General features: G+C 40.0%; 1 protein-coding gene and 1 long non-coding RNA gene across 3 annotated transcripts in view; both read right to left on the bottom strand.

Annotated features, from left to right (window-relative positions):
- Positions 1 to 10,060, bottom strand: part of LOC144319796 (uncharacterized) — a 19,279-nt gene extending 9,219 nt beyond the window's left edge. The window contains exons 1-3 of the long non-coding RNA XR_013385510.1: positions 9,989 to 10,060; positions 8,265 to 8,343; positions 1,117 to 1,214 (exon numbers count right to left, since the gene is read on the bottom strand). This is a non-coding gene — a long non-coding RNA (uncharacterized LOC144319796). The remainder of the gene's footprint in view (positions 1 to 1,116; positions 1,215 to 8,264; positions 8,344 to 9,988) is intronic.
- Positions 10,061 to 21,759: 11,699 nt separating this feature from the next.
- On the bottom strand, positions 21,760 to 71,007 carry ZNF713 (zinc finger protein 713). Of its 2 annotated transcripts, XM_077908400.1 has the most exons (6): positions 70,870 to 71,007; positions 51,866 to 52,313; positions 50,850 to 50,938; positions 33,047 to 33,173; positions 32,616 to 32,708; positions 21,760 to 23,201 (listed from the first exon to the last, which is right to left on the bottom strand). In XM_077908400.1, the coding sequence occupies exons 3-6, from the start codon at positions 50,934 to 50,936 to the stop codon at positions 22,174 to 22,176; spliced, it is 1,335 nt and encodes a 444-aa protein (XP_077764526.1). In that variant the 5' UTR covers positions 50,937 to 50,938; positions 51,866 to 52,313; positions 70,870 to 71,007; the 3' UTR covers positions 21,760 to 22,173. The 2 variants fall into 2 exon arrangements, with proteins under 2 accessions (XP_077764526.1, XP_077764524.1); XM_077908398.1 differs by lacking the exon at positions 51,866 to 52,313 and having other exon boundaries at positions 70,870 to 71,004.
- Positions 71,008 to 72,089: the final 1,082 nt, after the last annotated feature.

Here is a 72,089-nt window from a genome sequence, read left to right as displayed (position 1 = left end):
TAAGTCATCATCAGTAAAAATCTCCACTGTAGTTGGGACAAATAGAGGGTTAGAATCTCAAATGCTGCTTAAGATTATCTATGTTGGGCCTGAGAATAGTCTAAAGAAGAGCTGCATGGCATTTCCTCTAAGCTTATGAGGGTTGGTGTGTTCCTGACATGGGGAGAAAGGTTCTGGGGGGAACCACCTTCTTCAGCAGGCCCTAAGAGAGCCAGTTGTTTCTAGTCTGGGTTCTGGGCTTGCCCTAATTCTCTCTGGGTCCTGAGATTGCAAATGAATCTGAACCTGTTCTCACTCCAGACCAGCACTTGTTGTTGGTGGCCTGATGCACCTGCTACTTGTCAAGGGAGACTGAGTTGCTGAACCTTTGGAGCAGCTCATCATGGATTTCCTGGGTGGAACTCTGGAAAAACAGAACCAGTGGCCTGGGCCAGGAGGCATCAGTGGCCTTCCACCCAATCTGTGGTTCTATGTTTGTTAGATCTTGAATTAAAACAGTTAGGACACTTAAGATGTTCCTTGAAGCACTGCTGAAATGGTAACAGAATTGAATCATGTTAAGTTCCAACTGCCTTGAAATGCTAAATTACAGTAGGCAGATGACCTCCTTTCTGGAATATTATGAAGACATATAGGGACAGAGATTGTGACTTGTTGGTCCTACAATGATTTGATGTATTCTGAGAGATGACATGTTGCAGAGAAAAATATAGAATGGCTTCGTCCCACACTTTCTCTTGTGTTAAATCACTCTTTTTAGTGTGATGGTTTGTAAGGGCTTGGAGAAGTTCTGCAAGGACAATGGAGCTGAGTTCTACACAGGTATCTGGGGCGAGTAGGTGAAATAAAACAGTAGTAAAGTGCAAAGATACACTTGGCCTTGTGAAAAGTAAAAAGTAAAACAGACCAAAAAATCTCCCCAAAACATTAAATATGTTCTTTACCATTCCAACATAATGTGAAAGGTATCTTCACATAGCTGGTGGCAGAGATGTGGAGATTCAGATTACTTTGGGCCTGTGGAGCACTCTTGTAAAAATACTATGGGGGGGACCCAGGTTTGTCCCCATATTTGCATGGGAGCCCTAGGTGTGGAGAACACTCTTCCCTTCTCACCTCAGAGCAGCAGGGACCTGGTGCACCTGACACTTGTCTAGGGATCCAGAGTAGTTGAAGCTGCAGACTAGCTCCTCAAAGATCTCCTGGGTGCAGCTCTGCAAATACAGGCCAAGAGACATTAAGGCCTTCCCTGGACATCACCACAAGGGGACATCCCCATTAGAAATTGTGTTCTCCAGTTCAGGCCAAGGGGGCAGCTGAAAAGACATTCAGCAAGGAGGAAGCCAGATGAAACTCAAGCGCTCATGAATACCATATAGGTAGCTGAACTTCATCCCTAGCACTCGTCTTATCCTGCTACGACCTGGGGTATAAGCATGAAAGATGTACCAGGCTTTCAACACATGGCACCTTGCTTCTGCCCAGGAAGGGCATGTCCCTCATTTTCTGTCCCCTCTTCCCTTTTTTTAAAGATTTTATTTTTTCATAAGAGACACAGAGAGAGAGACAGAGACACAAGCAGAGGGAGAAGCAGGCTGCATGCAAGGAGCCCGATGTAGGACTCGATCCTAGACGCCAGGATCATGCCCTGGGCTGAAGGCAGGAGCTAAACCGCTGAGACACTCGGGTTCCTCTCTGTCCCCTTTTCTGATACATACACACATACACACACACACACACACACACACACACACACACACACAAATGAGGGGGAAAAGGTGTTGGCCTCTCCGCATCACTTGCCATCAGGGAAATATAAATCAAAACCACAATGAGATATCACCTCACACCAGTGAAAATGGTGAAAAATAACAAGACAGGAAACAAATGCTGGAGAGGATGTGGAGAAAGGGGAACCCTCTTGCACTGTTGGTGGGAATGTGAACTGGTACAGCCACTCTGGAAAACTGTGTGGAGGTTCCTCAAAGAGTTAAAAATAGATCTGCCCTACGACCCAGCAATTGCACTGCTGGGGATTTACCCCAAAGATACAGATGCAGTGAAATGCCAGAACACCTGCACCCCAATGTTTATAGCAGCAATGTCCACAATAGCCAAACTGTGGAAGGAGCCTCGGTGTCCATCGAAAGATGAATGGATAAAGAAGATGTGGTCTGTGTATACAATGGAATATTACTCAGCCATCAGAAAGGATGAATACCCACCATTTGCTTCAATGTGGATGGAACTGGAGGGTATTATGCTGAGTGAAGTAAGTCGATTGGAGGACAAACATTGTATGGTTTCATTCATTCAGGGAATATAAAAATAGTGAAAGGGATTAAAGGGGAAAGGAGAGAAAATGAGTGGGAAAAATTAAAGACGGAGACAAACCATGAGGGATTCCTTTTTTTAAAGATTTTATTTATTCATGAGAGACAGAGAGAGAGAGAGAGAGAGAGACAGAAACAGAGACATAGGCAGAGGGAGAAGCAGGCTCCATGCAGGGAGCAAGAGACTCCTAACTCTGGGAAACAAACAAGCAGTAGTGGAGGTGGAGGTGGGCAGGGGGATGGGTGACTGGGTGACGGGCACTGAGGGGGGCACTTGGCGGGATGAGCACTGGGTGTTATGCTATATGTTGGCAAATAAAACTCCAATTAAAAAAAATATACAAAAAAAAAAAAAGAGGTGTTGGCCTGTTCAGGTGGGATCACAGTTGTGGATTGCTCTCCGGTGTACTGCTCTGAGCTGTTGGTGTCTCCTACCACATGACCAGAAGCTCTGGAGAAGAGGGCTGAGCCAACATCTACAATGATATAAAAGTCTCTGTCTGGACTTTCTTGAGCCCAGAGCCCCTGAAAGTAGGAATACAGCAACAGAACCTCTTGTACTCTTGAATGTCTCCAGTCAAGTGAGCTGGAAAGCAGGCTGTCTCTAGACTCTAGGTGCCTAGTCACCAGAGTTCTAAGTTCATTTGGGGGCCTATCACCAAGGAGGTGAGGTCACTTTTTCAAGATTCCAGTACCTGGTCCCCTTTGTTCAGTCATACCTATCCAAAGTCCCTTCTTGGTAGTTGACTAGCTTACCTTTCTCACCCATGTCACCTCTTTAACAACTGTACACAATGAGTTAAACATGCCCTAGCCACAACTCTCTGGAAATGTAATTAGAGTCCTAATTTTCAGGAGACAGAATTGAATTCAGACCTTTTCTTGTCTGTTTGTATTCCCAATTGTGTTCTTATTCATTGTGTCTTTCATGTATTCCCCAGTGTCCCAACCTGCATAGTGGGATCAGGCTGGAATCTACTTCCTAGGGACATCATCAAGTGTATGTGGATAATATTTATAACGTGTGGGCTGGTATCTTGTGTATCTGTGGCACAAATTTAAGGATGGAAGAGGGATCCCTGGGTGGCTCAGCAGTTTAGCACCTACTTTCAGCCCAGGCCAGGGCATGATCCTGGCATCCCAGGATCCAGTCCCACATCGGGCTCCCTGCATGGGAGCTTCTGTCTCTGCCTGTGTCTCTGCCTCTCTCTCTGTCTCTCATGAATAAATAAATAAAATCTTTTAAAAATAAGGATGGAAGAATTTCAAGAAGGGGTGCAAGCTGGCATGAAGTATCATTCAAAAGAGGCCTGGGTTCCAGCAATTTTATTTTGGAAAAGTCATTTTCCCTCTTGGCCTCATTTTAATGTAGGCTGGAAATGCACAAAGATGCAGACATTGTCATCTTCTGTAGTAAAGCTGTTAAGTTGTTTCCTGTTATATTTAGAATGAGACCCAGTTGCCTCATTTTGGTCTCTGAGGGGAGAAGTCTTTACAATGGCTCCCAGCGATCCTGACCTGTGGTATAGGCATCACTCTGTAACCACTAGTGGTTGGGTACTGGCTTCTGATGAATAAGATACAGCCAATGTGATGGAATGTCATGTCTTAGTTTCAGTTGCAAAGAGTTTCTGACTTCCTAGTTACTTCCTCTCATGTTTCCCTTCTCTTTTCCTCCCTTTCCCTTTTACTTTCTCTATCCCTGAATCTAAATTCAAGTACAGATGTTTTCAGCTGCCATATAGAGCTCACATGGCAGAGAACCAAGGCAGTGCCAAGGCCAAAAGACACACAGAAACTCAGGCTCTGAGTCCAAATGGCATCTGGAATCATGTGAGCAAACTTGGGAGAAAATCCTCTGCTAGTCTGGCCTCAGTCACAGCCACAGCCTCTGACATACCTTGAGGCTGAGGAACCAAGCTAATTACCTGGATTCTTCATCCAAAAAACCTGTGAGAAATTAAATATATGCATTTTAAGATGAAGGTATTGGGGCAATGTAATAACAGAGGAACAACAGATAACTAACAGTCTACCAGGTCTCAGCATCTCTTCCTGCCCTCTTCCTTCCTCACTGCTCTCCTAGTTTCCCTGCAGCCACACTGGCCGTCTCTTTCACCTCATCTGCCAAATTGGCTTCTGTAGTGAGTGTCTGCAGCAGTGATCCCTTCTTTCTGACACTCTGCACCCAGACTCATGAACGTCTAGCTCCCTTTTGTCATTCTGTTCCCAGCAACATCATCCTCAGTAAGGCCTTTCATACCTTCCTATCCAATGGCTCCCAGCCTTCATAGCACACTTCATTTGTAGTACATATTACTTGCTGTCTTCTATCACGTGCCTTTGCTTTTGTGCTTTTATCCATCTCCAGACTGTGAGTTCCTAATGGCAGGGAGACCTTAGTATTTTCAGCTCCACACATGGGCCCACCAAGGTACCTGGCAGAGGGTGCTTAGGACATAGTTACTGAATGAATACATGAGAAGGTCTTAGAGCCCACCTCTCCTTCTAACCACCTAGACTGCAGGGAAAAATGCTACTAACAGTTTCAAGCTGTTTCTGGGCAAGGGAGACAACCAACCAAAATGGCCTCTGCATGACTGTTCCTGCTCCAGTTCCTCCACCAGAACTCTCTAGGTGCCATGGACAAGGAGGCTTCCTGCATCGTGTTGTCCAGTCTCACACAGGCACACTACCAAAGAAAGGGATGCCTTTATTTGGGTGTCCTCAAAGCAGTGGCTTTCCAGAATCACAGGGGCAAAGGAGCAGGATCTTCCTCTAGAGGCAGATTAAAAGTCCTCAAAAGCTTCCTTTTACTCCCTTTTCTGTTCACTCCCATGGTGTCTTCTTTACTAACACAGCACTCTCAAGCAGCCAGAAGAGTGATTCTGCACCCACTCCTGTACATCCAAATGAGGACCTTGAAAGTCTAATGGAGAGTGGACTTGTCCCTCAATCCCAGACACAGTGTACAGTGCTCTGGGATTTTCCCAGAGAACATAAACAAATGACAAACAGATAAATAAAAAGGTGCTCAACATGACTAACCATTAGAAAAATGCAAACCAAGATCACAATGAAATATCACATCACATCATTTGGAAGAGCTATCATAAAAAATAGATAAGAAATGATAGTGAGGATGTAGAGAAATGGGAATCTTTGTCCACTGTTGGTGAGATTGCAAATTGTAACAGTAATTATGCAAAAACACTTAGAGGTTCCTCAAAATATTAAAAATAGAACTATCTTATGATCCAGCAGTTCAACTTCTGGGAACATATTCATAGAAAGTAAAACAAGGGCCTCTGGGTGGCTCAGTGGCTCAGGGCATGATCCCGGAGTCCTGAGACCAAGTCCCACATCAGGCTCCCCACAGAGAGCCTACTTCTCCTTCTGCCCATGTCTCTGCCTCTCTCTCTGTGTCTCTCATAAATAAATAAATGAAATCTTTATCCTAGAGGAGAACACAGGCAACACCCTTTTTGAACTCAGCCACAGTAACTTCTTGCAAGATACATCCATGAAGGCAAAAGAAACAAAAGCAAAAATGAACTATTGGGACTTCATCCAGATAAGAAGCTTTTGCACAGCAAAGGATACAGTCAACAAAACTAAAAGACAACCTACAGAATGGGAGAAGATATTTGCAAATGACCTATCAGATAAAGGGCTAGTTTCCAAGATCTATAAAGAACTTCTTAAACTCAACACCAAAGAAACAAACAATCCAATCATGAAATGGGCAAAAGACATGAAGAGAAATCTCACAGAGGAATACATAGACATGGCCAACATGCACATGAGAAAATGCTCCGCATCACTTGCCATCAGGGAAATACAAATCCAAACCACAATGAGATACCACCTCACACCAGTGAGAATGGGGAAAATTAACAAGGCAACAAGCCACAAATGTTGGAGAGGATGCGGAGAAAAGGGAACCCTCTTACACTGTTGGTGGGAATGTGAACTGGTGCAGCCACTCTGGAAAACTGTGTGGAGGTTCCTCAAAGAGTTAAAAATAGACCTGCCCTACGACCCAGCAATTGCACTGTTGGGGATTTACCCCAAAGATACATATGCAATGAAACGCCGGGACACATGCACCCCGATGTTTCTACCAGCAATGTTCACAATAGCCAAACTGTGGCAGGAACCTCAGTGTCCACCGAAAGATGAATGGATAAAGAAGATGTGGTTCATGTATACAATGGAATATTACTCAGCCATTAGAAATGACAAATACCCACCATTTGCTTAAATGTGGATGGAACTGGAGGGTATTATGCTGAGTGAAGTAAGTCAATTGGAGAAGGACAAACAGTGTATGTTCTCATTCATTTGGGGAATATAAATAATAGTGAAAGGGAATATAAGGGAAGGGAGAAGAAATGTGTGGGAAATATCAGAAAGGGAGACAGAACATAAAGACTCCTAACTCTGGGAAACGAACTAGGGGTGGTGGAAGAGGAGGAGGGCGGGGGTGGGGGTGAATGGGTGACGGGCACTGAGGGGGGCACTTGACGGGATGAGCACTGGGTGTTATTCTGTATGTTGGTAAATTGAACACCAATAAAAAATAAATTTATTTAAAAAAATAATAAAAAACCTAAAAATAAATAAATAAATAAAAAATAATAAAAAAATAAAAAATAAAAACAATTATCAATAAAAATATTCAATCCTTTAAAAAAAAGAAATCTTTAAAAAATGAACAATTCTTAATTGTGTGTACATATACAACATCTGTTACTCTCTGGACAGATACTAGGGATTGCTTTTATGGTTTAGCTATTATGTACAATGATGCTAATGAAAATATGTGTTCAGATATGGCTTCAAGACGGTGTTGTCAATTAATTCCCCAGAAGCAGAAATTACCAGAACACAGTAATTTTAATTTTTTTAAAGAACTCCCATACTGACTTCACAGCAACTAAAACCGTTATGCATTACTACCACACACAGTGAAAAAAAAGTTTCCAAATTCTCCATATCTTTGCAAACAATTGTTCTTATCTTTTCTTCTGTTTTTTTAGTCATCTTAATGAATCTAAGATGTTATTTCATTCTTTTGTAATTTTCATTTCCTAATGATTAGTGATGTTATCATTTACAATTTCTTTTCATGAGGATAGGTCTATTCAGTTTTTGCACGTTCACATATCCCATTTGGTTTGTTTTTTGTTGTTGAGTTTATGTGTTTTTTATATATTCTTAATATTAAGCCCCTGTCAGATACATGGTTTGCAAATATAGTCTCCCATCTCATGGATTTTTTTTACTTTGTTGAAAATGTCTTTTAAGTCACAAAGATATTAAGTATTCCTAATGTCCAGTGTGTGGATTTATTTTTCTCTTATATCCTGTGCTTTGCATGTTATATCCAATTAAATCATTGCCCAATCCTATTTTGTGAAGCTAATGAAGATGATTACCATTGACCTCCAACTTCATAGGTGAAAAAGGTTTATTGGTGGAGCAAGACAACAACATGAACTGAAGGAACAGAGGCATGATGATGGTATCATGACGACATATTATGGCATGATGACAGGAATATGTGTGGTGGCCAGCATGAGATGTGCACTGGAAACAATACGTTGTCCAATTTTGTTCACTGTCTCTGAGGATGATGGGAGGAGTGGGACATATGAATGGATGTGTCCTGAAGCTAGCCTTTCTTCTAAGTTAGCTTTTTATCTCACTCTGATCCATTGATGTTTGAAGAGTTTTGTAATCAGATGAGAGACCAAGTCTTACATGCTATAGGGTGATGAATAATATGGTATGGGTAACACCTGTCTCCAAGGAACTTCCAATCCCTCTCATCTTGGTGAGCCATTTTCTGGAATCAATTGCAAGAAGTTTAGAATGACTAAAGGACACTGGACTAAAAAACCAAAGAGAGAACAGTAGGTTACTCACATGCTGAGCTGAACTCAGGTAAGACCTCTGTATATTTGCTGTCTGTCTGCAGTTCATGGTCACTAAGTTCTGCATGTTCCTACATGGGAGACAGGAGATGGACATGTTTGAAGGTGAGCTGGAGTGCTATATCACCTCCATGAATAACATGGAGACTCTGACCCAGTCACCCTGCAAGTGAAAAAGTAGTCAATGGCACTAAAGATAAAAACATCACTCCACACAAGGCAAAAAATTTTTAAAAAATTTTAAAAACCCCATCACTCCCCAGTATTCATGCCACCTGTGTGGAAAACTTATGAGAGGGTGCACATCAAAGTAACTCTCGTAGCAAGTACTGATGTCACCTACCTGAGATGACTCATCTTGAAGAAAAAAAAATTTGCCCTTCAGTACTCAGAATTGACTAGAAGGGCAAGAGGATTAGAACTAAAAGCATTTTTTAGGGCTAAAATAAAAAAGGGAAAATGCCATGAAAAATGGCTCATCTGGGGGGGGGAGGTGCAAGATAGCGGAAGAGTAGGTCCCCAAGTCACTTGTCCCCACCAAATTACCTACATAACTTTCAAATCATCCTGAAAACCTATGAATTCGGCCTGAGATTTAAAGAGAACAGCTGGAATGCTACAGTGAGAAGAGTTCGTGCTTCTATCAAGGTTCGAAGACATAAAAAAAAAAAAAAAAAAAAAAAAAGAAATAAAAAGCATCCAAGGGGGAGGGGCCCTGCGAGGAGCCAGACTAAGGACGCAGGGCGAGTGCCCCCAGGACAGGAAAGCCCCGTCCCAGAGAAGCAGGAGCTTCACCAATCTTCCCTGAAGGAAAGGCGATCACAGTGAGCTCGGGCAGGATCCCAGGAGGGACGGGGATGCCCTCAGGGTTGGGCAGGATCGCACGAGGGGCACTAACAGAGGACCTGCGCCCCGGGGGAGAGTGCGCCACACAACCCGGCCGAGCTCCCTAAAGGGCTGCAGCGCATGCCCGACGGGGCGCCCGGAGCAGCTCAGGCGGCAGCTTGGGCGGTGGCTCCGCACGGAGGGGGCTGCACAGCCCCAGGAGCGTGATTCCAGCAGCACAGGCCCAGGAGCCCAGGGCGCCAGGGGACACAGCCCAGGATGCGGAGCTCCCCCCAGGACAGGCGGAAGCCAGGAGGGCACAGGACAGCGAGGACACTCCTGCCGCTGGGGAGCCCGAGCTGTGCAGATCAGTGACCCCGCCGCCGGGGCATGCAGGCCCCTGCAGACTGAGAGCTGTGGTAGTTACTGCGGGAGATGACTCCAAGGCTGGAAAGCTGGCCACTACCACTGTTGTTGTTCCTCCTGGGGCCTCACAGGATAAACAACCCCCACTGAGCCTCACAGTGGCCTCACAGGATAAACAACTCCCACTGCGGTGAGCACCAGGGAGGGGGCTGAGCAACTCCCCCAAGTGCTAACACCTGAAAATCAGCACAGCAGGCCCCTCCCCTAGAAGACCAGCTAGATGGACAAGAGGAAAAGCAAGTTATTGACCAAGCTGCACTGCAAAGTTCCAGGGGAAGTCAAGGGATTTACAGTATATAGAATCAGAGGATACTCCCCCTTGCTTTTTTTGTTGCCTTTCCCCCTCCTTTTTTTTCTCCTTTTTTTTTTCTTTTCTTTTTCTCTTCTCTCTTTTTCTCCTTTTCCCAATACAATTTGTTTTTGGTCACTCTGCACTGAGCAAAATGACTAGTAGGAAAAACTCACCTCAAAAGAAAGATTCAGACAGTCCTCTCTCCCACAGAGTTACAAAATTTGGATTATACTTCAATGTCAGAAAGCCGATTCAGAAGCACAATTATAAAGCTACTGGTGGCTCTAGAAAAAAGCATAAAGGACTAAAGAGACTTCATGACTGCAGAATATAGATCTAATAAGGCAGAAATTAAAAATCAATTAAATGAGATACAATCCAAACTAGAGGTCCTAACGACGAGGGTTAATGAGGTAGAAGAACAAGTGAGTGACATACAAGACAAGTTGATGACAAAAGGGAAAAGGAGAAAAAAGAGAAAAACAATTAAAAGATCATGAGGATAGATTAAGAGAAATAAATGACAGCCTCAGAAAGAAAAATCTACGTTTAATTGGGGTTCCCAAGGGCGCTGAAAGGGACACGGGTCCAGAATATGTATTTGAACAAATCATAGCTGAAAACTTTCCTAATCTGGGAAGAGAAACAGGCATTCAGATCCAGGAGATCAAGAGACGCCCCCTAAAAACAATAAAAACCGTTCAACACCTAGACATTTAATAGTGAAGCCTGCAAATTCCAAAGATAAAGAGAAGATCCTCAAAGCAGCAAGAGACAAGAAATCTCTTTTATGGTGAGAAATATTAGATTAACAGTAGACCTCTCCACAGAGACCTGGCAGGCAAGAAAGGGCTGGCAGGATATATTAAGGGTCCTAAATGAGAAGAACATGCAACCAAGAATACTTTCTCCAGCAAGGCACTCATTCAGAATAGAAGGAGAGATAAAGAGCTTCCAATATAGGCAGAAACTGAAAGAATATGTGACCACGAAGCCAGCTCTGTAAGAAATACTAAGTGGGATTCTGTAATAGAGGATGTCCAAGGGAACAATCCATAAAAACAGGGACTGAATGGGTATCATGATGACACTAAATTCATATCATTCAATAGTAACTATGAACGTGAATGGGTTTAATGACCCCATCAAAAGGCGCAGGGTTTCAGACTGGATAAAAAAGCAAGACCCATCTATTTGCTGTCTACAAGAGACTCATTTTAGACAGAAGGACACATACAGCCTGAAAATAAAAGGTTGGAGAACCATGTACCATCAAATAGCCCTCAAAAGAAAGCGGGGGTAGCCATCCTTATATCAGGTATACGAAAGTTTATCCTGAAGACTGTAGTGAGAGATGAAGAGCGACACTCTATCATACTTAAAGGATTTATCTAAGAAGAGGACTTAACAGTCATCAATATTTTTGCCCCGAATATGGGAGCTGCCAAATATATCAATCAATTAATAACCAAAGTTATGACCTACTTCGATAATAATACACATATACTTGGTGACTTGAATGTAGCGCTTTCTAAAATTGACAGGTCTTCTAAGGACAACATCTCCAAAGAAACAAAAGCTTTAAATGATACACTGGACCACATGGATCTCACAGATATCTACAAAACTATACATCCAAATGCAACTGAATACATATTCTTCTCAAGTGCACATGGAACTTTGTCCAGAATAGACCACATACTGGGTCACAGATCAGGTCTTAACCAATACCAAAGGAATGGGATCGTCCCCTGCATATTTTCAGACGATAATGCTTTGAAATTAGAAGTAAATCACAAGAAGAAGTTTGGAAGGATTTCAAACACGTGGAGGTTAAGGACCATCCTTCTAAAAGATGAAAGGGTCAACCAGGAAATTAGAGAAGAATTAAAAAGATACATGGAAACGAATGAGAATGAAGATATAACCATTCAAAATATTGGGATACAGCAAATGCAGTCATAAGAGGGAAATACATCGCAATACAAGCCTCCCTCAAAAAATTGGAAAAAACTCAAATACACAAGCTAACCTTGCACCCAAAGGAGCTGGAGAACAAACAGCAAATAAAACTACACCAAGCAGAAGATAGTTATTAAATATTCGAGCAAAACTCAATGAAACAGAGTCAAGAACTGTAGAACAACAAAAACAGGAGTTGGTTCTTTGGAAGAATTAATAAGATAGATAAACCATTAGTCAGCTTTATTAAAAGGAAAAGAGGAAAGACTGAAATTGATAAAGTAACGAATGAAAGAGGAGAGATCACATTCAATAACAAGGAAATATAAACGATTGTAAAAACGTATTATGAGCAGCTATACGCCAATAAACTAGAGAATCTCGACGAAATGGACGCATTTCTGGAAAACCACAAACTACCAAAACTGGAACAGGAAGAAATAGAAAACCTGAATAGGCCAAAAACCGGAGAGGAAATTGAAGCAGTCATCAGAAACCTCCCTAGACACAAAAGTCCAGGGCCAGATGACTTCCCAGGAGGAATTCTATCAAACGTTTAAAAAAGAATCAATACCTATCCTACTAAACCTGTTTTGAAAGACAGAAAGAGATAGAATACTTCCAAACTTGTTTTATGAGGCCATCATCACCTTAATTCCAAAACCAGTCAAAGACACCACCAAAAAGGAGAAGTATAGACCAATATCCCTGATGAACACAGATGCAAAAATTCTCAACAAGATACTAGCCAATAGGATACAACAGTACTTTAAGAAGATGATTCGCCATGACCAAGAGGGATTTATCCACGGCATGCAAGGTTGGTTCAACACTTCATAAAACAATCAACATAATAGGTCATATCAACAAGAGAAAAAACAAGAACCATATGATCCTCTCAACAGAGGCAGAGAAAGCATTTGACAAAATACAGCATCCATTCCTGATCAAAACTCTTCAGAGTGTAGGGATAGAGGGAACATTCCTCAGCATCTAAAAAGCCATCTACAAAAAGCCCACGGCAAATATCATTTTCAATGGGGAAGCACTGGGAGCCTTCCCACTAATATCACGAACAAAAAAGGGATGTCCACTCTCACTTCTGATATTCAACATAGTACTGGAAGTCCTAGCTCCAGCAATCAGACAACAAAAAGAAATAAAAGACATTCAAATTGGCAGAGGAAGTCAAACTCTCCCTCTTTGCAGATGACATGCTACTGTACGTAGAAAACCCAAAAGACTTCACCCCAAGATTTCTAGAACTCATACAGCAATTCGGCAGTGTGGCAGGATACAATACCAATACCCAGAATTCAGTGGCATTTCTAAACACTAACAATGAGACTGAAGAAAGAGAAATCAATCCCATTTACAAATGCACCCCAAAGCAGAAAATACCTAGGAATAAACCTAACCGAAGAGGTAAAGGATCTATACCCTAAAGAGTACAGAACACTTCTGAAAGAAATTAAGGAAGACACAAAGAGATGGAAAAATATCCCATGCTTATGGATTGGAAGAATTAATATTGCGAAAATGTCTATTCTACCCAGGACAATTTACACATTCAATGCAATCCCTATCAAAATACCATGGACTTTCCACAGAGAGTTTGAACAAGTAATCTTAATATTTCTGTGGAATCAGAAAAGACCCCAAATAGCCAGGGGGATATTGAAAAGGAAAACCAGAGCCAGGGGCATCACAATGTGGATTTCAACTCGTACTATAAAGCTGTAACCATCAAGACAATGTGGTACTGGCAAAAATCAGACACATAGATCACTGGAACACAATAGAGAATCAAGAAATGGGCCCTCAACTCTATGGTCAACTAATATTCAACAAAGCAGGAAAGACCATCCACTGGTTAAAAGACAGTCTCTTCAATAAATGGTGCTGGGAAAATTGGACATCCACATGCAAAACAATGAAACTAGACCACTTTCTTGTACCATACACAAAGATAAACTCAAAATGGATGAAAGATCTCTATGTGAGACAAGATTCCATCAAAATCCTAGAGAACACAGGCAACACCATTTTTGAACTTGGCAACAGCTACTTTTTGCAAGATACATCTAAGAAGGTAAGGAAAACAAAAGTAAAAATGAACTATTGGGACTTCATCAAGATAAAAAGCTTCTGCAAAAGAAACAGTCAATAAAACTAAAAGACAACCTAAAGAATGGGAGAAGTAATTTGCAAATGACATATCAGATAAAGGACTAGTATCCAAGATCTATAAAGAACTTATTAAATTCAACAACAAAGAAACAATCCAACCATGAAATGGGCAAAAGACATGAACAGAAATTTTACCAAAGACATAAACATGGCCAACAAGCATATGAGAAAATGCTCCCCATTATTTGCCATCAGGGAAATACAAATCAAAACCACAATGAGATACCCCTTCACATCAGTGAGAATGGTGAAAATTAACAAGACAGGAAACAACAAATGTTGGAGAGGATGTGGAGAAAGGAGAACCCTCTTGCACTCTTGGTGGGAACGTGAACTGGACAGCCACTCTGGAAAACTGTGTGGAGCATCCTTAAAGAGTTAAAAATAGAGCTACACTATGATCCACCAATTGCACTACTGGGGATTTACCCCAAAGATACAGATGCAGTGAAATTCAAGACATCTGCACCCAACGTTTATAGCAGCAATGTTCACAATAGCCAAACTGTGGAAGGAGCCTCAGTGTCCATTGAAAGACAAATAAAGAAGATATGGTCTGTATATACAATGGAATATTACTCAGCCATTAGAAATCGATGACAACCCAGCATTTGCTTCGACGTGGATGGAACTGGAGGGTATTATGTTGAGTGTAGTAAGTCAATAGGAGAAGGACAAACATTGTATGGTTTCATTCATTTGGGGAATATAAAAAATAGTGAAAGGAAGTAAAGGGGAAAGGAGAAAATCTGGGAAATATCAGAGAGGGTGACAGAACATGAGAGACTCCTAACTCTGGGAAACGAACAAGGGGTAGTGGAAGGGGAGGTGGGCAGGGGGACGGGGTGACTGGGTGATGGGCACTGAGCGGGGCACTTGATGGGATGAGCACTGGGTCTTTCACTACATGTTGGCTAATCAAACTCCAATAAAAAATATACAGAAGAAAGAAAGAAAAGAAAAGAAAAGAAAAGAAAAGAAAAGAAAAAAAGAAAGAAAGAAAGAAAGAAAAGAAAGGAAAGAAAGAAAAGAAAGAAAGAATCAAGTTCTTGACCAAGCAGTGCTGGAAAGCTCCAGGACTGAGGGAAAATAGTATGTAGAAGTAGAGGATCCTTTTTTTTCTTTTTCCATTACAACTCATTTTTTTAAACAATAAATTTATTTTTTATTGGTGTTCAGTTTACCAACATACAGAATAACACCCAGTGCTCCCTTTCTGATATTTCCCACACATTTCTTCTCCCTTCCCTTATATTCCCTTTCACTATTATTTATATTCCCCAAATGAATGAGAACATACACTGTCCTTCTCCGATTGACTTACTTCACTCAGCAGAATACCCTCCAGTTCCATCCACGTTGACGCAATTGGTGGATATTTGTCATTTCTAATGGCTGAGTAATATTCCATTGTATACATAAACCACATCTTTATCCATTCATCTTTTGATGGACATCGAGGCTCCTTCCACAGTTTGGCTATTGTGGACATTGCTGCTATCAACATTGGGGTGCAGGTGTCCCAGCGTTTCATTGCATCTGAATCTTTGGGGTAAATCCCCAACAGTGCAATTGCTGGGTCGTAGGGCAGGTCTATTTTTAACTCTTTGAGGAACCATAGGATCCTCTCATTAGATGCAGAGAAAGCATTTGACAAAATACAGCATCCATTCCTGATCAAAACTCTTCAGAGTGTAGGGATAGAGGGAACATTTCTCAACATCTTAAAAGCCATCTACGAAAAGCCCACAGCAAATATCATTCTCAATGGGGAAGCACTGGGAGCCTTTCCCCTAAGATCAGGAACAAGACAGGGATGTCCACTCTCACCACTGCCATTCAACAGAGGACTGGAAGTCCTAACCTCAGCAATCAGACAACAAAAAGACATTAAAGGCATTCAAATTGGCAAAGAAGTCAAACTCTCCCTCTTCGCCGATGACATGATACTCTACATAGAAAACCCAAAAGCCTCCACCCCAAGATTGCTAGAACTCATACAGCAATTTGGTAGCGTGGCAGGATACAAAATCAATGCCCAGAAATTAATGGCATTTCTATACACTAACAATGAGACTGAAGACAGAAATTAAGGAGTCAATCCCATTTACAATTGCACCCAAAAGCAGAAGATACCTAGGAATAAACCTAACCAAAGAGGTAAAGGACCCATACCCTAAAAACTATAGAACACTTCTGAAAGAAATTGAGGAAGACACAAAGAGATGGAAAAATATTCCATGCTCATGGATTGGCAGAATTAATATTGTGAAAATGTCAATGTTATCCAGGGCAATTTACACGTTTAATGCAATCCCTATCAAAATACCATGGACTTTCTTCAGAAAATTAGAACAAATTATTTTAAGATTTGTGTGGAATTAGATAAGACCCCGAATAGCCAGGGGAATTCTAAAAAAGAAAACCATATCTGGGGGCATCACAATGCCAGATTTCAGGGTGTACTACAAACCTGTGGTCATCAAGACAGTGTGGTACTGGCACAAAAACAGACACATAGATCAATGGAACAGAACAGAGAACCCAGAAGTAGACCCTGAACTTTATGGTCAACTAATATTCGATAAAGGAGGAAAGACTATCCACTGGAAGAAAGACAGTCTCTTCAATAAATGGTGCTGGGAAAATTGGACATCCACATGCAGAAGAATGACACTAGACCACTCTTTCACCATACACAAAGATAAACTCAAAATGGATGAAAGATCTAAATATGAGACAAGATTCAATCAAAATCCTAGAGAACACAGGCAACACCCTTTTTGAACTCAGCCACAGTAACTTCTTGCAAGATACATCCACGAAGGCAAAAGAAACAAAAGCAAAAATGAACTATTGGGACTTCATCAAGATAAGAAGCTTTTGTACAGCAGAGGATACAGTCAACAAAACTAAAAGACAACCTACAGAATGGGAGAAGATATTTGCAAATGACGTATCAGATAAAGGGCTAGTTTCCAAGATCTTTTTTTTTTTTTTTTGAATCAGTATTTTTTTTTCTTTATCAGAATGTTTATTTTTTAATTAATTAATTTTTATTGGTGTTCAATTTACCAACATACAGAATAACACCCAGTGCTCATCCCGTCAAGTGTCCCCCTCAGTGCCCGTCACCCACTCACTCCCACCCCCCGCCCTCCTCCCCTTCCACCACCCCTAGTTCGTTTCCCAGCATTAGGAGTCTTTATGTTCTGTCTGTCTCCCTTTCTGATATTTCCCACACATTTCTTCTCCCTTCCCTTATAGTTTCCAAGATCTATAAAGAACTTATTAAACTCGACACCAAAGAAACAAACAATCCAATCATGAAATGGGCAAAAGACATGAAGAGAAATCTCACAAAGGAAGACATAGACATGGCCAACATGCACATGAGAAAATGCTCCGCATCACTTGCCATCAGGAAAATGCAAATCCAAACCACAATGAGATACCACCTCACACCAGTGAGAATGGGGAACATTAACAAGGCAGGAAACCACAAATGTTGGAGAGGATGTGGAGAAAAGGGAACCCTCTTACCACTCATTTTTATATCAGACTAAAAATTCCCAATATTTTTTCTCTTTTCTCACCTTAACTACAATGTTACTAGCTTTTCCTTTTTAAGTTTCTCCTGTTTGACTTTCCTTTTTCTACAATTATGTGTCTTAAATTTAACTTCTGGATTTCCTTCAACGTATTCAATTTCATTTTGTTCAATATATGAGATATGGGTATTTGATTTGTGTTTTTTTGTTTTTTTCTGCCTCGTTTTGTTTTACAATGGTGGAAGTTAATACCTTCTAAAACATGACCAGTAGCACCCAGAACCAAGTGGAATAGTGTGCTGGTTCATTCTGTAATATTATATTCTCTCTTCATTCCCATTCTGTCTCCTTCTTTTATCTCATTTATGTTTTGGTGGTCAATGTTGTGTCTATCTACAAGTATTGCTGGTTTATATAAATTTGGGATTGAGCATCTTCTAACATACAGAACAAAATACACTCAGAATCAAGAGAATCGACCTCTAGGACCCTTCAGGTAGACTATATTCTCCCTTCACTACCACTTCTTCACCACCATCATCTCCCAACCGGTTTTTTTTTTTTTTTTTCGTTTTCTTCTTTACTTTTTTTCCCCTTCTTTGTGGTTTTTGGCCTTTAATTTTCACTACTTTTTATTTTTTAATTTTTTTTTAAGATTTTATTTATTCAGAGAGAGAGGCAGAGTCACAGGCAGAGGGAGAAGCAGGCTCCATGCAGGGAACCCTACGTGGGACTTGATCCCGGGTCTCCAGGATCACACCCCGGGCTGCAGGCGGCGCCAAACCACTGTCCTACTGGGGCTGCCCCACTACTTTGTTTTAATACTTCTTTTTCACTTTAGTTGTCCTTTTGTTTTGTTTTGTTCAGCTTTTTTTTTTTTTTTCCATTTTCTGGTCTCAGACCTCTTCAAAATCATCTAGGGTGTATTTTACTTTGGTTGTAGTTGATATTTTTTACTCAGCCCACTCATACAGCCACTCTGCACTGAATAAAAGGACTAGAAGGAGGAATTCATCACAAAAGAAGAACCAGAAACAGTACTCTCTGCAGCAGAGTTACAGAATATGGATTTCAATATTATGTCAGAAATTCAATTCAGAAGTACAATTATAAAACCACTGGTGGCTCTGCAAAAAAGCATAAATTACTCTAGAGAATTCATTAATGCAGAATTGAGATCTAATCAGGCCAAAATTAAATAGATTCAATGAGATGCAATCCAAACTGGATGTTCTAACTGCTAGTGTTAATGAGGTGGAAGAAAGAGTGAGTGACATAGAACAAGTTGATGGTAAGGAAGGAAGCTTAGGAAAAAAGAGAAACGCGATTAAGAGCCCACAAGGAAAGGCTTAGGGAAATAAATGATAGCCTGAGAAGGATGAATTTACATATAACTGGGGTTCCAGAAGAGGCTGAGAGGGAGAGATGACCACAAAGTATATTTGAACAAATCATAGTTGAGAACTTCCCAAATATGAGTAAGGAAACAGACATTCAGATCCAAGACAGAGAGAGAGAGAACCCCCCCATAAAAATTTTCAATAAAAACCATTCAACACCTCGACATTTAATAGTGAAACTTGCAAATTTAAAGATAAAGAGAAAATTCTTAAAGCAGTGCAAGACAAGAGATTCTTAACTTATATGGGGAGAAATATTAGATGAACAGCAGACCTCTCCACAGTGACTTGGCAGGCCAGAAAGGGCTGGCATGATATATAAAGGGTACTAAAGAAGAACATGCAGCCAAGAATATTTTATCCAGAAAGGCGCTCATTCAGAATACAAGGAGAGATAAAGAGCTTACAGGATAGGGAGAAACTGAAAGAATATGTGACCACCAAACTGGCTCTGCAAGAAACATTAACGGGGACCTGTAAAAGAAAGAGTCCAGAGAAACAATCCACAGAAACAGGGACTGAATAGGTAGTATGATGACACTAAATTAATATCTTTCAATAGTTACTCTGAATGTGAATGGGCTAAATGATCCCATCAAAAGATGCAGGGTATCGGAATGGATAAAAAAACAAGACCCACCTATATACTGTCTATGAGAGACTCATTTTAGACCACCAGCCTGAAAATGAAGGGGTGGAGAACCATTTACCATTCAAATGGTCCTCAAAAGAAAGCTGGGGTAGCAATCCTCATATCAGATAAGTTAAAGTCTATCCCAAAGACTTAGTAAGAGATGAAGAGGGAGACTATATCAAACTTAAAGGGTCTAACCAACAAGAAGACCTAACAATCCTGAATATTTATGCCCATAATGTGGGAGCTGCCAAGTATATCAATCAATCCATAACCAAAGGAAAGGAACACTTAGATAATAACACACGAGACTTCACCATAGTGCTCTAAGCAAAACATCACCAAAGAAACAAGGTCCTTGAGTGATACACTGGACCAAAAAGATTTCACAGATATATACAGAACATTGCATCCTAATGCAACTGAATACACATTCTTCTCAAGTGCACGTGGAATTTTCTCCAGAACAGACCACATACTGGGTCACAAATCAAGTCTCAACCGATACCAAAAGATTGGGATTGTCTCCTGTATATTTTCAGACCATGATGCTTTGCAACTAGAACTCAATCACAAGAAGAAATTTGGAAGAACCTCAAACATAAGCAGGTTAAAGAGCATCCAAAGAGATGAATTGGTCAACCAGAAAATTAGAGAATTAAAAAGATTCATGGAAACTAATGAAAATGAAGATACAACTGTTCAAAATCTTTGGGATATAGCAAAAGTGGTCTTAAGAGGGAAATACCTCACAATACAAGCCTCCCTCAAAAAACTGGAAAAAACCTCAAATACACAACTTTATTTAGTATATTTAACAAATGTTTGCATAGTGTTCCAGGCACTGTTTTTATCCACTGAATTAGTAGATGATCCATATTCTAGTGACATCTTTTGAAGTTTATTTATTCATGGGAGACATAGAGAGGCAGAGTCATAGGCAAAGAGAAGAAGCAGCTTTCCTGCAGAGAGCCTAATGCAGGACTTGATCCCAGGACCCAGGATCACACCCTGAGCCAAAGGCAGACGCTCCACCACCAAGCCACCCAAGTATTCCTCTATTGACATTTCTAGTGAGAAATCCTTAAGAAGTCATTTATTATTATGTGTAACCTTATGTATATCTTTTCTTAAAAGAAGGCAATATCAAAAAAAAAAAAAAAAAAGAAGGCAATAACACCTGGTTGGATGGACCAGATGAACTAATATATGTGAAAAGATATTGTCTTGCCCTTCCAGAGAGAAATAAGTCGTAACTAATGGTTTTTGAATGAGTATTCCTCTGGTTTGTCTACTCCAAAAACCAGTATTTTTATGTAATCAATATACTTGAGGTTCACTCCTTAAATTGCAACATTTTGAAGAGGACAAAGGACATGAAAATAAATTCATCCCAGAATAACATCGTTTACTGTACAACTAAGATAAGCATAATCATTTATGACCCTAAATGTTATTTAATAAGCCTCTAATTTTATAATTCCTTTATATTATGAAGAACTGGTGAAAATCCTTGGCCAACTGTGGTCTGGTTCAGCCCAGACACTTCTTTTCTAGGATTATCCAAGTTTTGCTGAAACTCTTCTGAAAATCCCATTGTTTTCACTTGTCACCTGTGTCATTACACTACCTTGTATTGGAGCCCTTAAGACTCTTTGTAGATATGTTGTTTTTGTTGTTGTTGTTTTTGGTTGCAAAATAAACTTTGATCAAAGCCTTTACCAGTAGTAATTAACCATTACTTCTAATACCCATTTTAATTAAAACCATCTGTTTGCTATAAGGAAATTTAAAACTAGAACAACATGATAGAAAAGTAGATTTCTCTGCATCACTTTTTAAAGTTCATCACTATGACCCTCAGTTTCCTCCAAGACTCTTACGATGATCCTAGGACTTGTTTGATGAAAATGCAAAAGCTGCTTAAAAAAAAAGTCACACAAAAACAAATACTGCCATATCCTGTCACATTGTTTCTCAAATGAAGGTATAGAAAATTTAGGTAGTATAGCAAATGAATATTTTTAACTTAGAAGTTATATACATTTTGATAAATAAATGTTTATATGACAAATATAACTGACATATAAAACTCATAATTTCCACAAATACTATTTCCTAGGACAAGGTTAAAAATGTTAATCCCCTTTAAGCAAATATATTAATACTGAGTATGATAAAAACTGTAAAGGAAACACACAAATGACTGAGTTTGAGAAATACTTTTATGTTTATTTCAAGTTTATTTGAGTCATTACACTGCATCACTGCCTTAAAGCTTACATAATTTTTAAAAAACTTTGTATCATAAAAGTTACAGGTGAATAATTACAGATTATTGCCTACAAGGTTTCTAGGCATTAAAAAAAAGTTTGATTTCAGATTTGGAACATGATTCTTAATATAATCTTACTTATAAAATAAATTATTTTCACTATATATCCTCTCCTGGGAATATGCTACTAATTTAAGACCTAAATTTATTTTAGTTTCAATGCATTAAAAGTTTTTTATAAGCTTTTTTTTCCTCTGTGAATAATGATATTGAATTGGATAAAAAGATCTGACCTAGTTTTCATACATTTATATATTCATATGATTTTTCCACCATAAGTTATGTTCTACTGCTGGGTAAGTGAAGGACTGGGACCTAAGGGTTTCTCACATTTACTGTATTCACATAATTTCTCCCGAGTATGGATTTTCCTATGTTGATTAAGGTGTGCACTCTGGCTAAAGGCTTTGTCACATTCATTACATTTATAAGGTTTTTCTCCTGTATGAGTTCTCTCATGCTGGTTAAGATGTGTCCTCTGGCTGAAGGCTTTCCCACAAAAACTACATTCATATGGTTTCTCTCCAGTATGAAGTCGATGATGTTCAGTAAGGGATGTGATACGGCTAAAGGCTTTACCACATTGATTACATTTATATGGCTTCTCTCCAGTATGAATTCTCAGATGTTGAGTAAATGATGAATGTTGACGGAAGGCTTTTCCACATTCATTACATACAAAAGGTTTTTCTCCTGTGTGAATTCTCTGATGTTGAATAAGATGTATCCTCTGGCTGAATCTTTTCCCACATTCATCACACTTATAGGGCTTCTCTCCTGTAAGGACTATCTGAGGTTGAGTAAGAGATGAGTTGTGGTTGAAGACCTTCCCACATTCACTGAGTTTCTCTTCAGTATGAATATGATTAGTAAGAAGAATATGTTGATTGAAGATTTTTCCACACTCATATTTATAAGGATTCTTTCTTACATAGTTCCCCTGATAGTAAATCAAGTCTGAATTATGTTTGATGCGATTTCCTTGTGTGTCCAAACTAAGGGGTATTTTAATTGAAGGAATTCTCTGATGCATAATAAGGTTTGAGTTCACGTTATAGTTTTCTCCAAATCTATCACAGTCAAGGTTTCTCTCCTGTGTGATCTTTTTGTGGGTCAAAGATACTTGTGCTAAATGTCCCTGCTGGATTTCTTGGTTAAACTCTAACTGGTAATCAAAATTCCAGAGTCTTCCTAAGATGGAGTACCAGAAACTGTCTCCTGTTAGTCTCTCCATTACCATATCATGATTTTGATTTTTATCAGAAATATTCCGGTTTGGAGTTGATTTTTTGATTTCAGGTCTATTCTCCCCATCTAAAAGAAATTCAGAACATACAAGTACTTTGCCACCTTCTCTGTTTTGAAAAAGAAATTGTTGCACAATGAATTACCAAGTGAAACTTATAGTAATGCAGACAAATCACATGTGGTTTAAGTTTTAAAATATGGCCATGTAACAAGGGAGAAGACTATAAAAGGATGACAAACATGTATGGTAGTTATAAGAGGACATCCAAGAGTATCCATGGATGAAAGGAAATAGAAGAATAATAAATACCAGAGAAAAGTCTGCGGTTAGAGGTGGGAGATACTAGAGGAAAGATTGTACTTGGAGAAGACAGTTCGAGGGCATCACCCTATAAATCTCATCTGTGGGTTATTCTATTTTAGTGCCAGCTACTTGTTTATTTAAAAAGTATTTCTTATTTTTAATCTTTTGTTTAAAATTATAAAATGGGGACACCAGCAGTTGAGCATCTGCCTTCAGCTCAGGGCATGATTCCAGGTCCTGGGATTGACTCTCACATTGGGCTCCTGCAGGGAGCCTGCTTCTCCCTCTGCCTATGTCTCTGCCTCCGCCTGTGTGTATCTCATGAATAAATAAAATCTTAAAAAAATAAAATGATAAAATGAATATTTGCTTATAATAACATATTCAAATAAGGTGGATATGCATAAAGGAAGAATTTCACCCCCTTAGAGGTCATTATTGGTAATAGTTTGGAGCCTATCAGATTTTTTTCCTGTTCATACAAATATAAATATAAATCATATTTTGAATAAGGATTAATTGTGATAAAAACAGAATTTCATTTCAGTCTCCCACCATTTCTTTAAACTTAATTTGGGGAGGGCATTATTATTCTGCTTCTGGATGAAGATTTGGGCAGGTTTCATGGTTCCCCCTAATTCTTAGGTAACAGATATTCTTACTGTTACAGTAAATTACAAATACAGTCTATTTGGTAATTAAAATGTTGTCACCTGTTTGGTAATTAAAACTCCAAAATTAATCCCCTTTCCTTCCCCTGAGCTGTTAGAATCATTTTTTCCTCTTTCCCCACCACCTATCTCTTTCCCCACTCTATTCTCTCCCTGCTATTTTTTTTACTTGACTACGCTCTCACTTCTTTCCCCATTTTATCTATTTCCCTGCCCATGTCTTCCTTCACTCACTAATCGTTCTGTTTTTGTTGTTGTTGTTTAGGTGGAGAAGAGCAGAGGGAGAAAGAGAGAATTTTAAGGAGGCTCCACACCCAGCACAGAGCCTGATGCTGGGCTTGATCTCATGACCCTGAGAGATCATGACCTGAGCCAAAATCAATAGTTAGGCACTTAACTGGCTGAGCCACCCAGGTGCCTCTGTCTAGTTCCCTTCTAACAAGAGATGGAGGATAGAAGCTGTGTGGAGGGAAGGATTAAGACAGGCCAATTTTTGTAGGATTGGGTGGCTTCACATTCTACCCTGGCAGAAAGTTAAACAGGACTCACTTTGGAAACTTTTATGACTTTTGGGAGGCCCTAGCTGGACCTCTTTTTCTCCTCTCATTTTCCATGATCTAGATAGATAAAATTCTACTTCAGACAGTCCCTTGGGAACAGCCCTATAGCAACGAATCCTACAGGACAAGATCAAAGATCACAGTGGCTGACTCATAAACACTCATGATACCTTGTCTTGACAAACTTGGGTAGTCCAGATGATCCTAATTCAACAGTTTCTCTTGGCTCACCTACAAAAGCTATTTCATCAGTCACCTGTTCTTGACTCTTGGACTGCTTTAGCTTTCTAAAATGTAGGTCATGCACTAGTCTTGGTCTTCCAATCATAGATAATGTATATAAAAGCTGAAGGAATGTTGCCCTTGAGGCTTGCACATATGATTATCATCCTAATTAGGACACTTGACAGCAAAAAGGAGCACAATTAATAATTATGCCAAGCATTGTCCTGGGAAAATAAAGTGGAATTACACCATAATATTGTTTTGTATTTTGTGTTGGTTTTTTTGTTTGTTTGTTTGTTTTTGGTTTGTTTTTAAGAAAGAGTGAGTGGGGGACAGGCAGAGAGAGAATCCACACCCACTGGATGATGTAGGGCATGATCTCACAACCCTGAAATCATGACCTGAGCTAAAATCAAGAGTCCAGAGCTTAATAGAGCCACCCAGGTGCCTCTGCATTTTGTTTTTACATTACTGCATATCATGAACACATTTCCATGTCAGACCTTACATTGCTTACCCCTCTGTTGTCTCAGATTATAGAAAAAGTGCTACTTGGGAAGAAAGTGTTTTCAGACATGGGAGCAGAAGATCTTCCCCTGCCTACACTGTGAGAATGACATGCATTCTCTTTTGTGTCCTAGTTCTAAATTAAGTAAGTGTAATATCATAGTTACAGCTACAGACTAAGTCTCTTTAGTTTATTAGGCTTTCATTATTCTTTTATTATTCTTTTTTTTTTTAATTTTTATTTATTTATGATAGTCACAGAGAGAGAGAGAGAGAGAGGCAGAGACATAGGCAGAGGGAGAAGTAGGCTCCATGTACCGGGAGCCCAACGTGGGATTCGATCCCGGGTCTCCAGGATTGCGCCCTGGGCCAAAGGCAGGCGCTAAACCACTGCACCACCCAGGGATCCCTCTTTCATTATTCTTTATGTAGAGTTCTACATAAAGAAAAATAGGAGATTTGCATAGACTACTGTAGTCTCAATGTGGTTACTATTTGTCCCCACCGATTCCATATTCCCTGAATCAACTCTTGGGGTTATGAACTTTCAATAAAATTAGATTTCTAGGATACCTAGACTTCTGACCTGCTTTGCATCTAAGAAGGGATACCTTCTGGATAAGATCTTAGTATAAGCGTATTGTGATGCCACTGGGCAACTTGAACATCATGAAGGGCCTTTTGAACTACTCCAAACCTCACCTAGTAGACAACTTACCCTACTTAGCCTCATTCAATGCCTTTTGAACTGAATTATTTAGAAGCAGGAAGGAAGGAAACAAGAAAGAAAAGAGGAAGGGAGAAAAGGATGGGAGAGAGGAGGGAGAAAAGAGAAGAATTAGGGAGGGCAGCCCCGGTGGCACAGCAGTTTAGTGGCACCTGCAGCCCGGGGTGTGATCCTGGAGACCCAGGATCGAGTCTCATGTCAGGTTCCCTGCATGGAGCCTGCTTCTCCCTCTGCCTGTGTCTCTGCTTCTCTCTCTCTCTCTCTCTCTATCTCTATGAATAAATAAATAAAATCTTAAAAAAAGAATTAGGGAGAAAGGAAAGGAGGAAAACATTTTAAAGTTTATCCTTTCTATGTGCAAAGCACTATAGTATTTCTAGTTCTCTTTTGTTAATTAAAAAAAAGTGCCATGATTTATAGTGGGTTATAATATTAATTTAGTGGGTAGAAAATAAATTAAAAGCTGGAAAAAAACAAAATAGGCTAAAAACAATTAGAAACTATCACGGTATCAGTAAGGATAAACATTGGTAAAAATTTTTTAAGATTTTACTTATTTGAGAGAGAGAGAGAACAAGCAATGGTGAAGGCAGAGGAAGAGAGAGAGAGGCAGACTCCCCACTAAGCAAGAAGCCTCACCTGGGGCTCAACCTCAGGACCTGAGCTGAAGGCAGACACTCAACTGAATGAGCAACCCAGGTGCCCCTATTTGAGATAATCCTTTGTCTCACTTTTATAGATTGTATATATATCTTATGGGTTGCAATAAAAATGCATTTCTTGGGATCCCTGGGTGGCGCAGCGGTTTGGCGCCTGCCTTTGCCCCAGGGCGCGATCCTGGAGACCCGGGATCGAATCCCACGTCAGGCTCCCAGTGCATGGAGCCTGCTTCTCCCTCTGCCTGTGTCTCTGCCTCTCTCTCTCTCTCTATCATAAAAAAAAAAAAAAATTCATTTCTTAAAAAAATAATAAAAAAAATAAAAATAAAAATGCATTTCTTAATGAAAGTGGTGGCTATAAATAAGTAAAAACTATTGTTTTAGCAGAGGTAAGTTTTTTCTCTAAAGTGTCATATAGTAAATATTTAAGGTTTTTCAGGTCATATGGACTTATTGTTTACTCAACTCCACTGTTATAGTGTGAAAACAGCCACACACAATACAAGTGGCAGAGTAAGTGTGGCTGGATTCCCTTAAAATTGTTTACAAAAACATGTGACTCTAGACAATGTTTTGTTCATCCAAAGAGTCTACAACACCTAATAGAGTTATCTGGAAAGGTAGCCCCCTTTGACAATCTAAGACATCTTTATGTTCATCTTACACTAGCAATGTATGAGAGTGCTTTTTCCCCTATTGACTTACCAACAGTGTGTGCAGACAAATTTTTGGACTTTTGCTAAACTGATAGGTGAGAAAAGATAATCTGGTGTAGTTTTGATTTGTGTTTCTCTTACTGTGAGACTGAATATTTTTTCCTACATTAAACATATTTGTATTCCTTTATCTAGGAACTGTTCATATATGTGTACACTTCTATTAGGCTGTTGGACTCTTACTGATTTACAGCAGCCTTTTATTAATAAGAGCTTAGCCCTTTGATATAAGTTGCAAATATTTCCCTTCCTTGTCATTTGCCTTTTTAATCTTATTATTCTATACCATGCAGAGTTTGGGGATTTGTATCTGTTGAATATAGAAATCTTCTGTTTTATGACTTTCAGATTTTGAATCATAGTCCGAAATGACTTCCCCATTTCAAGGTTATAAAAGATTTCTCCGACGTCTCTTATGGTTTCATATTTTAAATTTAAAGTCTCTAATTCTGGGAAGACTGGGTGGCTCAGTGGTTTAGTGCCGCCTTCAGCCCAGGGCCTGATCCTGGAGACCTGGGATGGAGTCCCATGTCAGGCTCCCTGCATGGAGCCTGCTTCTCCCTCTGCCTGTGTCTCTGCCTGTGTGTGTGTGTGTGTGTGTGTGTGTGTGTGTGTGTGTGTCTCATGAAAAAATAAATAAAATCTTTTAAAAAAATAAAATGAAATAAAGTCTGATTCCTTTGGAGTATCTTGGTCTAAAGACTTTATGGTGCAGATACTCTAGAAAACTGTGTGGAGGTTCCTCAAAGAGTTAAAAATAGACCTGCCCTACAACCCAGCAATTGCACTGTTGGTGATTTACCCCAAAGATGCAGATGCAATGAAACGCCGGGACACCTGCACCCCAATGTTTCTAGCAGCAATGTCCACAATAGCCAAACTGTGGAAGGAGCCTTGGTGTCCATCAAAAGATGAATGGATAAAGATGTGGTATATGTGTACAATGGAATATTACTCAGCCATAACAAATACCCACCATTTGCTTCAACGTGGATGGAACTGGAGGGTATTATGCTGAGTGAAATGAGTCAATTGGAGGACAAACAGTGTATGGTCTCATTCATTTGGGGAATATAAATAATAGCGAAAGGGAATAGAGGAGAAGGGAGAAGAAATGGGTAGGAAATATCAGAAAGGGAGACAGACATAAAGACTCCTAACTCTGGGAAACGAACTAGGGGTGGTAGAAGGGGAGGAGGGGGGGTGGTGGGGGTGAATGGGTGACGGGCACTGAGGGGGGCACTTGACGGGATGAGCACTGGATGTTATTCTGTATGTTGGCAAACTGAACACCAATAAAAAATAAATTTATTATTAGAAAAAATAAAGACTTTATTCATGAGAGACACAGAGCGAGAGAGGCAGAGACATAAGCAGAGGGAGAAGCAGGCTCCCTGTGAGGAGCCTGATGTGGGACTCAATCCCAAGACCCTGGGATCATGACCTGAGCCAACGGCAGATGTTCAACCATTGAGCCACCCAGGTGCCCCTGGAGTATCTTGGTTTAAGGGGTAAGTTATGGATCCAATTTTATCTCTTTTCAGATGGCTACCCACTATTCATTAAAAGGTCTACCTTTCATAATACTACTTGTGATGAGCACAGCATAAAGATGAATCACTATGTTGTGCACCTGAAACTAATGTAACATAGTATGCCAATTATACACAAATTTTTTTAAAAGTCTACTTTTAAATACCAGTTGTCTCAATACTATTTTATTAAGATGTCTATTTTCTCCTTCCTGATTTGAAATAATGCCTTTATCATATATGAAAGTCCTGGGTATATTTCTGGATTTTCTACTCTGTGCAGTTGGTCTGCCTTGTTCTTAAATTTTTACTATATATTTCTAGTTGAGATAATCCTTTTTTATTGTTTTTCCTTTCAGATTTTCCAGATTATTTTGGTTTTGGTTTCTCAACATGAACTTTAGAATGAGCTTATCTAGATCCCTCTAAAATCTTGAAGGCACTTTTTATGGGATTACATTATATGTATACTAGGGACACTGATATCTTGGTATGTCCATTTATTCAAGTTTATTTTTGTGTCTGTCAGAGTGTTTTAAAGTTTTCCTCATGCAAGTGTTGCACATCTCTTGTTAAAAGTTTACTTCTTTGTGTTTTATCTTTCTGGTTACTATTAAATGGGTTCTTATCTTCCATCTTATTTTCTGATAGCTGTTTGTGTTTTTATCTTTACTCCACTTCAACAATTATTTACCTGGTTATATACAGTTATACTCTGAACTTAGATCCATATAAAGAATCTCACATTCAGTGTCACACTCTCTTGCTTAGTGAGTAGATCTGCCCTTGTTCACGTTCTACGGGGATGTAGATCTCATCTAGAGATCATTCTGATCTCATCTAGACCTCCACCACTTTAACTCTTCTGTTGTTTTCTAGTTTCCAGCCCACTTCTTGTCACTTCCTGGAATCTATGTCAAATCACCTGAATTAACAAACTCTCAGTTTTCCTTCTTTAGTTCTAGCCATCTAACAGGCCCTCAGCCTGGGCTCTAAGAAGCCAAGTAAAACAGGAGAAATGGCATATGCATGGACAATGGAAACCACAAATGCATAGTGTAAAATCTCATTTGGACCCTCAAAACTGCTTGGTAATCTCCTGATTCATCTTTAGTTAGCTTCCATTGACCTTAATAAGCTAAAGCAAGTGATCCTCAAGTTCTGTACTTATTCCCCACCATTACTTTACATTCAATAGACCTTGCCTCCTACTTTACCAAGAAAATAGAAATAACCATGTGTGAACTCCCCCAAATCTTCCATCAACAAACTTATTTATATACAAAATCACCCTAATCTCTTTCCAATCCCATTTCCATCTCTTCTAGAGCCTTGCTCCATATTTTGTATGCATTTTCTACTTATTCCCCTCTATTAACCCCTCCCCTTCAGTATTACAAACAAGCTAAAACCATTCCTGCTTAGAACAAACCTCTTTTGACATTACCTTCTATTCTCCCATATATCCTCTATTGTCTCCTTCATTCTAGCTTCTTGTAAGAACACTGCATATTTACCAGCTCTACCTTTTCACCTGTTCACTGAAAGATGTATAACTGATTGTTCTTCTAGTCACTCCCCTGTTGTTTCTCTTATTAATATAGTTACTAACCTTCTTGTTGCTAAATACATTGGACATTTTCCAGGTCTTACCTTACTGAGGAAGACGTTTCTAGGTAAATAGGCATCAGTAGATAGATGCCAGTAAGGCAAGCAATACCTCAGAGGGCAAGTCAGACTTAGATGAGTCCATCAACAGAAATGTTTTACCACATCCTCATAAGCGGAACCAGTCACTGCATCTCTATGGCTTACAGGATAATGCAAAAATGCAAGTTGTCCCCTTGAAGGAGACTGCCAGACTGCTTGTGCCTGACAAGGAGGGTACAAGGAAATGATTTGTTCAAGCACATCTGTGAACCAAGAGCCTTAGGCATCCACAAAGTTAGTTCTGGAAATTTTCTTAAGTTAGCAATTATTTTCTCTAGCTGAGTGTCTGTGGATAGGGACACAATGGAGATAGCATGGGTCCTACAAATGGATATGCCTATGGGGAAAAAATATATACCTGAGGGAAAGAATACCTTTACCTTCTGCTGAAAGTGCCTATGCTGCAATTCATCTGGGAAGGGAGTTTTTAATTTTCTTCCTTTAGCTTCCTCCTTTCCAGGTTTCAGGGTATAGAGATTCATACAAATAACATTACCTACTGTTGTTGGGGAAAATGTCATGGGTTCCTGAAAAGACAGTTTAATTATCAGCTTTTACCCATGGAATGCCAGAACTGGTTGGACCAAAATTCAGGCTCATTGAGGCAGGTTTCCTGCCCAAGATGACCCAGAGCACTAAAAGCCAGAAGGGTAGCCAAGTCAAAGCCACTTTGAAAAAGATGCAAAAGTTTGAATAACAGAAAACCAAGTCCAAATGGGAAAACCAGGTGCCAGGGCCAAGAATCAGAGTAGAAACTAGATAGAGATGGGGTAGGTTAGTCTGGATTAATAAACCAAAGTGGAAAATACCTAACTCAGTATCTGGCTACTTGTGAATATAACCAGAAAGAACATTGTAGTGGTATGTCAACAACAGGGAGCTATGGTTTGGATATTTTTGGTCAAAAACTCTCAGATTTAATGAATGCTTTAAAGAGAGGGTATAAAGTCAACAGATCCAGGTTATGAAATACTTAATTAAAATGATAGCATGACATTCATAAACAAAAAAATATCCAATATCTGGGAAGAGAATGTGGGGGAAATATTGAGGCTAGAAATACAGAAATAGGAAAATGTCATCAAAGAGCTACTTTAAAGCAATGTACTACAGAGCAAAACATCAAGCCTTGTACTCCTACAGGAAAATACAAGGGAGGAGAATTAAAAAGGAGGGAAGGCAGTGAAGCAGATAGAGATAAAGGACACAGACTGTAAGAGGCAAGAATTGTGTATGTTACAAGCCAGAACAGAAGAGAATTTCAAGAAAGTCAAGTCAACACAATCAAATACAAGATCAGAGGGGACAATCACTTTTTTTTAGCCACTAGATTTGACTGAAGGAAGTTAGTGGTAATCTCCAAGAAAATAATTTTAATAGTGCAGATAGGATGGGGTCATATCATAAAGGTAAATCAAAAGAATTAAAATTAAGGCTATAAGTTTTAGACTAGTTTAAAGAGTGTGATATTAACAGGAAAAAGAATGAAAAGTAGGTCAAAATGGCAGAAGATCTTTGATATGGAAAAGATTTAAAGAATACTGAGGATATATGAATAGAAAAACAGAAAGTGCCATGTGGAGATTTACAACATCAAGGTATTTATGAACATTAAAATTAATGCCTTCAAACTAACTTTTGTTTGTGTTTTTTAATAAGAAGTATATTTAATATATTTAATTATATTTAATTGGGAAAAATGAGAGGGCCATTTCCATTTTGGGAAAAAGCCAAACATAAACTGAATTTTTAAAAAGGCCTCAATATTCTTTAAATCCCAGAGGCAGAGACTTGGACCACATTCCAATGAATATTTCAAGAGTGACTGCTTCTCTTCACTGAGCCAATACCCAAAAGCTTGCTTCTCACCTGCATGACTCTCCAGTGGGCTGTCTCTTTCCATCACCCACTGCTCCTCTTGCTCCAACTGAGAGATCACCTCTGGCTTATAAAGTTGATGCCCTATTCATGGAAAAAAAAATGTATGTCACAGAAGTTTGTACTTGGGACAAAAATTTCTCTTAGAACTCATTTCCAACCTTTTTAGTCTTTAGGGCCTCTGGATTTGGAAAGGGGAAATTTCAGAGGCAGCAAAATAAAGCTACCCATCTCACACTCAATAAAATCAAGATCTTTTACCTGAGAAGACACAGCAGGAAACAGAGATCCTCTGTCTCCAACACTGCTTAGCATTCTATCCTGGCCTGAACCATATTCACAAAAGATTTGGAAATTTTCAGTAATTAAGGAAATAAGCCCATTTAGCATGGTTTCTAGTTTTACAGGGACAACATCCTTACCCAGTGCTACCAGATTCCTATAGTTCTCTAGCATCACGTCTCGGTAAAGGTTCTTCTGAGCAGGATACAGCTGGTCCCACTCCTCTCTGGTGAAGTTCACAGCCACATCCTGGAATGTCAGGGATTCCTGAAAATATCAAGTATATCCCTGCTTAGCCAGAAACCATTTTTTTGTCCCTTAGGGGTAGGGACAAAGGTGTAGCAGTGGGAAAGGTCTGAGTCGTTGTAAGCTGAGTAATCTAGGTCAAGATTTTTGAAACAACAATTAGTATCTATCATCTTTCAAGACAGACAAAAACATGCATGAAACAATGCTTGCTTTTAAGCTTTTTACAGTTTGTTGCAAAGGAAAGGCTCTCATCATCTAAACAATTAAAAAAAAAGGGAAATTCATGCTATAAAATTTCAGAAATAAAAGAATACAAGATTTAAAAAAATAAAGAATGCAGGATTGGTTGAAATATGGTAAGGAGGTGTCAGAGTTTGTAGATTTTGTGTATCTTCAACAGATCCTTAACATATTTTTAAACTCTGGACAGAACTGGAGAGAAAGGATATTCCAGTGGGTGAAAGAAAGAGAAGCAAGCAAGCAACAAGGGCAAACATGTTTAGAGTAGAGGACACATTATGCATGTGGGGATCAGTAAAATAGTCTACCTTGTGGGGCACCTGGTTGGTTCAGTGGCTGAGGGTTTGCCTTCGGCTCAGGATGTGATCCTCAGGGCCCAGAATCAAGTCCCATAAGGGGTTCCCAACAGGGAGCCTGCTTCTCCCTCTGCCTATGTCTCTGCTCCTTGGTGTCTCTCATGAATAAATAAAATCTTCTAAAAAAATAGACTACCTTGTTACAGGTAGGAAATTCAAATAAAAAAGGGTCACCTTTAAATTTCCTCCATTGTCAATGCTTTTGAACAATCCTTCTGCTTTAAGAGACACAGATATATAAACACAGGCACATAATACAACAAATATATACCTCCCCCTCTTCCCTTACTACTTAATCCCTCCAAAATACCACCAATTTCTGGATATAATAACTCAACTCTTCAGAATAAGTGTAGTGTTACGAGTAAGTTCTTTCCCCCATAAGTTAACAGTCAATATCTAAGTCCAGGACTGGCATTTTATTTAAATTAATTTTCATGCTTTGATAACATATCTCTCGAAAACATATTTCACTTAAGTGACATAGGCAATTTAGAGATGAATCACCAAGGCTGGAAGAAATTATTTATCCAAGGACATACAACTAATTAATTAGCAGGAACTGGATTTTATCTTCGATCTTATCCTAAAGCCTAGGTTTCCATCATACCACAAAGATGTCTTTTCTGCTTTTATGAATATTTTCCCTCTTGTGACTTTTACTTATAATTTCCATTTCACACTCCCCATGTTTCTTGAGGGTAGCACCAGGGTGAGGAAAACTATGAATTTACAGTTTACATTCTTTAATATCTGCATTTGTAGTTCCTTTTTGGCTGTTTTAATTAGTATTTTCTCTTTCTTTCTATACCTTCTAATGATGCTCTTACACTTAGGTTACTGGTTTCTTCTTATATTTTCTTTTTTACTTCTTTAAAAAAACTTTACTTAAATTATATTTTAATTAGAATATTAATATGTTAGTTAATATAAAGACACACCAAAAAGTATTTAGTAAAAAAAAAATCTCTCCCAGACTTCTTTCCTCTCTATCCAGTTCTTACTCCTAATCACTATTTATAGTTTTTAGTGCATTTCCCCAGAATTCTTTGTGCAAATATAAATGTGGGTTCTTACTTCTACCCACTTTTTTTTAACCTCAAAGATAACATATTATACACATTGTTTTCTAACTTAACAACTTAATGCTGGAAATATTTCCATTTCAGACATATTAGGATATGGCTTCCTTATTATTGTTTTTATTTTTATTTTTTTAATTTTATTTATTTATGATAGTCACACAGAGAGAGAGAGAGGCAGAGACATAGGCAGAGGGAGAAGCAGGGTCCATGCACTGGGAGCCCGACGTGGGATTCGATCCCGGGTCTCCAGGATCGCGCCCTGGGCCAAAGGCAGGCGCTAAACCACTGCGCCACCCAGGGATCCCTATTATTGTTTTTAAACTAAAAATTTTTTTTGATGTAATTTGACTTAAAAGTTACAGGAATAAAAAAATTCCTTCCTCTTTTCTCCCTTTTTCTTTCTATAATTTTTCTAGACTGTTTAAAAGTTGCAGGTATGATGCCCCTTTACCTCTAAAAAAATTCAGAAGTAAAAAAAAAAATTTCAGAAGTAAAAAAATTCAGAGGTTTATTCTCTAAAAACAAGGAATTCTCTTACATAACAGCAAAATGATCAAAATCAGGAAATTAACATTGATACAGTAGATACAGTACTGTTATCTAAACTATATATTTATTCAGATTTCACTAAGTGTCCTAATAATGTCCTTTATAAGAAAAAAATTCAAGACCAAGTACTTTATCTTCCATCTTTTCTCTCCTTTAATCTGCAACAGTTACTAAGTCTTTCTTTACATTTTGTAACAGATATTTGGAAAAGTATAGGCTAGTTATTTTGAAAATAAACCTCAGTTTGGACTTCTCTAATATTTCCTTATGAATAGATTCACACAATACTTTTGGTAGGGATAGTATGGAAAGGATACTGGATTCTTCTCAATGAACTGTATCAGGAAACACACATTATTGACTAGTTCCACTACTGGCAATGTTACCTTTGATAATTTGGTTAAGGTGGTATTTACCAGTAATTTCGGCTGGTAAATTACTATTTCATCCTATAATAAGTATCTTCTGGGGGACATATTTTGCAACTGTATAAATATCTTGTTCTTCCTCAAACTTTCACCTAGTAGTTTTAGCACTGATACTTCTTGCCTGAATCAATTTTAATTATGATAGTTGCTAAATGGTGCTTTTCTAAATCCATCATTCTTTGTATAAGTTAGCTTTCTATTGTGATGAAGAGGTTTCCATTCTTATTCATTCATTAATTTATATCAGGTGGATTTATTTACTTATTTTATTCAGTAAGTTACAATCATTTATTATTGTTACTTATTTTAATGCTCTGATTGTCCTAGATTTAGCCAGTAGGAGCCCTTCAAACTGGTTTCTGTGTCCTTCTGACACATCCTTATCATACTTTGAGCACTTTACTTTTGGGGACAGAAAAAATGTTCTTTCAAGGTACATTTTGTGTTTTTCTGCCTCATGGCTGGAACTAGTCATTTCTCCAAGGATCCGTAGTTTCTTCTAATGGTCAAATACTTAGTAGCTCTACTTCTAACTAGAGGATATGCAGAGTTGCAGTGTCTTATGTTCTGTTGGTCAAATACTGAGTGTTCTGTCTAGTTCCTTTTTTTTTTTTTTTTTGTCTAGCTCCTTTTAATGGAGAATGGCATTTAAAAACTAAGATGCAGGCATTAGTTGTGTTCAACACTAATTGGATTATCACTTCTAGCACCTTTCAGTGGTTGTTGAAAAAAAAATGGGAAACAGAAGTATGTATGTAATGATGTATGTTTACATGAACACACACACAACTCCACAGCCATTTCTATATAAAGACCCATGAGTTCATACTGATACTTCTAATTCTAATCCAGTGTGGCAGAGTTCATTTTATCCTCCTCTCTCTTCATGCTAACTCATATCTCTCCACAAAATAAGTCTAAAATAAGAGTTCAATGTTCACAGTTGCTTTGTTTTTAGCCAATGGGTCAAGTCCAACTATTCAGGTTTAAAGATTAACCCCTTTTCTTGTTTCCTTCAGTTGGCTTTTCAGTAAGCGGAAATCCAGTTTGGTTCATTTATTTTGGTTGCACTCAATTTTAGGCCCTCCTCCCATACTTCCTCCCTCTCCTCCCCTCACCAACAACCTCCCCCACCCACCCCCATTCCACCTATCTTTTTCACCCATTCTCATTCAAGAGCTGTTGGCAACCAATCTCAGATTTTCAATCTTCTGGTGTTCCTTTTTGCTCAAATGAGCAAATACATACATATGTATGCTTTTATTTCCCTTTCTTTCTTTCTTTCTTACACAAAAAGTAGTGCACAGTAGATACTCTTTTGCATTTTGCTTTCCTCACTAGTTTGTCCTGGGAATCGGTTCATGGATATCTTCATCATTCTTTTTTTTATAGCTGCATGATACTCTATTGTGTGAACATTACACAATTTATTTAACTAGTCTATTAAAGAACATTTTCACTGTTTTCTACTCTTGCTATTATAAATAATGCTACAGTGAACTATCTTGTATATATATTATTTTCCAACTGTGAACAAGTCTATCTGAAGAATCAATTTCCCAAAGTAAGATATCTAATAAAAGAATATCTGTAATTCTGATATATACTGTCAAACTGATTTCTTATAAGGGTTCAATCAATTTACATCCTATAACAGTCTATTGTTGCATAACAAACCACCCCAAAATTTAGCAGCTCAAAACCACTACTATTTATTTTGCTCACAAAATCTGAAACACAGGCAGGACTCAGTGGGACTAGCTTAATTTTGTCCCATTTGGTTTCAGCTGGAGTGGCTCAACGTTGGGCTGTCAGATTCATTTTTAAGATGGCTTGCTCATATGGCTGTAAGTTTGTACTGGTTGTCAGAAGGGTGCTCAGCTAGGGGCCTCAGTCTCTCTCCCTATGGGCCTTTGGACAGGCTGCTTTGGCTTCTTCATGGCATGATAGTTGGATCTTGAGTACAAACTTCACAAGAGAACCACTTTTTATGATCCAACCTCAGTGATCACATTACTCACTTCTATACTCAGGCCTGCCCAGATCCAGAGGGAAGAGACAGTCCCTCACCTCTTGATGAAGTTTTTAAGTCACATTATAAGAGGAGTCTGTGGGGTGGCAGAAATTATGTATGCCATTTTTTTGGAAATTACTATCTTCCATAGTCTACCTTCTAGAATATAAAAACGCAGGGGCACTTGGTTGGCTCAGTTGGTTAAGTATCTGACTCTTGACCTCAACTCACGTCTTGATCTTAGGGTTGTGCATTCAAGCTCTGTGTTGAGTTCCATGCTGGGCATGGAGCTTACTTAAAACAAAAATCACATCCCTCTCAAGTGCAAAAAACACCCATCTTCTTCCCCAAGACCCCCAAATTTCATTCCATTATGGCATCTGCTTGAAGTCCAGGATCTTGTCATCTAAATTAAGTCCACATACAGATCATAATCTTAAGAGTGCAGTTCCTCAGGTATGGGGCCTTGAATGCCACGACCTGTGAAGTAAAGAAGTAGTTATTTGGCCCATCCTCAACCCCTGCCCCCAATATACAATGGTGGGGGAAAGGCACAGAAATAGTCACTTGAGACACAGCCAATCAACTGAACAGCAGTTCATCGCAATTCTAAAATGCAGCTGCACTGTGCACATGTTGAGAGATGTAAATGAGAAAGTTTTATTTCCAAACCTAGTAACTCTTGGTTTCTTATATTTAACCATTCTTTTTTCAGCCTATGTTTTTCTTTTACATTTTACGTTAGGTAGTCAGAAGCCTAAAGCAGTTGGGGCTTTCAATTTTCTACCTGAAAATCTTAGATAGATCACTGAGTTCAGTAAGTATATTTTCTATTGTCCTTATTATGAAGGTGATAACATTGCTCAATATTTTTTCTTTGAAGGTCTCCTTTCCCCCAACTTATAGCAACATTTTCTTAACTAGCCTTTAAGCCCTGACAAAGATCCTTTAAGCTTCTAGCTCTCCTTTAAGCTCTTTATGATTTCACTAACAGTCTTTTCCTTTCTATCCTCTATTACTCAACTGGCTCTGTTTCAAAGCCAATGCCATATGTTCCAGATCTCTGTTTTGGCAGTATCCCACTTCCAGGTCCAAAATTGGTAATAGTTATCTATTGATATATAATAAAAACACTCCAACATGTAGGGTACTAAAACAGCAATTATTAGGATGGCTAGGTGCCTCAGTCCATTTAGCATCTGCCTTTGGTTCAGGTCATGATCTCAGGGTTGTGGTTCAATGGGAAGCCTGCTTCTCCCTCTTCCACTGCCCCTGCTGGTGCTTGCTCGCTCTTTCTCTCTCAAATAAATAAAAATTTTAAAAAATACCCAGCAAGGGCAGCCCAGGTGGCTCAGTGGTTTAGCGCTGCCTTCAGCCCAGGGCATGATCCTGGAGATCTGGGATCGAGTCCCACGTCAGGCTCTCTGTATGGAGCCTGCTTCTCCCTCTGCCTGTCTCTGCCTCTCTCTCTCTCTGTGTCTCTCATGAATTAAAAAAAAAAAATCCCCAGCAATTATCATCTCTTTTATTTACAAATCTGAAATCTGGGCAGGACTCAGTGGAGGCAGCTTGCCTCTGATCTATGTGGCATCAGCTAGGAGGGCTTGACTTTGGATTGAGGAAACCACTTTCAAGATGGCTTACTCCCATGACTGGCAAGTTGATGCTGGCTTTCAGCTGAGAGCCACTAGAGCTGTGAGCATTAGTTCCTCTCCAGGTGGGCTTCTCCATGGAAGCTGTTTGGCTTTCTTCATGACAAGGTAGCTGGACTTAGAGCAAGCATCCAAAGAGAATGAGGTCAAATGAGGTCCCACTGCTTTTTGACTTGCCTTGGAAGTCATATAGCTTCACTTCCACTGATCACATGCTTGCCCAGATTCAACGGAGGGAATATAGAACTCAATGTCTCTTGATACAATGAGTATCAAAGTAATATTGTAAAAAAAAAAAAAAAAAGTGTTTCCGATGGGAGATGTTTTGTTCTTTTTTTTAAAGATTTTATTTATTTATTCATGAGAGACAGAGAGAGAGAGACGCAGAGACACAGGAAGAGGGAGGAGAAGCAAGCTCCATGCAGAGAGCTCGATGCGGAACTCAATCCCAGGACTCCAGGATCATGCCCTGAGCCAAAGGCAGACACTCAACCACTGAGCCATCCCGTTTTGGTCATTTTTCTGAAAATTCAATTTGTTACACACTCATGCCAGCAGTGAAGAGAGTGCCAGTTTCTCCAGAAGTTTAGTCAAAAGACTATGTTATTAAGCTTATGGAAAATATCAAATTCATGGTATATATGAAGCTTGATAAAATATCAAGCTTTCTCTACTTTTAAATTTCCTCTTGTTATGAGTATAGAGGAACATTTTCCTTGCGTTTAAGTTCTAATTTTTTTCTGTAAATTCTCTTTTTATGCTATTTGTCCACATTTTAATTGGATCCTAATTTCTTACTGACTTAGAGGCCTGTTTTATATATTTCAAAGATTAGCCCACCACTTGACGGGATGAGCACTGGGTGTTATTCTGTATGTGGACAAACTGAACACCAATAAAAAATAAATTTATTAAAAAAAAAGATTAGCCCACAGTTATCTGACTGGCAAAATATTTTTCTTCATTTGCCAATGTCTTTTTACTTTGCTAATAGTTTCTTTTGTCATGCAGATTTCTGGATATTTTTTTAAGGAGTGGAACCCATGAGTCTTTTCTTTTATGGCATCTAGATTCCCAGTAATTATAAAGTCTTTCCCCAGTGAAGGTTATAAAGTAATTCTCCCATTTCTTATTGAAGTATAATGGAGATAAATTGTGTTAGTTTCAGGTGTACAACATAATAATTCCACATTTACATACATTGCCAAATGATAACCATATTGTCTATTTATCATCTCTTACCATACAAAGTTACCAAATTTTTTTTCTGATGGTCAAAACTTTTAAGATTTACTTTCTTAGCAACTTCCTAATCTGCAATACAATATTATTGACTATAATCCCCCTGCTATACATTACATCCCCATGTCTTAATTCTATTTATTAATTTATTTTTGCAGTTTTTTAATTTAAATTTTAGGTAGTTAACTGACGGACTTCTTCACTCGGCATAATACCCTCCATTTTTAGCCACATAGAAGCAAATGGTGGGTATTCGTCATTTCTAATGTCTGGGTCTATATATTCCATTGCATATATAGACAACATCTTCTTTATCTAGTCATCTTTCAATGGACACCAAGACTCCTCCCACAGTTTGGATATTGTGGACATTGCTGCTATAAACATTGGGGTGCAGGTGTTTTGGATTTTCACTGCATCTGTATTCTTTGGGGTAAATCCCCAGCAGTGCAATTGCTAGGTCGTAAAGTAGCTCTATTTTTAACTCTTTGAGGAACCTCCACACAGCTTTCCAGAGTGGCTGCACCAGTTCACATTCCCACCAACAGTGAAGAGGGTTCCCTTTTCTCCACATCCTCTCCAACATTTATTTATTATTTATTGTTATTATTTATTGTTTCCTGTCTTGTTATTTTTACCATTCTCACTGGTATGAGGTGGTATCTCATTGTGGTTTTGATTTGTGTTTCCTTGATGGCAAGCATTTTCTCATGTGCTTGTTGGCCATGTGTATATCTTCTTTGGTGTTCATGTCTGAACAATGAACATGTCTGTTCGTGTTTCAACAATTGAACATGTCTGTTCAATTTCTGTTCATGTCTTTTGTCCATTTCATGATTGGATTGTTTCTTTACTGTTGAGTTTAATAGGTTCTTTATAGATCTTGGAAACTAGCCCTTTATCTGATAGGTCATTTGCAAATATCTTCTTCCATTCTGTAAGTTGTCTTTTAGTTTCATTGACTGTTTCTTTTGCTGTGCAGAAGCTTTTTATCTTAAGTCCCAATAGTTCATTTTTGCTTTTGTTTCCCTTGCCTTCATAGATGTATCTTGCAAGAAGTTGTTGTGGCCAAGTTCAAAAACGGTGTTGCCTGTGTTCTCCTCTAAGATTTTGATGGATTATTGTCTCACATTTAGATCTCTCATCCATTTTGAGTTTACCTTTGTGTATGCTGTAAGAGAATGGTCCAGTTTCATTCTTCTGCACGTGGCTCAATAGAGAACCCAGAAATGGGCCCTCAACTCTATGGTCAATTAATATTTGACAAAGCAGGAAAGACTATCCACTGGAAAAGGACAGTCTCTTCAACAAATAGTGCTGAGAAAATCTTCTGCCCATTTCTTAACTGGATTATTTGTTTTGTTTTGTTTTGTTTTGTTTTGAGTGTTGAGTTTGATAAGTTCTTTATAGATTTTGAATACTAACCCTTTTTCAGATATGTCATTTGCAAATATCTTCTCCCATTCCATAGGCTGCCTTTTAGTTTGATGATTGTTTCCTTTGCTGTGCAGAAGGCTTTTTATCTTGATGAAGTTCCATTACTTCATTTTTTGTGTTTCCCTTTCTGTGGTGATGTGCCCAGTAAAAAAGTTGCTGCAGCTGATGACACAGAGGTTGCTGCCTGTGTTCTCCCCTAGGATTTTGATGGATTGCTGTCTTACATTTAAGTCTTTCATCCATTTTGAATTTATTTTTGTGCATGGTGTAAGGATGTAGTTTAGTCTCATTCTCCTGCATGTGGCTGTCCAGTTTTCCCAGTACCATTTGTTGAAGAGACTGTCCTTTTTCCACTGGATATTTTTTCCTGGTTTGTCAAAGATTAACTGGCCATATAGTTCTGGGTCCATTTGTGCGTTCTCTATTCTGTTCAATTGATCTATGTGTTTGTTTTCCTGCCAGTACCACACTATCTTGATGATCACAGCTTTCTAATACAGCTTAAAGTCCGGGATTCTAATACCTCCTGCTTTGGTTTCTTTCTCAACATCACTTTGGCTATTTAGAGTCTTTTCTGGTTCCATAAAAATCTTAGGATTGTGCTAGCTCTGCAAAAAAAATGCTTGCGGTATTTTCATCAGGATGGCATTGAAGGAGGGGGAGGGGCAAGAGGGCGGAAGAGTAGGGTCCCCAAATCACCTGTCTCCACCAAATTACCTAGATAACCTTCAAATCATCCTGAAAATCTACGAATTCGGCCTGAGATTTAAGAGAGAACAGCTAAAACGCTACAGTCAGAAGAGTTCGTGCTTCTATCCAGGTAGGAAGATGGGGAAAAAGAAATAAAGAAACAAAAGGCATCCAAGGGGGAGGGGCCCCGCGAGGAGCCAGGCTAAGGCCGGGGCGAGTGTCCCCAGGACAGGAGAGCCCCGTCCCGGAGAAGCAGGAGCTGCACCAACCTTCCCGGGCGGAAAGGCCTCGCAGGGAGTTGGAGCAGGAACCCAGGAGGGCGGAGATGCCCTCAGGCTCCCTGGGACACTAACAGACACTTGCGCTCCGGGGAGAGTGCACCGAGCTCCATAAGGGCTGCAGCGCGCACACATTGACCCGGGAGCAGATCGGAGGGGCTCGGGCGGCAGCTCCGTGGAGGGGGCAGCGGGGCCCGGGAGCAGCTCGGCGGTGGCTCCGGGAGAGGAAGATGCTCCGTGCGGAGGGGGCTGCAATGCCGGGAGTGCGAATCCAACAGCGCAGGGCCCGGAGCACAGGGCACCGGGACACAGACCAAGATCCAGCCTCCCCCGGGCAGGCAGAGGCCGGGAGGGCCCAGGACAGCAAGGACGCTCCTGCCCCGAGCTGAGCAGATCAGCGGCCCCGACCCGGAGCCTCCAGGCCCTGCAGACAGAGAGCTCCGGAGTTACTGCTGAAGCAGACTCCAGGGCGCAGGGCAGGCCCCACCACTGGGGTTGTTCCTCCTGGGGCCTCACGGGGTAAATAACCCCCACTGAGCCCTGCACCAGGCAGGGGCAGAGCAGCTCGCCCAAGTGCTAACACCTGAAAATCAGCACAGCAGGCCCCTCCCCCAGAAGACCAGCTAGACGGACAAGTTCCAGAGGAAGCCAAGGGACTTAAAGTATACAGAATCAGAAGATGTTTGTTTGTTTTGGTTTGCTTTTTTTTCTTTTTGATTTCTGATTGCTTCCCCCACCCTTTTTTCCCTTCTTTCTTTCTTTTTCTTTCTCTTTTTCTTCTTTTTTACTTTTTTCTTCCTTTTTTCTTTTTCTCTTTTCTTTCCTTCCTTCTCTCTCTTTTTCTCCTTTTCCCAATACAACTTGTTTTTGGCCACTCTGCACTGAGCAAAAGGACTAGAAGGAAAACCACCTCAAAAGAAAGAATCAGAAACAGTCCTCTCTCCCACACAGTTACAAAATCTGGATTACAATTCAATGTCAGAAAGCCAATTCAGAAGCACTATCATACAGCTACTGGTGGCTCTAGAAAAAAGCATAAAGGACTCAAGAGACTTCATGACTGCAGAATTTAGATCCAATCAGGCAGAAATTAAAAATCAATTGAATGAGATGCAATCCAAACTAGAAGTCCACTAATGACGAGGGTTAACGAGGTGGAAGAATGAGTGAGTGACATAGAAGACAAGTTGATGGCAAAGAAGGAAACTCAGGAAAAAAGAGACAGACAATTAAAAGACCAGGAAGACAGATTAAGGGAAATAAACGACAGCCTGAGGAAGAAAAACCTACGTTTAATTGGGGTTTCCGAGGGGGCCAAAAGGGCCAGAGGGCCAGAATATGTATTTGAACAGATGATAGCTGAAAACTTTCCTAATCTGGGAAGGGAAACAGGCATTCAGATCCAGGAAATAGAGAGATCCCCCCTAAAATCAATAAAAACCGTTCAACACCTCGACATCTAATAGTGAAGCTTGCAAATTCCAAAGATAAAGAGAAGATCCTTAAAGCAGCAAGAGACAAGAAATCCCTGAACCTTCTAGGGAGGAGTATTAGGGTAAGGGTAACAGCAGACCTCTCCACAGAGACCTGGCAGGCCAGAAAGGGCTGGCAGGATATATCCAGGGTCCTAAATGAGAAGAACATGCAACCAAGAATACTTTATCCAGCAAGGCTCTCATTCAAAATGGAAGGAGAGATAAAGAGCTTCCAAGACAGGCAGGAACTGAAAGGATATGTGGCCTCCAAACCACTCTGCAAGAAATTTTAAGGGAGACTCTTAAAATTCCCCTTTAAGAAGAAGTCCAAAGGAACAATCCACAAAAACAAGGACTGAAGAGATATCATGATGACACCAAACTCATATCTTTCAATAGTAACCCTGAACGTGAACAGGCTTAATGACACCATCAAAAGGCGCAGGGTTTCAGACTGGATAAAAAACAGGACCCATCTAATTGCTGTCTATAAGAGACTCATTTTAGACAGAAGGACACCTACAGCCTGAAAATAAAAGGTTGGAGAACCATTTACCATTCAAATGGTCCTCAAAACAAAGCCGGGGTAGCCATCCTTATATCAGATAAACTAAAATTTATCCCTAAAACTGTAGTGAGAGATGAAGAGGGACACTATCTCATACTTAAAGGATCTACCCAACAAGAGGATTTAACAATCCTCAATATATATGCCCCGAATGTGGGAGCTACCAAATATATCAATCAATTAATAACCAAAGTTAAGACATACTTAGATAATAATACACTTATACTTGGTGACTTCGATCTAGCACTTTCTACATTCGATAGGTCTTCTAAGCACAACATCTCCAAAGAAACAAAAGCTTTAAATGATACACTGGACCAGATGGATTTCACAGATATCTACAGAACTTTACATCCAAATGCAAATGAATACACATTCTTCTCAAGGGCACATGGAACTTTCTCCAGAATAGACCACATACTGGGTCACAAATCGGGTCTGAACCGATACCAAAAGATTGGGATCGTCCTCTGCATATTCTCAGACCATAATGCCTTGAAATTAGAACTAAATCACAACAAGAAGTTTGGAAGGACTTCAAACACGTGGAGGTTAAGGACCATCCTGCTAAAAGATGAAAGGGTCAACCAGGACATTAAGGAAGAATGAAAAAGATTCATGGAAACTAATGAGAATGAAGATACAACCATTCAAAATCTTGGGATGCAGCAAAAGCAGTCCTAAGGGGGAAATACATCGCAATACAAGCATCCATCCAAAAACTGGAAAGAACTCAAATACAAAAGCTAACCTTACACCTAAAGGAGCTAGAGAAAAAAACAGAAATTAGATCCTACATCCAGCAGAAGAAGACAGTTAATAAAGATTTGAGCAGAACTCAACGAAATCGAAACCAGAAGAACTGTGGAACAGATCAAAAAAACCAGGAGTTGGTTCTTTGAAAGGATTAATAAGACAGATAAACCATTAGCCAGCCTTATTAAAAAGAAGAGAGAGAAGACTCAATAAAATCATGAATGAGAAAGGAGAGATCACTACCAACACCAAGGAAATACAAACGATTTTAAAAACATATTATGAACAGCTATACGCCAATAAATTAGGCAATCTAGAAGAAATGGGCACATTCCTGGAAAGCCACAAAGTACCAAAACTGGAACAGGAAGAAACAGAAAACCTGAACAGGCCAATAACCAGGGAGGAAATTGAAGCAGTCATCAAAAACCTCCCAAGACACAAAAGTGTAGGGCCAGATGGCTTCCCAGGGGAATTTTAAAAAACGTTTAAAGAAGAAATCATACCTATTCTACTAAAGCTGTTTGGAAAGACAGAAAGAGATGGAGTACTTCCAAATTCCTTCTATGAGGCCAGCATCACCTTAATTCCAAAACCAGACAAAGACCCCACCAAAAAGGAGAATTACAGACCAATATCCCTGATGAACATGGATGCAAAAATTCTCAACAAGATACTAGCCAATAGGATCCAACAGCACATTAAGAAAATTATTCACCATGACAAGTAGGATTTATCCCCGGGACACAAGGCTGGTTCAACACTCGTAAAACAATCAATGTGATTCAGCATATCAGCAAGAGAAAAACCAAGAACCATAGGATCCTCTCATTAGATGCAGAGAAAGCATTTGACAAAATACAGCATCCATTCCTGATCAAAACTCTTCAGAGTGTAGGGATAGAGGGAACATTTCTCAACATCTTAAAAGCCATCTACGAAAAGCCCACAGCAAATATCATTCTCAATGGGGAAGCACTGGGAGCCTTTCCCCTAAGATCAGGAACAACACAGGGATGTAACTCTCACCACTGCTATTCAACATAGTATTGGAAGTCCTAGCCTCAGCAATCAGACAACAAAAAGACATTAAAGGCATTTTAGTTGGCAAAGAAGAAGTCAAACTCTCCCTCTTCGCCGATGACATGATACTCTACATAGAAAACCCAAAAGCCTCCACCCCAAGATTGCTAGAACTCATACAGCAATTTGGTAGCGTGGCAGGATACAAAATCAATGCCCAGAAGTCAGTGGCATTTCTATACACTAACAATGAGACTGAAGAAAGAGAAATTAAGGAGTCAATCCCATTTACAATTGCACCCAAAAGCAGAAGATACCTAGGAATAAACCTAACCAAAGAGGTAAAGGATCTATACCCTAAAAACTATAGAACACCTCTGAAAGAAATTGAGGAAGACACAAAGAGATGGAAAAATATTCCATGCTCATGGATTGGCAGAATTAATATTGTGAAAATGTCAATGTTACCCAGGGCAATTTACACGTTTAATGCAATCCCTATCAAAATACCATGGACTTTCTTCAGAGAGTTAGAACAAATTATTTTAAGATTTGTGTGGAATCAGAAAGGACTCCGAATAGCCAGGGGAATTTTAAAAAAGAAAACCATAGCTGGGGGCTTCACACTGCCAGATTTCAGGTTGTACTACAAAGCTGTGGTCATCAAGACAGTGTGGTACTGGCACAAAAACAGACACATAGATCAATGGAACAGAATAGAGAACCCAGAAGTAGACCCTGAACTTTATGGTCAACTAATATTCGATAAAGGAGGAAAGACTATCCACTGGAAGACAGTCTCTTCAATAAATGGTGCTGGGAAAATTGGACATCCACATGCAGAAGAATGAAACTAAACCACTCTCTTGCACCATACACAAAGATAAACTCAAAATGGATGAAAGATCTAAATGTGAGACAAGATTCCATCAAAATCCTAGAGGAGAACACAGGCAACACCCTTTTTGAACTCGGCCACAGTAACTTCTTGCAAGATATATCTACGAAGGCAAAAGAAATAAAAGCAAAAATGAACTATTGGGACTTCATCAAGATAAGAAGCTTTTGCACAGCAAAGGATACAGTCAACAAAACTAAAAGACAACCTACAGAATGGGAGAAGATATTTGCAAATGACCTATCAGATAAAGGGCTAGTTTCCAAGATCTACATAGAGCTTATTAAACTCAACACCTAAGAAACAAAAAATCCAATCAGGAAATAGGCAAAAGACATGAAGAGAAATCTCACAGAGGAAGACATAGACATGGCCAACACGCACATGAGAAAATGCTCTGCATCACTTGCCATCAGGGAAATACAAATCAAAACCACAATGAGATACCACCTCACACCAGTGAGAATGGGGAAAATTAACAAGGCAGGAAACCACAAATGTTGGAAAGGATGTGGAAAAAAGGGAACCCTCTTACACTGTTGGTGGGAATGTGAACTGGTGCAGCCACTCTGGAAAACTGTGTGGAGATTCCTCAAAGAGTTAAAAATAGATCTGCCCTACGACCCAGTAATTGCACTGCTGGGATTTACCCCAAAGATACAGATGCAATGAAACGCTGGGACACCTGCACCCCAATGTTTCTAGCAGCAATGTCCACAATAGCCAAACTGTGGCAGGAGCCTCGGTGTCCATCGAAAGATGAATGGATAAAGAATATGCGATTTACGTATACAATGGAATATTACTTAGCCATTAGAAACGACAAATACCCATCATTTGCTTCGACGTGGACGGAGCTGGAGGGTATTATGCTGAGTGCAGTAAGTCAATTGGAGAAGGACAAACATTATATGGTCTCATTCATTGGAGAATATAAAAAATAGTGAAAGGGAAAAAAGGAGAAAGGAGAATAAATAAGTGGGAAATATCAGAAAGGGAGACAGAACATGAAAGAGTCCTAACTCTGGGAAATGAACTGGGGGTAGTTGAAGGGGAGGTAGGGTGGGGGTGACTGAGTGACGGGCACTGAGGTAGGCACTTGACAGGATGAGCACTGGGTGTTATTTTGTATGTTGACAAACTGAACACCAATAAAAAATAAGTTTATTAAGAAAAAAAAGAATATCTCTTTTGCTTACTGATGTATTTCTCACACCAAGCACAATTGCTGGCACATTGTAGCTGCTCAAAAATTACCTGTTGAATGAACTACCTTGTTTCTTAACATAACAAGGGGTTCTGGAGAATTAAAACAAACCCCTTTGGCTGGAATGCCAAGAAGCAGTTCACTGATTCACTTGAGTTCTTGATGTCTTGATGTCTTCCACTGTCTGTGGAGGAGCCTTATAATTAAGAGTGAACTGAATATAAGCCTATTCCCTGCAATCCAAAGATCCCAAAGCAGCAATGTACCAAATAATGCTCAGCTGCAGCTGACAATCTACTTCTTCCTTATTGTCGCTGCTCTTGCACAAATTTTATTTCCTGTCTGCAATGGTCCTGTCTTCGTTAATCTTCAAATTACCGATATTAGCAAAAATTCAAACTCCACCTTCTTTATGAAGTCTACTCTCATTCCTCTAGTCTCAAATCAGATTTCTCCCTTCTCAAATATAAATAATAGTGAAAGGGAATAGAAGGGAAGGGAGAAGAAATGGGTATGAAATATCAGAAAGGGTGACAGAACATAAAGACTCCTAACTCTGGGAAATGAACTAGGGGTGGTGGAAGGGGAGGAGGGCGGGGGTTGGGGGTGAATGGGTGATGGGCACTGAGGGGGGCACTTGATGGGATGAGCACTGGGTGTTTTTCTGTATGTTGGCAAACTGAACACCAATAAAAAATAAATTATTAAAAAAAAAAGATTTCTCCCTTCTCTGAGTACCTCTTGTATTTGTTGTATTTTGCATGCTTAGCAGCATCCAACATTACACTTTTCTGAATATTATAGGTTTCACTGGGTAAAATCTCCTCTGATGAGTTTATTGGGTACCTATAGACAATGTTTATCTCATATAATCTAAAGCATTTGATACTAGTATCTGGTGTGTTAAGCTAAAAATTGGTTAAAGTTGAGATCCACAAAAGATATCTTAACACTTTCATTTCAAATATATAACTTCATACTCATTTGCTCATCTTTTGATGTGAAACCAAGCCTTTTCTATGAGAGTGATTTTAATAATGAAATGTCCATACTCCTAACGCATCAGTTTTTGTTTCATTAAAATGCAATAAGCAAGTGACAGTTTGGAAATAATATAGGTGTAGAATCCTCTAAGATTTTTATGATTTTCCTTCAGTGTGTTACAGTTTGCTCACACATAATTTGATAGCAATTTTTTAAAAAGTGACTGACATTTATAAGGTCTTTCCAAAGCATCTGAAACAAATCCTTGTCATAGTTACACCTCATCAGTTTACATAATACATAATCGAATTCTAAAATAGTTAGCAACAGGCTTAGACAGTTTTTGCAAAAGGTACAACAGACTCTTGATAAACATTAACTCCTGGCAGATGTCCTCAGGCATATTAAATAACCTCATTAGTTCCAAGTAGTCATTGTGACCTGGACATCATGTTTACAGAGAGAATGGCAGTCATTGTTTGCAGAGAATGGCAAGTGTTGTTTAAAGTCTGCTGAAATGCTTAAGTGATGGGTGATTAAAAGATAGTCTATGGCTTCTTTTTCTTTTACAATATCCAGCCCATGATCTACTTTTTCTTTTACAGACCTGAGCCCATGATCTACTAAAAATGCTGGGAAGGAGAGAAGAGCTATAAAGGGTATATAAGGTAAATGGGAAACATCCTATAGAGATTATCATCTGTCCTAACAGTCTAAAGGACTCTGGATTCACTTCTGAGAATTGAAAAATAAAAGTGCCCACGTTCTTAGAATTATAACAGCATTTCAGAAAAGAGTAAAACTGAACTTACCTGAGACCTGACTATCTGTGATCCATCATTCGATCCCTTTTCCTCCATGTTCTCCCCTTGGGAAAGTATAGCATTGTAAGAGGGCATAACTGGGAAAAAGAAAAAAGAAGCATCTGGTAAACACATGACGTTAATGCTGAAACTAACCTTTGGAATGTTAGTTCCTGTCAGGATGGCAGACAGTTTAGAGAGAAGCCCTCTAAGACAAAAGCTTAAAGGTTGAATAACTTATTGAGGAATTCAGTGTAGGATCTTCTCTTTCTCTTATTGTGGCATATAGGAAGCTCAAGAAAGCTCAGTGGATTTTAGCCCTGACTACACACTTCAAGGATTTTTTTTAAATGCCAATGTTCAGCCCCTATTCCCAGAGATTTGGTTTTTCGTTTTTGTTTCTTTTAATTTTATTTAAATTCTAGTTAGTTTAACATACAGTGCAATATTGGTTTTAGGAGTGGAATTCAGTGAATCATCACTTACATACAATACCAAGTGCTTATCATAACACATACCCCCACTTAATGCCCATCACCCATCCAGTCCAGAGATTTGGATAAATCCAGGATTATCCAAAATGGTCTGGGGTGGGCCTAGGAAACAGCATCTTAAATCTAAAGTCGCCCAGTGATTTTAAGTAGGAGATGAGATCCACTGAGATGAGCTGATACAAAAAAACCTGTTAAGGGCCTAATCTTATTCTTTAAGGTGATAAATTCATTCCCAAACTCAAACTCCAAAGATCTTCTCTCCTTTACTCGTTTTTTGTTTTTTTTTTTAATTTTATTTATTTATTCATGGGAGACACACAGAGAGAGGCAGAGACACAGGCAGAGGGAGAAGCAGGCTCCTCACAGGGAGCCCAATGCGGGACTTGATCCCAGGACACTGGGATCATGCCCGGAGCCAAAGGCAGGCGCTCAACCGCTGAGCTACCCAGGCATCCCTCTTTTGCTCTTTTTAACACGATCTTTCTCATATACAAAGGAGATTTCACTCTTCTCAGTTTTAAGAGTGTTCACCTTCTTTTCTGAGTGCCAGATTCAGTGCACCACCATGATTCCTACACCTCTGTACAGTTCCTAAGTTGTAATGTCACCAAAGATCTGCTCTCTTCTAGAAGGACCGTCAGGAGACACACTAGGACTAACAGTCTCAGTGTCCTTGTCAGTCCCTGCAAGTTGATTTTCCAGTGCCTTATGGAGAATAGTCACTCCCAGGTATTAAAGGTGCCTCATCTCTGATGAGAGCCTCAGGAGCCAAAAACTATCCACAAGATTTCAGCTTCTCAGGGGCAGCCACTCTTAGAATCTTGCTTTGTCATGCAGAATTGAGATGTGGGGATTCCTGAAGATGGCTATTACTGTTTTTTCCACTAAAGGCATCGATTCTTCATGTATGGACTTCACTATGACATTCAAATCTCTCTCCTGGCAGGGATCTTGTAAGACACAATATCAGGTTGAGCACCTGTAATGAGATGCACCAGTCAACAAAAATCCAGCAGTCTGAGTCAACTAGGGACCTAGAGAGTCTGTAAAGAAACATATAAACTACCATTCATAAAGATAGGACATACTACAGTGTGGGATTCTTTAGAAACATTCAAAAAGCATTTTTAAAATTTCTTAGATTCACATATTACAAAAAGCAGAGATATACATATCCATCAGCTACAACAAACTTTAGCCTCAGTTCCTACCCACTCTCTTCTCAGACTAGAAAACACATGGTCCTTGCTTAGTGAAAGATTTTCAGAAAGACTTTCACCAACATTAACAACAGGGTAAAATACTTCGAATTGCTAAGAAATATGGAAGGATACATTCTTTTTCTGTTCACAAAGGTTAGCCTGAAAATTTCTCTCAAAAGTTAGTGATGGAACTGAAGAATGAAGTCATTTCCTGAGAAGCAAGTTTTTTAAACAAAGAAAATCACAGTTCCAGTGGAATGGTCTATTAGATGAGGTAGCCACCCACCACTCAAGATATGGCACAAATCCACAGCTTTACAACCAGTCAACTAAGAGGCAGACCTTTCAGGCCTAATTTAAAAGCACTTTAAAAAGCAGGTCCTGGGATCCCTGGGTGGCGCAGCGGTTTGGCGCCTGCCTTTGGCCCAGGGCGCGATCTTGGAGACCCGGGATCGAATCCCACGTCGGGCTCCCGGTGCATGGAGCCTGCTTCTCCCTCTGCCTGTGTCTCTGCCTCTCTCTCTCTCTGTGACTATCATGAATAAATAAATAAAATCTTAAAAAAAAAAAAAAAAAAAAAAAAAGCAGGTCCTATTGGTCCAAGCCAAAGCTCTACAAGGGTCCTACTCTCTGAAGAGCCACCAGCAATCTTCTGAAAATGCTTGACATTTCAAACCCAATCACTTCAAAACCAACTATTCACAACAATAAAAACATTTACCAAGTGAGGCAGAACATGTTTCTCTGTCACATGTGTGAACCCAAGGGGATGGGGAGTGTCAAATATATGATATAGTCTATGCAAGTTTAGTTGAGAATTTTTTATGGCATCTGATAAGACTAAGTCTCCAGAGAACACACACTTGGAAATGCAGATTTAGTTCTCAGTGTTTTGGTTTAATGAGGGATCTGAAACTGAAGATCCCTGGTTCACAGCTCTACGTTCCTTCTAGGATACACTGAAGTTCTCCTTAGTACTTGTTCTGTACCTTTTCATTGTTGGTATCTGATCTCCTTTCTTCTCATAATTTCCCTTTCAATTCCTGTATTGGAAAGATACACACACAAAACCCCTCTAAACCAACCACTCCCCACCCCCAAATTGTAATTTTTTCATACAACACACACACACAGACTTTTCCAGACTTTTCTAGTAATCCCACAGGCTTTTTCAAATAAGTAGCCATGATAGCTTGGAAGGTAACAAATTTCCTTGACTGTCTAAGGAATACAAGAATTATAATCAATTCAGATGAAGAATGACTTTAGGGATAACATCTTTTTCCCTCAAGGCTCTTCCAAAAATCTGAGTGAACTTCATGGATCATGTAGAAAACTCATGTTTTCTCAATCTGGGCTGTGTATTAGACAAAGCCCAGATTCTAAACTATACATATGTAAATGTATACATGTCCAGGCTCCACCCAAGAGCTACTAAACCAGAATCTGTTGAGGTGAAGTCTGGCATCTACTCATTTTTTAAATGTCTCACAAGTGATTCTGATGCAGGAATTCAGAACAACTATCGGAGCCTCTCATTTCCTTCACTTCCTCCATGCCAATGATTTTCATCGTCATTCTACTTCAGTCACCTACATCTAGTACCATAGCACTTCTGAAGTCTTCCTTACCTTACAAAACATTAAACTGTAAATCAGGAGACCTTAGATTCTAGACTGGATGGGAAAGGAAGTAAAGACAGGAGTAGCTTCATGTAAGGGAAAAATAGAAAAAGCAGCAGTGCTCCTCAAAGTGTGGTCTGAAGATCCTTGGTATCATGCCATTTGCTGAGAAGCAGATCCACTGGTCCTGTCCCAGATGTAATGAAATGGCATCACTGGGTGGGTATTCTTGGCCCAGAGATTTGCATTAAAAGTATTCCTTCCCTGGAATCAGACCATTTTCTCCAGGTTCCCTACAAGCCTGAATCTAGCATGTACTTTCTCATTCCTATCTTCAACTTTATCTGTCACATTTATTGACTCCTTCCTAATTTAAAATCTTTTTTTTTTAAAGATTTATTTATTTACTTGAGAGAGAGAGAGAGTGCACATGAGGGACAAAGGCAGAGAGAGCAGGCCCCCTGCTGAGTCAAGAGCCCCATGCAGGGCTCATCCCAGGATCATGACCTGAGCTGGAGGCAGACACTTAACTGACTGAGCCACCCAGGTGCCCCAATTTAAAATTTTTTAATCTCTCTCTCAACATTAAAAATTTTCCCTGGCTATGTGCCCATTTGTAACTGGCATCCATTCTTTTTTCAAGGCTACAACTCTGCAAAGGATTGTCAATACTTTTCTCTACTTCATTATCCATTTATTTTTAAATTATCTATGTATGATCTTTCTGCTGTTCTGCCATCAGCACACTACTGAAATTGCTCTGGTTAGGAATATCCAAAACCCTTATGTTGTTCAAGCAATGGAGTTCATTACTTCTTGAGCTCTGATGGGTATCTGACGCTGCTGACAACTGTGTTTTGCTTTATGTCCACAGTCCTTCTCAGTGGACTATGCACTAGTCCCTTTTCCTCTGCTTACCATCTACATATTGTTGTTCCTTAGGATTTTCCAATATCTATTTTTGCTTCCTCCACAGGTGAGGTAAAGGCATCTTTACTTATAAAGTATGCAAACCTGACTTTGAAACAGTACCTCACTTTGAAATTTTTTAGTGGCTCTCTACAGTTCTTAGGCTGCAGTACAAAGCCATAAAAAATCCTATGACCTGCTTCCTGACCTCTCGAGCTACTCCCATTTGCTTCAGTCTTCATCTACACCGTTGTGCTTTTACGTCCTTAAGTGTGCCATGCGTGCTTTATCTCCCTACCTCCTCCCCAGACAATACTACTCTCCCTTCAGGTCTTAGCTTAAATCAATGAAGGTTTTGATATACAAACCTAGGGAGGTCCCTCATTTATACCCTCCTGGTTTTGCTAGCACCTTTATCATTGTCATTATTTGTATAGTCGCCATTTTTATTTATACTTCACCATTGTGTGATGTTAACCTCCATGAAGGCAGGAATTTGTTCTGCCTTATTTAGTATTCTACATTTGATGCTCTCAGTATGTGGCTAATAGTAGGTATCAATAATATTTGCTTAATAAGTAAATGAAAGGGTTCTGGTGTTTGCTCTTCTATTTTTTAATTTTTAAACTTTTTATTTTGAGCCAATTTTAAACTTACAGTAAAGTTGCAAAAGCAGTACATAATTCCCACATACCATTTACACCACTTGTCCTAATGTTAGTGCTTTATATGACCAGAGTACAATAATCAAACCCAGGAATTTAAATTGGTACAATACTATTAACTCAAAGTATTCAAAATTTACCAGTTTCTACATTAGTATTTTTTCTCTGATCCAGGATCTCCTATGGCATTTAGTTGCTTTTTGTCCCCTTTGTCTTCTCTAATCTTTAAGTTTCTTAGCCTTTCTATCTTTCATGAGCTTACTATTTTTAAAGAGTACTGCTGAGTTATTTTGCAGGGTCTTTTAATTTGAGTTTGCCAAATGAAGTTAAGTATTTTTAGGAAGAATACCACAGAAATGACCTTGTATCTTTCTTAGTACATCATATTAATGGGCTTATCATGTTGATATACCTCATTAATGATGTTAAGCTTTATCACTGGGTTCAGGTGGTGTTTACCCCATTTCTCCACTGTAAAGCTACCATCTTTTCCTTTTGTAGCTAATAAGTAAATATCTTTTAGGAGATACTTTAAGCCAATAACAAATATCCAGGTTCTTCTCAAACTCATTAATTTAATTTTTAATTTTTTTTAGCTTGCCTGAAATTTAAAAAAATTTTGTCAACTTACAGTGTAATATTGGTTTGTGGAGAATTCAGTGATTCATGACTTACATACAACACCTGTTGCTCCTCACAAGTGCCCTCTTTACTACCCATCAACCATCCAGCCCATCCCCCACCCATGTCCCTCATCAACACCCAATTTGTTCTCTGCCTTTAAGAGTCACTTATGAGGGCAGCCCTGGTGGCTCAGTGGTTTAGCGTTGTCTTTGGCCCGGGGTGTGATCCTGGAGACCCAGGATCGAGTCCCATGTCGGGCTCCCTGCATGGAGCCTGCTTCTCCCTCTACCTGTGTCTCTGCCTCTCTCGCTCTCTCTGTCATGAATAAATAAATTCTTAAAAAAAAAAAAAAAGAGTCACTTATGAGGGGTGCGTGGGTGGTTCAGCAGTTGAGCATGTGGCTCAGGTCATGATCCCAGGGTCCTGGACTCGAGTACTACATCAGGCTATTCACAGGGAGTCTGCTCCTCCCTCTGCTGATGTCTCTGCGTGTCTCTCATGAATAAATAAATAAAATCTTAAAAAAAAAAATGAGTCATTTATGGCTTGCTTGCTTCGCTCTTTCATTTCTTTTCCCCCTTCCCATACGTTCATCTGTTTTTTTTCTAAACTCCACATGAGTGAGATCATATGTTAAACCCACTAAATTTAGCATCCATCAATGTATCTTGTCTCCAAAAATTAGTAATATGGTGTTTGTTTAATGGTCATTTCTCTATTTCTCTCTTTCCCACTAATTTAATAATTGGAATTTTTCTGTAAGGAAAAACTGCTCCTTATCTATTACTTATTTACTAATTTAGGGGGGAGGAGCAAGATGGCGGGAGAGCAGGGTCCCCAAATCACCTGTCCCCACCAAATTACCTAGAAAACCTTCAAATTATCCTGAAAATCTATCATTTCGGCCTGAGATTTAAAGAGAGACCAGCTGGAATGCTACAGTGAGAAGAGTTCGCGCGTCTATCAAGGTAGGAAGATGGGAAAAAAGAAGTAAAGACACAAAGGCCTCCAAGGGGGAGGGGCCCGCGAGGAGCCGGGCTGAGGCCGGGGCGAGTGTCCCCAGGACAGGAGAGCCCCGACCCGGAGGAGCAGGAGCTGCACCGACCTTCCCGGGGGAAAGGGGCTCGTGGGGAGTCGGAGCAGGACCCAGGAGGACGAGGATGCCCTCGGGCTCCCGGGGACACTAACAGACACCTGTGCCCCAGGAGAGTGCGCCGAGCTCCCTAAGGGCTGCAGCGCGCACAGCGGGACCCGGAGCAGCTCGGGGGGCTCGGGCAGAGGAAGAGGCTCCGTGCGGAGGGGGCTGCGCGGTTCCAGGAGGGGCTCGGGCGGCAGCTCCGCGGAGGGGGTTGCGCGGCCCGGGAGCGCGAATCCAACAGCGCAGGCTCCGGAGCACAGGGCGCCGGGACACAGCCCAGGATCCGGCCTCCCCCGGGACAGGCAGAGGCCGGGAGGGCCCAGGACAGCGAGGACGCTCCTGCCCCAGCTGAGCAGATCAGCGGCCCCGCCCGGAGCCTCCAGGCCCTGCAGACGGAGTTCCTGCCGGAGCTGACTCCAGGGCTCCAGAGCTGGCCCCGCCACTGGGGCTGTTCCTCCTGCAGCCTCACGGGGTAAACAACCCCCACTGAGCCCTGCACCAGGTAGGGGCACAGCAGCTCCCCCAACTGCTAACACCTGAAAATCAGCACAACAGGCCCCTCCCCCAGAACACTAGCTAGACTGACAACTTCCAGGAGAAGCCAAGGGACTTAAAGTACACAGAATCAGAAGATACTCCCCGGTGGTTCTTTTTTTGTTTTGTTTTGCTTTTTGATTTGTTTCCTTCCCCCACCCCCTTTTTTTCCTCCTTTCTTTTTCTTTCTCTTTTTCTTCCTTTTTTTTTTTCGTTTTTTTTTTCTTCCCTTTTTTTTCTCTTTCTCTTTTCTTTCCTTCTTTCTCTCCTCTCTTTTTCTCTTTTTCCCAATACAACTTGCTTTTGGCCACTCTGCACTGAGCAAAATGACTAGAAGGAAAACCTCACCTCAAAAAAAGAATCAGAAACAGTCCTCTCTCCCACAGAGTTACAAAATCTGGATTACAATTCAATGTCAGAAAGCCAATTCAGAAGCACTATTATACAGCTACTGGTGGCTCTAGAAAAAAGCATAAAGGACTCAAGAGACTTCATGACTGCAGAATTTAGAGCTAATCAGGCAGAAATTAAAAATCAATTGAATGAGATGCAATCCAAACTAGAAGTCCTAACGACGAGGGTTAACGAGGTGGAAGAACGAGTGAGTGACCTAGAAGACAAGTTGATAGCAAAGAGGGAAACTGAGGAAAAAAGAGACAAACAATTAAAAGACCATGAAGATAGATTAAGGGAAATAAACGACAGCCTTAGAAAGAAAAACCTACGTTTAATTGGGGTTCCCAAGGGCGCCGAAAGGGGCAGAGGGCCAGAATATGTATTTGAACAAATTCTAGCTGAAAACTTTCCTAATCTGGGAAGGGAAACAGGCATCCAGATCCAGGAAATAGAGAGATCCCCCCTAAAATCAATAAAAACCGTTCAACACCTCGACATTTAATAGTGAAGCTTGCAAATTCCAAAGATAAAGAGAAGATCCTTAAAGCAGCAAGAGACAAGAAATCCCTGACTTTTATGGGGAGGAGGATTAGGGTAACAGCAGACCTCTCCACAGAGACCTGGCAGGCCAGAAAGGGCTGGCAGGATATATTCAGGGTCCTCAATGAGAAGAACATGCAACCAAGAATACTTTATCCAGCAAGGCTCTCATTCAAAATGGAAGGAGAGATAAAGAGCTTCCAAGACAGGCAGGAACTGAAAGAATATGTGACCTCCAAACCAGCTCTGAAAGAAATTTTAAGGGGGACTCTTAAAATTCCCCTTTAAGAAGAAGTTCAGTGGAACAGTCCACAAAAACAAGGACTGAATAGATATCATGATGACACTAAACTCGTATCTCTCAATAGTAACTCTGAACGTGAACGGGCTTAATGACCCCATCAAAAGGCGCAGGGTTTCAGACTGGATAAAAAAGCAGGACCCATCTATTTGCTGTCTACAAGAGACTCATTTTAGACAGAAGGACACCTACAGCCTGAAAATAAAAGGTTGGAGAACCATTTACCATTCGAATGGTCCTCAAAAGAAAGCAGGGGTAGCCATCCTTATATCAGATAAACTAAAATTTACCCCGAAGACTGTAGTGAGAGATGAAGAGGGACACTATCTCATACTTAAAGGATCTATTCAACAAGAGGACTTAACAATCCTCAATATATATGCCCCGAATGTGGGAGCTGCCAAATATATAAATCAATTATTAACCAAAGTGAAGAAATACTTAGATAATAATACACTTATACTTGGTGACTTCAATCTAGCTCTTTCTATACTCATTAGGTCTTCTAAGTACTAATTTATTTATAGCTCTATGAACTCATGGGTATGTATCTTGTTTCATAAAGTGTAACGTTATCATTATTTATTTTATTGTACAAATTGTTTCAGTTTTGGTCAGTAGAAGCCTCTTATGTTATTTTGACCAGCCTCTACCCTATTTTGATCAATTCCTGGCACCATAAGATATTTCAGGCTCTTATATTATCCCTGCTCAGGCCTTGGAAATCAACTACCTGTCCAAAGAGTCTGAGCTCTTTTTATTGGAGAAATGCTGAGAAACAAAGATCTGGGTGCTAGGTGTGCTCACTGCTACTGGGGTAACATTGCTTCCAGACCTCTAGCAGAGACAGGGGAGGTATGTATGTGTGCATCTTAATCATACACATACATACTTCTATTGTGTTCATCTATGTATTAAATGCCATGAGTTCATATTGACACTTCTGATTCCAATCTAATGCCTCAGGGCTCATTTTAGTCTTCCTCCTTTCCTCATTGGTAACTTCTTTCTTCAACAGTAAAAAATTGTTGACTCTTAGTATCCTCCCTATATTTATTTGTTCAATTTTAGTATATACATAGTTTCAGAATTAACTCATATCCCTGTGAGAAACACATTTATTGACTTGATTACGGCATCAAATGTAGAGCTCTCTTTGTCTTTAGTTATACAATATCTACCAAGATAGTGTTTCCTAAAGTTATTTGAGTTTGGTGTTTTCTTTGCCACTTACTTCAGTGTGGTTATGTCATTCACTTGTAATACAGTTAGGTCCATCCATTTGTTAGTATTTATATTTATTCTCTTGTATTTACTCTCAGGTGGCTTCCTTCAGGTTTATCCACTGCCATGGCTTCACTGATCATTTCTTTGAGGTACATAACCACATACATAACCCAACCACCTTACTGGACACCCTCAGGCAGATGTCTCTCGGATTTCTCCAACCTAACATGTCCAAAACTCATTCTCTCTTTAGCCTCTTATCATATATTTGCAATAAAGTATATATAAACACCAACTCTGTCGCCAGACTGATTGGATTTCATTCCCAGTTTTACAACTTACTAGCTGTATGAGTTTGGTTGCATAAGTTACTTTACCTTTCTATGCCTCTTTCCTCATCTGTCAAACTACTAACTACTTATCTCAAGGTTTGTTGTGAGGATTAAGTGGTGGATATTCTGAAAACATTTAAAGCATAATAATAGCACATGGTAGCCATATCTACATGCTACATATTATTCTTACTATCCTGTTAAATTCCCTTATCTCAATTAATAGCACCATCAAGCCTGAAACCTGAATGCCATTTCTGATCTCTTTCTTCCCTTAGTCCCTCTCTTCAATTAAAGTCAAGTCCTGGGATCCCTGGGTGGCGCAGCGGTTTAGCGCCTGCCTTTGGCCCAGGGCGCGATCCTGGAGACCCGGGATCGAATCCCATGTCAGGCTCCCAGTGCATGGGGCCTGCTTCTCCCTCTGCCTGTGTCTCTGCCTCTCTCTCTCTCTCTCTCTCTGTGACTATCATAAATAAATAAAAATTAAAAAAAACTTTAAAAATTAAAAAAGAATAAAAAATAAAGTCAAGTCCTGGTAAATCTACCCCCTTGAATATAGAGTTCCATTTTCATTTCCACTACCTTGATTCAGGCCACTACCATCTCTCACTTTGACTACTACTGCCACACTCATCGAACTAGTCCTTAACTTTAGTCCAATGTTTTCTTCACACTGCAGCCAGAGGGATCCCTCTCCACATCCCTTCTTGGAAATACCTTCACTTTATTCTCTGACAAATAATAAAACAAAAACTTTTGTAGATATGGAAAAGCAAAAAGAAAATCATACCATTACCCAGAGATAAGCAGTTACTTTTTTGGGATACATACTTGCAGACTTTTTCTATGCAAATATACACATGTTATAATATTGTATATGTCATTGTTATATGCATAATTTTCTTTTTTGAAACCTGGATTTTAATTGACAATATTGTGTATATCTACACAGAAAACAAAACTCTAAATATCATTTAAAAAATCAGTCATACAGTCTCTTTAACAAATAGTGTTGGGAAAACTGAACAGCTATGTGCAAGAGAATGAAACTGGACCACTTTCTTATACCATACACAAATATCAATTAAAAATGGATTATAGATAAATGTGAGACTTGAAACCATAAAAACCCAAGAAAAGAGCATAGGCAGTAATGTCTCTGACACTGACTATAGCAACATTTTTCTAGATATGTCTCCTGAAGTGAGGGAAATAAAAGTAAAAATAAATTATTGGGATTTCATCAAAATAAAACACTTCTGCACATTAAAGGAAACAATCAACAAAACTAAAAGGTAACCTACTGAATGGGAAAAGACATTTGCAAATGATATATCTGATGAAGAGTTAATACCCAAAATATATAAAGAACTTATAGAACTTAACAGCCCAAACCCAAGTAATCCAATTAAAAATAAGCAGAAGAACAGACCTGGGGTGCCTGAGTGGCTCAATTGGTTAAGTGCCTGACTCTCATTCTCTATTCAGGTCTTGATCTCAGGGTCATGAGTTCAACCCCTTACTAAGCTCCATGTCAGGAATATTTTAAACAAAGAAACAAACATATAAGTAAACAAATAAGAAGTGAACATACATTTCTCCAAAGAAGACATCCGGATGGCCAAGAGGCACATGAAAAGATGCTCAATATCACCCATCATCAAGGAAATGCAAATCAAAACTACAATGAGGTATCACCTCACACCTGGTAGAATGGCTAAAATAAACAACACAAGAAACAACAGATGTCAGTGAGGATGTGGAGAGAAAGGAACCCTCTTGTACTGTTGGTGGGAATGCAACTGGTGCAACCACTCTGGTAAACAGTGTGGAGGTTTCTCAAAAAGTTAAAAATAGAACTGACCTATAATCCAGCAATGACACTAGTGAGTATTTACCCCAAAATTAAAACACAGTAATTCAAAGGGATAAATGCAATTCTGTATTTGTGCAGCACTGTTTACAATAGCCTAATTATAAAGCAGCATGTGGAGAGGGAGGGGCAAGACGGCGGAAGAGCAGGGTCCCCAAATCACCTGTCCCCACCAAATACCTAGAAAACCTTCAAATTATCCTGAAAACCCATGAATTCGGCCTGAGATTTAAAGAGAGAACACCTGGAATGCTACACTGAGAAGAGTTCGTGCGTCTATCAAGGTAGGAAGACGGGGGAAAAAGAAATAAAGACACAAAAGGCCTCCAAGGGGGAGGGGCCCCACGAGGAGCCGGGCTGAGGCGGGGGCGAGTGTCCCCAGGACAGGAGAGCCCCGTCCCGGAGAAGCAGGAGCTGCACCAACCTTCCCGGGCGGAAAGGGGCTCGCAGGGAGTTGGAGCAGGACCCCAGGAGGGCGAGGATGCCCTCAGGCTCCCTGGGACAGTAACAGAGCAACTGCGCGCCCAGGAGAGTGCGCCATACCCCGCAGCCGAGCTCCCTAAATGACTGCAGCTCGCACGGCAGGACCGGAGCAGCTCGGAGGGGCTCGGGCAGAGGAAGAGGCTCCGTGCGGAGGGGGCTGCGGGGCGGGAGCGGGAATCCAACAGCGCAGACCGGGAGCACAGGGCGCCGGGACAGCCCAGAATCCAGCCTCCCAAGGGACAGGCAGAGGCCGGGAGGGCCAAGGACAGCAAGGACGCTCCTACCCCGACCTGAGCAGATCAGCGGCCCCACCCCGGAGCCTCCAGGCCCTGCAGACACAGAGCTCTGGAGCTACTGCGGGAGCTGACTCCAGGGCTGCAGAGCTGGCCCGCCACTGGGGTTGTTCCTCCTGGGGCCTCACGGGGTGAACAACCCCCACTGAGCCCTGCACCAGGCAGGGGGCAGAGCAGCTCCCCCAAGTGCTAACACCTGAAAATCAGCACAACAGGCCCCTCTCCCAGAAGACCAGCTAGATGGACAAGTTCCAGGGAAGTCAAGGGACTTAAAGTATACAGAATCAGAAGATACTCCCCCGTGGGTTTTTTGTTTTTTTGTTTTTTTGTTTTGTTTTGTTTTGCTTTTTGAATGTTTGCTTCCCCCACACTTTTTTCCCTTTCTTTTTCTTTCTCTTTTTCTTCCTTTTTTTTTTCTTTTTTTCTTCCTTTTTTTTCTCTTTCTCTTTTCTTTCCTTCTTTCTCTCCTCTCTTTTTCTCCTTTCCCAATACAACTTGCTTTTTGGCCACTCTGCACTGAGCAAAATGACTAGAAGGAAAACCTCACCTCAAAAAAAAGAATCAGAAACAGTCCTCTCTCCCACAGAGTCACAAAATCTGGATTACAATTCAATGTCAGAAAGCCAATTCAGAAGCACTATTATACAGCTACTGGTGGCTCTAGAAAAAAAGCATAAAGGACTCAAGAGACTTCATGACTGCAGAATTTAGAGCTAATCAGGCAGAAATTAAAAATCAATTGAATGAGATGCAATCCAAACTAGAAGTCCTCTAACAACGAGGGTTAGGGATCCCTGGATGGCGCAGCGGTTTGGCACCTGCCTTTGGCCCAGGGCGCGATCCTGGAGACCCGGGATCGAATCCCACGTCGGGCTCCCGGTGCATGGAGCCTGCTTCTCCCTCTGCCTGTGTCTCTAACTCTCTCTCTCTCTCTCTCTCTCTCTGTGTGTGACTATCATAAATAAATTAAAAAAAAAAAAAAAAAACGAGGGTTAACGAAGTGGAAGAACGAGTGAGTGACCTAGAAGACAAGTTGATGGCAAAGAGGGAAACTGAGGAAAAGAGACAGACAATCAAAAGACCATGAAGATAGATTAAGGAAATAAACGACAGCCTGAGGAAAAAAAACCTACGTTTAATTGGGGTTCCCGAGGGTGCCGAAAGGGCCAGAGGGCCAGAATATGTATTTGAACAAATGATAGCTGAAAACTTTCCTAATCTGGGAAGGGAAACAGGCATTCAGATCCAGGAAATAGAGAGATCCCCCCTAAAATCAATAAAAACCGTTCAACACCTCGACATTTAATAGTGAAGCTTGCAAATTCCAAAGATAAAGAGAAGATCCTTAAAGCAGCAAGAGACAAGAAATCCCTGACTTTTATGGGGAGGAGGATTAGGGTAACAGCAGACCTCTCCACAGAGACCTGGCAGGCCAGAAAGGGCTGGCAGGATATATTCAGGGTCCTCAATGAGAAGAACATGCAACCAAGAATACTTTATCCAGCAAGGCTCTCATTCAAAATGGAAGGAGAGATAAAGAGCTTCCAAGACAGGCAGGAACTAAAAGAATATGTGACCTCCAAACCAGCTCTGAAAGAAATTTTAAGGGGGACTCTTAAAATTCCCCTTTAAGAAGAAGTTCAGCGGAACAATCCACAAAAACAAGGACTGAATAGATATCATGGTGACACTAAACTCATATCTCTCAATAGTAACTCTGAACGTGAACGGGCTTAATGACCCCATCAAAAGGCACAGGGTTTCAGGCTGGATAAAAAAACAGGACCCATCTATTTGCTGTCTACAAGAGACTCATTTTAGACATAAGGACACCTACAGCCTGAAAATAAAAGGTTGGAGAACCATTTACCATTCGAATGGTCCTCAAAAGAAAGCAGGGGTAGCCATCCTTATATCAGATAAACTAAAATTTACCCCGAAGACTGTAGTGAGAGATGAAGAGGGACACTATCTCATACTTAAAGGATCTATCCAACAAGAGGACTTAACAATCCTCAATATATATGCCCCGAATGTGGGAGCTGCCAAATATATAAATCAATTAATAACCAAAGTGAAGAAATACTTAGATAACAATACACTTATACTTGGTGACTTCAATCTAGCTCTTTCTATACTCGATAGGTCTTCTAAGCACATCTCCAAAGAAACGAGAGCTTTAAATGATACACTGGACCAGATGTATTTCACAGATATCTACAGAACTTTACATCCAAACTCAACTGAATACACATTCTTCTCAAGTGCACATGGAACTTTCTCCAGAATAGACCACATACTGGGTCACAAATCGGGTCTGAATCGATACCAAAAGATTGGGATCGTCCCCTGCATATTCTCAGACCATAATGCCTTGAAATTAGAACTAAATCACAACAAGAAGTTTGGAAGGACCTCAAATGTTGGAGAGGATGCGGAGAAAAGGGAACCTTCTTACACTGTTGGTGGGAATGTGAACTGGTGCAGCCACTCTGGAAAACTGTGTGGAGGTTCCTCAAAGAGTTAAAAATAGACCTGCCCTACAACCCAGCAATTGCACTGTTGGGGATTTACCCCAAAGATACAGATGCAATGAAACGCAGGGACACCTGCACCCCGATGTTTATAGCAGCAATGGCCACAATAGCCAAGCTTTGGAAGGAGCCTCGGTGTCCATCGAAAGATGAGTGGATAAAGAAGATGTGGTTCATGTATACAATGGAATATTACTCAGCTATTAGAAATGACAAATACCCAGCATTTGCTTCGACGTGGATGGAACTGGAGGGTATTATGCTGAGTGAAATAAGTCAATGGAGAAGGACATACATCATACGTTCTCATTCATTTGGGGAATATAAATAATAGTGAAAGGGAATATAAGGGAAGGGAGAAGAAATGTGTGGAAAATATCAGAAAGGGAGACAGAACGTAAAGACTGCTAAGTCTGGGAAACGAACTAGGGGTGGTAGAAGTGGAGGAGGGCGAGGGGTGGGAGTGATGGGTGATGGGCACTGGGGGTTATTCTGTATGTTGGTAAATTGAACACCAATAAAAAATAAATTAAAATAAATAAATAAATAAATAAATAAATAAATAAATAAAGCAGCCTGTGTCTATCAATAGATGGATTAAAAAATGTGGCCTCACATCTGTCAGCATGGTTAAAATTAACAACACAAGAAACAACAGGTGTTCGCAAGGATGTAGATAACAGGGAGCCATCTTGCACTGTTGGTGGGAATGCAAACCGGTGCAGCCACTTTGGAGAACAGTTTGGAGGTTCCTTAAAAGTTAAAAATAGAACCACTCTGTGATCCAGCAATTACACTATTACGTATTTACCAAATGATACAAAAATACATATTCGAAGGGGTACATGCACCCCGATGTTTAGAGCAGCATTATCAACAGCCAAACTATGGAGAGCCCAAATGCCATGCCCATCCACTGATGAATGGATAAGGAATACATGGTATATATTTAGAATGGAATAGGATTCAACCATCAAAAAGAATGAAATCTTGTCATTTCCAATGATGTGGATGGAGCTGGAGTGTATTATGCTAAGTGAAATGAGTCAGAGAAAGACAAATACCATATGATTTCACTCATGTGGAATTTAAGAAAAAAAACAGGCGAACTAATGGGAGGATTGAAAAAAAAAGGAGAGAGGGAAGCAAGCCATAAGTAACGCTTAAAGGCAGAAAACAAACAGGGTTGATGGAGAAATGTGGGTGGAGGATGGGCTGGATGGCTGATGGGTATTAAAGAGGGGACTTGAGAGGAGGACCAGGTGTTGTTGTAAGTGATGAATCACTGAATTCTACTCCAGAAACCAATATTGCACTATGTGCTAACAAAATTTAAATTTAAAAAGTTACTTTCCATATAAGAAAAACAAAAACAAATTGTAAAAAAAAAAAAAAAGGAGGGCAGCCCCGGTGGCGCAGCGGTTTAGCACCGTCTACAGCCCACGGTGTGATCCTGGGGACCCTGGATCGAGAGGCTCTCTATATGATGCCTGCTTCTCTCTATATGATGCACGTCAGGCTCTCTATATGATGCCTGCTTCTCTCTCTGCCTGTGTCTCTGCCTCTCTCTCTGTCTCTATGAATAAATAAATAAAATCTTTAAAAAAAAAGATGTGGCATAGATATACACAATGGAATATTAACTCAGCCACCAAAAAGAATGAAAACAGCATGGATGAAGCTAGAGAATATCATGCTAAGCAAAATAAGTCTGTCAGAGAAAGACACATACCATATTATTTTATTCATATGTGGTATTTAACAAAAGAAATAAAAAAAAAAAGAAAAAAAAAAGACGAGAGACAAGCCAAGAAAAAGACTCTTAACTATAAAGAACTGATAGTTACCAGAGGGGAGGTGAGTAGGGGGGATGAACTGGGGGGCGGGGGGAGGGGAATAGATGAAATAGGTGATGAGGATTAAAGAGTATACTTATGATAAGCATGGAGCAATATGTAGAATTGATTAATCACTTATTGTATACCTGAAGTTAATATAACACCATATGTTAAGTATACTCAATTTAAAAATGATAATAAACATCTATAAGAAGATATATAAACAAATAAAAAACAATAAAAAAATTTAAATATTAGTGTCATAGTATAATCAATTGCATGCAATGCCCAAAATTTATTTAACAACTTCATTATTAATAAACATTTCTGGGAGCCTTTCTTTCTTTTGCTGTTATAGACAACACCAAACATACAGTTTTGACATAATCTTGTCTGATTATTTCTTTAGGATAAATTCCTAGAATTGGAACTGCTGGATCAAAACAAAGGTAAAATGCACTGAAGAATTAACTAATTCATCAACAATATATAACAGTGAACATTAGCCAAGAATAGTAAACATTCTTTTTACATATAGTATTTAAATAGTATATTATTGCTACTTTAGTATGTAACTCATAGATAACATGGGAAGCAGAACTTCTCTATTTTTAGCTTTCCTATTTCATGTTTTGAACTCTTACCCTTGTGTCATTTGTCCACCTTTCTATCACTTTGCCTTTTACTTATTGATTTGTAAGAAATCTTTATTACAGAGTAAATAGTGTGCAGGAAGGGATTAACTGAGTGGGTCTGGGTGGTCCAAACTCTGCACATTTTAAGAAAAAGCTCGGCCCTGGCCTAGTTCCTGAGAGAGAACCTATAATACCTTGCAATATCCTGCCTGTTATGAGTGTCTGTTTACCTCAGGCTTCCGGAGGTCAGATATGCTATGCTAAAATAGGATTTATGGTAGGATTCCTGGGCCATGTGGTATCAGCTTGACTTCTGGAGGGACTGGAGACTGAAGGTCAGTAACAAAGGTGGTCAGCTATGCCTACATGACCTACTTCTAATCAACACTCTGGATGCCAAAGTTTGGATGAGAATCCTGATTGGTAACGCTGCATATGTGTTATTACATATCACTTCTGGGAGAATTAAACAGTATCTGCATTACTCTCATTGAGAGAAGACAACTGGAAGCTTGTACCTGGTCTCTTGCTTTTTTTGTTGCTGGTTTTAATCTGTATCTTTTCACTGTACTACTCATGCTACTGTAAGTATAACAATTTCACTGAGTTCTAGGAGTCCGTTTAGCAAATCACTGAACCTACAAGATGATTTTGGGGTCCCCAAACACAAACACAGTAAACAGCAACTCTCTTGTGATGACATAAACAAATGTAGTCTCCATGTTATCATTTGTCTTTTATTCTTTACTGCTTTCCTTAATTTTAAATTTTTCTGCATCTTTTCTTCCTTACACAAGTTATAGATATACACAAGTTTTTTTTATACATTTTACATGAAAACATAAGTACACAAAACATGGGAGTCTATGAGTAACACTGAGTGATGTTCAATCACTCTTCTACTTCCCTCCCTGGAAGTACTTCACTGTCATTCGGTGTACATCCTTTTTTGGGCATTTATGAACATATATAATATTACCACATCCCTACTTAACGCACACCATACTATGTGCCATGGTTCTATGGCATCCTTTACTCAGTATTAGAAATCTTTGTTTGTTAACTTCAAAATAAACTACCTTACTCTATTTTACAACTGGTAACCTTTTCCCCAGCACTTTTTTTCTGCAGCACTTTCCTCAACACCTTTTATCATCAGTATTTTTATATATTTCCAGTGTACTGAGTGAAAATATCTTTGTCTTCATTTGCATCGAATGGTTATTTATGAGGTTAAGCATTAAAATTTTTTGTTTACTTATATTTCTACTATAAATTGCCTATGCATATCCTTTGCCCATTTCCCTTCCCTTTTTTTTTTTTTTTTTTTTTTGCTATTATCAGAGGCTCTTTACATATAATGGACATTAACCCTCTGTCTCTTACACATGCTGCAAATATTTTCATGTGTTGACTTTTAGGTCTTTGCTCTCTCTGAATACAGAAATTTAAAATTTTGGCATAAAAAAATAAAAAAATAAAATAAATAAAAAAATAAAATTTTGACATAATCAAATTAATGAATTTTTCCCAGACGGTTGTGTATCATGTTTAAGTAGTTTGGTATGGCTACAGCATGATGTACAAGGGAGGAAGACAAAACAGTCTGCAATAGTAAAATCATAAAGGGCTTTGAGGGCACTTCTAAGAAAGCAGACATTATCCTGATGGCAATAGGGAAACATGTAAAAGATTTCAACATGCTGACTTTCAACAAACATTCCCTCATTTAATAACTATCTGCTACCACGATCAAATCTGTCTCTTAGAGAATTATCATTTTTGTATCTTTACATTTTCCACTATTTCGTATCCATCAAAAGAAACTGACCATTATATCCAAGAACATATTTAAGGAGGATTTGCTCTGCCACATATTAAAATATATTTTACACTAAAAACGGTATGAGTGCATAAACTGTCAGAGCTGTGAGAAATCGTCTGGAAACAGACTCAAGGTCACAAAGTAGACACGCCTGCAGAATATAATAAAAGTGTCACTTCAATTCGGTGGGAAAATGATTCAATATCTAACGGCAGGACAAGTGGGGAAAAGGTAGATTCCTAACACAAAATGAACACCTAACAACATATAGGTAGAAATGTAAACAAAGATACTTTAAAAATCCTTTAAAACCATTAGAGAAAAAGTAAAGGTGAATGTTTTAATAATGTTGAGATGGCGATAAACTTTCCAACAAATGGTCCCACCTTCACCTACAGAAACCCCCACTGCGGAAGAGCCCAGAGGCAACTCGGGGCAGAGTCTCTGGATGGGGAGGCCCTCCGCGCGGAGAGGGGGCGCTGCCGGGGCGGAGCGCAGGGGGCCACCCGCACCTCCGCCGTCCCCACTCCCCACCCCCACCCCCTGGGCCCGCGCCTCACTCACCGGCCTCCACCGACAAAGGGCGCGGGGCGACTCCGCCCCCTGCCGCCGCCGCCGTCCTAACTCCGGGGGACAGGGTGACGAGGACCCTCCCGCCCCGGCCAGAGCCGCCCAAGCGAGGCCCCCGCTGCCGGACCGTCCCCCCCGACGCCGGCGGGCTCCGACGCGCTTCCCCGCGGCGGCGGCGGCGGCCGCGCCCGCGCCGTGCCGGCTGGGGCTCCGGTGCGCATGCGCTGGGGCGCTCCGGCGGCCGGCCTCCAGCGTGCGCGGTGGGAGCAGAGCGCAGCGGCGGGGGCGCGGCGTGGCCCCCTGCCCGGGCCTCGCGGAGCGTCCCTGACGGGAGGCGGTGGCACGTAGAGGAGGCTTGGGGGCTCGGGGCGGCGACGCGGCCCAGGACCCTCCCGTGGCCGGTTCCCGGCAGAGGAGCTGCTGGCCGAGGCGCCCCCGCGGCCCTGAGTACCAGTCCCCGCCCCATTTGTAGTTAGATGCTCAAACTGTGATGAATGAATAGCTTGCTTTGTTGTGCTGCAGGTCTACTGAGGGGAATAAAATTCTTTTATTTTTTTATTTTTTTTTATAAAATTCTTTAAGTAGGGGAATATTTTGTTGAGCTGGAATTCAAAATGTTCTCCATCACCAAATTCCATCACAATGGTTGATCCGTTAAGTTTACTCTAAAATATCTTATTTCATCTTCGGAAACTTTTCAAATAGAAACTGTCACATACTGACATCCACAAGCCTATCATTTAAATGGAGCACATTCATTGCTGGGAAGGCATTTATACAATCCCCTAATTTCTTCTATTTGTTTTTGATCATGTCAAATGGAAGATAAATCACTTCTAGATGAAGGTTAGACGCCAGCTCTTCAACTGCATAGTTAAAGGGATTGGGAAATACAGAAGCGATATTTGTATTTACATTGAGATTTTTAAAATTAAATTAGTTTAATCCAGTGTAGTTAATAGCGTTATATTAGTTTCAGGTGTGCAATATAGTAATTCGGGTGTACAATATATTACTCGGCGCCTATCATGATAAGTGAATTCTTATCCTCTTCATCTCTTTTCATCTCCCCTCTGGTAATCACGTTTGTTATCTACACTTAAGAGTCAGTTTCTTGGCTTCTCTCTTTTTTCTCCCCTTTGCTTGTTTTGTTTCTTAAATTCCACATATGAGTGAAATCACATGGTATTTGTCTTTCTCTGACTGACTTATTT

The sequence above is a fragment of the Canis aureus genome, chromosome 8, assembly GCF_053574225.1.
Source record: "Canis aureus isolate CA01 chromosome 8, VMU_Caureus_v.1.0, whole genome shotgun sequence".
Classification (NCBI taxonomy): domain Eukaryota; kingdom Metazoa; phylum Chordata; class Mammalia; order Carnivora; family Canidae; genus Canis; species Canis aureus.
This window is presented reverse-complemented; position numbering and strand designations above follow the sequence as displayed.

What these genes read in the sequence shown, in the direction of transcription:
- ZNF713 (XM_077908400.1), bottom strand. Translation starts at nt 50,936, where the DNA reads ATGCCCTCTTACAATGCTATACTTTCCCAAGGGGAGAACATGGAGGAA. An exon ending in TAGGAATCTGGTAGCACTGG is followed by an intron (nt 32,709 to 33,046) that starts GTAAGGATGTTG and finishes TTCCATGAATAG; the next exon opens with GGCATCAACTTTATAAGCCA. An exon ending in CCCACTGGAGAGTCATGCAG is followed by an intron (nt 23,202 to 32,615) that starts GTGAGAAGCAAG and finishes AATTTCTTTTAG; the next exon opens with ATGGGGAGAATAGACCTGAA.